We start from the raw sequence: 72,089 nt of genomic DNA on the forward strand, positions 1-72,089 counted from the left end.
AAAAAAAAAATGGGAAAGTAAAGTTTTTAAATAAAATAAAATAAAAATTGGGAAAGTGAAATTTACAAAATTAAAATAATAAAAAAAAAAATCAGAGAAAACGCAAAGAAAGTGTGGATATAAGGCCCAAAATTGTCGTAGTCCATTGCTCAATCAAAAAACAGAGAGAAAGAGCACTTAACAAAGGAAGGTCTGATGGGAAGCTATAATATAATATAATATATATATATATATATATATATATATATATATATCTGAAGAACTGAGTGATATGAGTTGGGGATGAGAGAGAAATTGAAGTAGATGAAATAAAATGAGAGTGAAAGTTTTGTCTCTGTTCTCTAAATCCTATACCAGAAATGAATGCCATTGCACAGTGAATAGTAATAACTGAATTATGAAACAGAATAACTTCCTAACTAACTCTACAAATATCCAATATAAGTGTGACACGTGTCAGACTTAACAAAACTATTCATAAACAAATAAATATTGGGCGATTGATGATATAAAAAATTGAAGATGTGCCATCTTCAGCTATGGAGTTTTGAAATATCTCATTATCAGAGAAGAAAGCGGAAATCTGCAACTTTGTCAACCTCAGCATGTATCCAAAAAAAATGTGTAGACATTTCCTCCTTACGCGTGTTTGAATGGAGTACTTGGCCAAAAAAAAAAAAAAAGTATTGTTTCCCACTACTTAGTTTTTGTTCCATTGATTTTTTGTTGTTGAATGCCAGAGTTTGTTTCCCTCTTTAATTGTATTGTTTGATTTGCATTTTTGGGTATCTTTGAAAGGATATGGTAATGCGAAGAAAAGGAAAGAATTAATGAAAGAAATTAGTAATATGATCAATAAATATAATCGCATGGGCTTATTACTTTGCAGGGTTAGAATAATTGGCTTTGGTAAGCTGTCACTCCCAGAAGTTGGCCTTCAATTAGGTATTCAAATAAACATGTACCATATGATTCTACCAAGTGAGAAATCTTATGCATTGATCGGTTTTTTTTTTTACTAGTTGGACATGTTTTTAATACATTTTCTGCTTAAGATGTTGCCTTAGAACTATGGCCCTTTCTTTTTATTCAAACGCTGTGGACTCTGAGCTAACAATTTTGTTTTTTGCAAACTGTCTTTTTATTTTTTTGCCTTCCTAGTAGGACTTGTTTTTAGTACATTTTCTGCTTAAGATGTTAGGTAGCCCTTTCTCTTATTCGAAGTTGAATACTCAAAAGTAACAAATTTTGCTCTTCTTTCTTATTCTAACCTTCTGCCCAATTTTTTCTTTATAGGCATTTATATGATCTTCTCACTCTTGATTTTTCATGTCTTTACAGGCTGAGGACTTGAAATAAGTTTTTTTTTTTTTTTTTTCTGAGGTTCAAGGCTTAGTGGAGGGGAGTTTTATTGGCTTGATCAAGTGAAAGAAGATAACAAATGAAGAAAAAAGACTTGAGTGTTTTGTGCAGTTTGTGACTCTTTTTCTTTCCATTCAATAGTTATGTCTGCACTTCTTAATAATTTTGGATAAATTCAAAGGTTTTCCATTTAGCCCTTGTATCAAGATCATGAATTATATACCATAAGATGATTTAAAATTTTAAATGTTCATATCGGCATTATATGTACAATTGTTTATGATGAAGTTCACTTGAGGGGCATCACATGATATTAGGTTCTCTCTCTCTCTTATTCACCTGTTTACGTATCAAGTATCCTATTTTATAAACCCAAAAAACAGAGATTTTTTATGAGAACATTAGTATATTTGTAAGCTCAAAAATATCAAGCAAAAAAGAAACAAATATACTGCTTTGTTTCTATTTGTTGGTGGTTCCAGCTTAAGTACAAGCATTGTTTTCAACAGATCAAGAAGGGGAGAAAAACATAAATAACGTTGGCAGTGCATTGGTGAACTGTTTTCCCAATGGCACAGGAACCTTTTGTGGTGCTTCGTGTTTGGGGTCTGAACCCCACTCCCCTCAACAATTACCTAGCAAAAAAGAAAAAGGAAATGCTTGGGGTATGTTCTTACATTACAGAAGTCAGGTGTGGTTAGAGGACACCCCTGCTGCAATAAAAGCACAGGTGAAACTTGATTTTGTTTCCATTTCTATGTTTAGGTAATTGATGTAACTCCCTGGATATTTTCCAAGATTTAATGGAAGTGTTATTTCCACTAAGAAAAAAGGGACAATATTGAACATATCTGAAACAGAAAGCATCAATCACATAATTTTGCAAACTATAGAGTTTCAGTTCTTTCCATGTTACAGTTTGCATACCCTATGTCGTTAATTACTTATTATACAATCACCCACGTTTCTAGTTGCACCAGAAATGTTCTTTGATCTTCTCCTGCATCATAGACATGTTTTTCAAGGTGAGTTTTCATGTCTCTTGATTTCTTATATTTTCGCCTGGTGCTTGTTTAAGACTTGATTCAATGGTTGGGGTAAGTGGTTTCAATAGTGGTTATATTGGAATTTCAGGATGGGTTTTGAGGATTTGGAAAGGCAGTATTTGGAGGATCCATTCAATTCTAGGTATCTCAACTGTTAGCATCTGTGCGAATTCTAATAAATTTTGGCTTAAGATTGTTAGTTATTTTTGTTGGAGGTTGGGCTTTTGGAATTTGTAGGCTCATAGATTTGTTAGACCTAGATTTTTCTATCCTGCTTACATATCCTTATTTTTTCGAGTAAGAGCACAATGGTAGCCAGTAATATGGAATTCTTTGGAAGAGTAACGTAATGGAACTTGAGATACATGCATGTTGTTTGGATTTGGAGACTGGATGTTCTCCCTTTTTTCTTCCTTTCCTTTCTATATGCGTAGGTGGTGTAGCACTTCATACATTTCTTTTTGTTTAAATAACAGATTTGTGTATGGATCAAGATGGACTTGAGCTTGTGTCTCAGCTGTGATGTTTTTTATTCCTGTCCACAGATTCCCAGCTTATTTCTACAACATTGACGAGGTTTAAGAAAGGGAGTTCCTATAACCCCTCGCCTGTGTTTTTTGGCAGTGAAGATGCTAAAAAGAGTGATTGCAAGAGCAGCCAGAGGTTTTCTAATTTGGTTTCAGGCAGTAAAGAGAATCAAGATTTCACACCTCCTAGTTTTCTGCTTCTTAGCTTTGAGATGTTTCTGAATTAAAATAATTTCGGTTTAAGTGAATTGGTTTGGCAGGAGATGATTTGGCTGGTGTTCTAGGTTGTAAGGTGAGTTCTCTTCTCATTCCAAATTTTCTTTGTGGTTGCAACTATGATCTTTGATTTCGCCAGTTCAGAATTTGATGATTGAACAAAAGTGGACATGTGAGAAATTGTATTTATCAAAAGGGGACAGGATTTCTCTTTTAACAGTACTCTCTGGAGTTTGTCAACCTTTTTTCATTTTTCTCTTCAGTCTTTAGTATGTTAATCCACCTTGTTCAGCAATAAGAGCTTTCAAATTAATTCAAGAATGTATTGTCTGCTTATATTGTTATATTTTCCTAGTGTTGTTCCTTAACCTACAACATCAGTGTCCTCTCAGTTGAATTATCTCAGTTTTTTGTAGCTGCTATCCAAAATCTGATGCTGTAGGCCCCTCAAATTTCTGTCCAAATTAAGTTTATTTGTGCTTGATTTATGGAAAGCTAACTTCTGAGGGTTTAGACAAGCAGGTCTAGACGTTGGCTGTAATGGTGTTGATGTGAGTTTCTTTGGACTAACCTATAAACACTCTGCAGCATTTGTTTCCCCCACTCCCGGCATGCCAAAAAAATCATTTTTATTTGGACTGTAGTGAATAAGCAATTTGGTTAAGGTGTTCAATGTGTCTTACTGTATGTGTGCTTCTTCAGATTGCATTGATAACAATAGCATGTTGTCAAGAAAGTAACTCTGCAGACCGTAGTTAGTGAGCAATTACTAAAGTCACTCTCTGAATGTGGAGGGCTATGAGCTGGGAGTAATAATCTCTTACTCAATACTACATACTGGTAGACCAGATTGGTATGATCAGTTTAGGGCTTTAGTTAATGTGAAAACTGCATTAGCATGTTTAAAAAACAGGTGCATTAGTTGTCCATTTGCTGTTATAGTTAGTGTAAAATATTTGTCTAAATAGTGTTGTGAAGTTTTTAACTTCACAATGATAAAATGAAAGTGTCGTAAAACCAGTTAAATCTCCCAATTTCTGATAATGTTGGAGAATAAATTCTCTCATTATAAAGAGAATTATTTTTAAGTGTAGTGAAGAGTATGACTGATCTTTTGCTAATACTGATTCTCATGGTCCATTATTTTATTGAGCTTATGTTAAAGCAGTTGCGTAGAAGGAATAAATAGTAACTACATACATTGCGCAAGCTTCGACCAGTTAGATTGCATTTTTCAGTAAAAAATTGGACTCCTTGGTGGCAAAGATGTACATACATCAAGGATTTCCTCAAATAGATTGGCTAACATTTCCATTATCTTAGTAATGTTGCTAGGATAATTTTTTAGTAGCTTCCATTTCGAAATGACATTTTTGGGCATAAAAAATTGAAGATGAACGGTAATGCCCTTCAGATGGGAATGGATGATAATTGGGGATATGCGATATCCAACTAGGGAGTTTGAAAACCTTAATAAGAGAGAATCAAGAAATCTGCAACTTTTTAAGACCCAAAGTGTTCTCAAAAAGTTCAGAGAATCATCAACGATGAGATACAGGTACTGAGGACTGAGGAGAGGTCATGTGTAGTCAAAACATGTGTGAGTATTGAGGAGGATTTGGGAAGTTAAAGCTTGGTATAACCCTAGAAGGCAAGAGTTATTGACCTTCCTTTCTAATGTACTGACTAAAGAGTGATGTATAACCCCAGAGCGCATTTGTTCCAAATCGGCTCATCACCGACAATACCACCAGGGATGGAGCTAGAACTTGAAGTTAGGGGGGGGGCAATTTTGCTGTTAGTTGCGTGCGGTGGCTCTAGCTTCTGGCCTAGTTGCTTAATAGCTAATGAGTTTTTTTTTTTTTTAAATTTATTATTATTATTATTATTTTTATGTGTGCATCCAGGTATAGAAAAAATTATTTTGTTTAAAATTTTTTAAAGGGTCAGGTTGTTTGTTTTAGGTAAAATTGGTTAATTGAGTTTAATTGTTTTTAGCTTTACTATTGGTAATTTTTATTGTTGAATAATTTTTTTGGGCTTGTTTATTTTGCTTTAGATTTTAGATCTGGTCTTTAAAAGGAGGAAAATGCTAGAATTACAAACTTTTTTACAAATTATTAATGTGGTGAGTAGTTATTAGTAAGTAAAATGCAATGTAAGTGATGGGCTTAGATGCAAACCAATAAAAGTTTACTACCACAACAGTTTGTAAAAATGTTATAGAAAATTTTGTGGCTAGAGTAGTACTCCTAAAAGAATCAATGATAATATTAAGGGGGCCAAAGTGTGATTTTATAGAACAAAATTGCTAAAATTGGTGGCTATGCATATATTAATTTAAAAAAAATGGGGGGGCCATTGCCCCCCAAAGTCTAAGTCTCCCTCCATCCCTGAATACCCTAGTAGCATATGAGATGCTCCATAGGCTGAGAAATAGAAGAAAAGGAAAGGTTGGGCACATGGCGATTAAACTGGACATTAGTAAAGGTTATGACCATGTGGAGTGAGAGTTTTTACAAAAGATAATGCTGAAGATGGGGTTTTCGGCTATGTGGGTGGACCTAGTTATGTGGTGTGTGTCGTCGGCAAGCTACACGGTCCTAATCAATGGTGAGACTTGAGGTTTTATCTCCCCAACATGTGGCATTAGACAAGGTGACCCACTGTCACCGTACTTGTTCTTGTTCTGTGCGAAGGGATTATCCCTACTCCGAAAAGCTATCAAATCACAGCATGTACAAGGAATCACGTCCTGTCGTAATGGTGTACATATCTCTCACCTACTCTTTGCCGACAACAGCCTATTATTTTGCCCGGCCATCCTCTTGGAATGCACACGTCTTCTTAACATATTGAATACCTACGAGCAGGCATCGGGGCAAGCCATCAACCGACAAAAAATAACCATGTTTTTCAGCCCAAACACCAAACCAGTGATAAGGGAGGAAATTCGAAGAATGTTCAACGCCCAGGTGGTGACTACATTTGAGAAATACATGGTCTTGCCGATGGTTGGAGGCAAAAACAAAGTGAACATGATCAAAGATCTTCGGGAGAGAATAGCTAAGTGGATTACCGGGTGGAAGGAGAAGTTTATTTCAAAAGCAGGGTCCTCATTAAAATGGTGGTGCAGGCGATACCGACATACTCAATGAGCTTATTTCAGCTGCCGAAAGTTTTGTGCAGCGATATCAACTCCATCATGGCAAAATATTGGTGGGGGCAGACGAGTAATGAAATAAAAATACACTGGATTAATTGGAAGCAATTATGTAATCCAAAGAAAGCCGGAGGAATGGGCTTCCGTGACATCCACGCATTTAATTTGGCCATGTTGGCGAAACAAGCATGGAGGCTGCTCAACCACCAAAACTCTCTGTCTTTCAGAGTTTATAAAGCTAGGTATTTCCCTAATGTCTCCTTCCTGGAAGCTGAATTAGGAAGCAACCTGTCATACGTATGGAGAAGCTTACTGAAAGTAAGGGAAATCATACTGGCAGGAGCTAGATGGAAGGTGGGTAGTGGAACCTCAATAAATATAATGGGTCATCAATGGTTGCCAAGACCACCATGTCTTCGTAGAGAGGGACCTGGATCGCTGAAAGTGAGAAAATTGATGGACGAAGAAACTAAACAGTGGAATAGAGCTACGGTAACCTACTGGTTTAAGCGACATACATGTGCTGATATATTAAGTGTACCCTTGCCCAACGTGCAGGCAAAGGATGCATTAGTATGGAAGGTGAACAAATCCAATGCTTTCTCAGTTAAATCAGCATACTCGGTGGCCCCGAGGATGTTGCACCATTCGGGTGGGGACCACTCTAACACGGCTAATGATAGAAGAACATGGAAGGCAGTATGGTCCCTTAACACTCCCCCAAAAGTACGAACATTCCTCTAGCGCGCTTGCTCTAACATCCTGCCAACTCGTGACAACCTCCACGCGAAATGTGTGTAGCTAGACCCGACTTGTCTCATGTGTAAACAGCAACGCGAAACAGTTGGACATATCTTGTGGGGGTGCCCGTTTGCATGTAGTGTATGGGTGTTGGCTAAAGGGAAAATCCAGAAGAGCTCAACTAGTGCACTGGATTTCTTCCTCTTAACTCGGACTATGGTGCAACATTTGAATCGAACTAAGTTGGAACAGTGGGCTGTGATAGCATGGGGTATATGGAATGCTCGAAATAAGCTTTGTTTTAAGAATACCCATGCTCGCCCAGGGACTACTCTACATGTTGCAATGTCTTTTTTGAATGAATACCAAAATATAATAGCCAATCAACGGACATGCTAGTGCTATGACATGCATTATCTTTTTCCTCCATTAGTTTATTAGTTGTTTTGGTAGGGCTATCTTGTCCTTGTTCTAGCCCAGGCTGGCACGTAGCCCTGAGTGGCTCAGGACCCCTTTACTATACCTTTGTACTTTCGCTTTTTATGATAATATAAATTCTATCTTCTTTCGTTAAAAAAAAAAAAAAAAAAAAGACTTTATGCTCTATGCAATCTGTACTAAGCTCCCTAATCTCTTTTTTGTAGGTACTCACTGCTGAAGGGTTTTGTCAAGATTCTTCCAAATTGTTGCATTTGCCATGGGGGGTGAACAAATTATGTAGCCAAATCACATGATGGGAAAAACATTTTTTATTGGTTGCTTCAGCTACAATACATCAGCAAATGACTGCTAGACGTTTTACAAAAATAAATTCTTTCGACAACTGAGCTTAAAGGGTTCTCTCCCCTTGTCCTCTTGATTGCAAGTCATGATTTGGAGGATATCTACACAAAGGAGAGAAGGCTTCCATGAAGAATAGAAGTGATCAGGATGGAAGTTTTTTTTGTTATTCATAACAATGTTTCTTATTAAATTAGCTTCTAAATCATATATGAATATCTCTTGATCTTTATAATAAAAAATTGTACAACCCTTCTTTGCGTGCCCAATATACCTAACCTTGCTGGATCTAAATTTTGGGCTTACAATTTACTTATATGGTGGGTATTGGGTATCCTACTACGGGCAGTCCCTGGGTAGGCTCAAGAACAAAATGCAAAATGTGAACACTCTCTGAGACGTGCTTGGCTAATCTCACAATCTCACCTCCAATTTTTCAACCAACTCCCATTCCATCGTTCCTCCACTATTTATAGCTTGAGGCTAGTGGTGGAACCATGATTAGGTTCTGACCTCACTCATGCAGGTGGGGCCTAAACTAATCATTCTTGACAAGGAATAAATTTCATTAGGAATGGAAGTTATCATGTTGGAACTAGTGCCAACCACCAAAATATGGTCAGCAGCGCAGTTTCCCAGGGCATTACTAGTCTGTTGTGGATTACTGAACAACATCAGTGTACGTGTCGATTACTCAGTCACCAAGGCACACCTGGAGACCGAGACAAGGGTTAGTGGGCCGATATGCCTAGGCCCCCAATGGGCCGACCATGGTGGGGTAAGCCCAAGTGCAATATTTTCCACGGGCCTTGGGCCTAAAAGGGCTTCTTGTTGTACACCATACAATAGCCCCCTTTGATTCATGCCCGATAACTAGGGACGAATCAAGGACTGATGTTAGGCTAACCATTTGTTCCTCGGGAACTAAATTGACAGTCATAAATAGGAGATGAGGCTGCCATTAATTTTTGGACAAGCTATTAGGATTGCTGTCACCTTTAGTAGTAATCATGACCTGACGGTTCGTGGACCAAGGCCACACGTTTGGGGGGTTTCAAAAGGTAATTCAAAAAGGTTCCCCCCCCCCCCCTTTTCATTAAATGCGCTTACACTATAAATATTAAGCCTCTTCCTTTCAGATTATCATTTCTTCTCTTCATCTTCCTTAGTTCCTCCTTCTCGAGAGTATAAATTCCTCCTACCGAGCACATATCTTCCACGGGGAGATTACTTCCTAAAGCTCATAGTAAGCTTTTCTCCTATCCCTTCCTTGCCTTTATTTAACTTTCTAGTTCATTCTTGACTTTAAAGAATGGGTTTCGCTCATCTCCTTAGGATCGAGGCCACCTTAGCTAGTTTTATGGCTACGTTTACCATTCCCCCAGATGTAGAAGTGGCATATTGCCACGAAGATAACATTGCCCTTGAGCAGCGTCCTCAAGTGGTGTTTTTTTCCATTAGTGTCCGTTTTATAGGGAGGGGTAAGGTTTTCTGTAGACCCTTTAATACTTAGAACACTTAGGTTTTATGGTTTGTATCCCAACCAGCTTCCACCAAATTTCTACCGAGTTGTGAGCTGTGTCAGTTAGTTAAACCAGTTGTATGATTTACATTTAGACCAACACGACATCAATTACATGTATTGTTTGTGTGGCAAACAAACATCGGGGTACTACCTTAAAGTTAGAGATACTCGGGTGAGGTTAATATCATGCCTCCCCGACTCTAACAAGAACTCGGCTGGAAAGTTCGTCCGGGTGAGCGACAATTGGCATGCCAATGAGCTCACCTGCCCGACGTCACCCTGGAATGTTGGATGGTACCCTACATATTATACCTATTTTTATCATAAACATATTTTCATATGTATTTTGTAATTTTAGGTACTATTTGTTCTAATCTCTATTGGTGGCTATGCAGAGGGCAAGCGATTTAAGCCGGACGCAAATGTTGTGCATGTAAAGGACTTGAACTTCGTGCTAAGGTCAAAAATATTCGTGCACTTTGAAGGCCAGCTATGAGCTTCCCATCTGATCCTCGGGTGTACCCCTGTGTACACGAGCTATCAAAACCCTAGGCCAACCTTGACAATTGGCAGCCCTCTACTCTCCTCCATTGACGTCCGGTACCGAAACTTCTTCCCGCCAGGATTAACGGTCGACAAGACAAGAGAGCTCGGCCTTCGGCTAATTAGGGTTGGCTCTTTGGTGCTAGGGACAGATCCGCTGACTTCGTCTTCTAAGGCCGTGCCGGACATATCCTAGTAGAACAGTCGGTGTTAAAGGTTCCGGTCACCGAACGGGTAGAAGAAAAATCAATCGACTCTTCTAAAGCCAAAGATGAAGACCCAGGCGTAGAAATGGTGGTTCGATGTACCCTGACTGTTGATTGGTTTCTTCCTGGCACTTAACAAGCCGGACGGCAGTAGCCTCATCCTCCTTCTTCTCCCCGGGATCGAAAGAGACCTCATCACGCCGATCAAGCCGTTGAGAGGCCGGAAGAAAAGCCTCCTAGAACTCCTCCTGCCTCAAGTACAACACAAGTTGTCATCCGAGAGCCAGCCCCAGTCTGCCCACCCGTGCAAGTAAGGTCCAATGTGGCCTCCTCTTCAGCTCCTCCCCCTACTGGATGGTAGAGCATTTTCATGCTCGGGGATCAGCCTCTCCTAACGACATATAGCATAAGGAATTGAGTTGCTAGGGAAGGTGGATGCATTGCCCAGAGTTTGGGGCAAGCCCTACAACTGCCCGAAGATGTGCATTACTTCAACCGCAGCAACGATGAGGCAGTAGCGCTCTGCCTTCAATGGCATACTATCGTGGTAATACTAACTTTTTACTTTAATGTGTTGTACTTTTATTTCTATAAGGTTCTTATATCTCTATGTTACATTGCCAGGCTGCTCAACTGGCTCATATGATGAAGGATTGGCTAAGGGGGGTGACAAAAGTGGCAGATAAGGAGAAAGCGCTAAAAAAGGTCGCTGAGGCCACGACAAGGGAGAAAGGCACAGCAGCGGCGAACGCTGAGGAAAGGGCTAAGGCCGTCAAGAGGGCCCAAGCATTGGCTGAGCAAAAGATGGCCGAGGCTACTGCTAAGCTGGAGGAGATTGAGCTCCGATTGGCTGGTGCAAAGAGCTTGAACTCGGTCAAGGGCAAGGAGATTGCAGAGCTGAAGGAAGCTTTGGGAGCCACCGAGGATAAGTGGTATAACGCCAGGTTTACGGATGTCAAGAATTCAGTTGAGCCGGTTATATTCCAATCGAGAAGATATGGATTTAGTGAAGGCTAGATGGCGACGCTAGCAGCAATAGGTGTGCCCGAGGACTCTCCACTCAAAAATCCTGACCAAGCTCCTTATCTCAAACCTCCCCTTCCCCCTCCTGTTTAGAACCCGGCTGAAGGTGACGAGGAAGATACTAAGAGCATGAGGGAGTTAGTGCAGGTAATTGACTCTCATGCCAAGTTAATTGACTTGGAGATCACTAGCAAAACAAATGCCATGCAGAGTGCTATTCAACAGCCCCCCATCGACCAACCGTCTCAAAGTGCTGACCACGTTGTGCCGATACAACCTCAAGACTCTGCTATTTGAAACATGTTATTTTGCTTTTTTATTTATGTTGTTTTTAGTTCTATCTCGATTTTACTTATGGTCACCAAGGTGTGGTGACAAGACAATTTTTTTTTCTTTTTTTTTTTAGTTACATTTGATAAACTTACATCGTCAATTTAATTTATGGTACTCTGTTTATCTTAATTTCTTTTTATTTTGCTTATACAGCCTTACTATGGTCGATGTATGACTCTTGTAAGTAAACATTTCGGACACGATTGGTATGTCGTACACAGTAAGGGATTAACGTAAACTGAATTTCCATACTTAGAACAATAGATAAAGTTTCCTCTCGACCAGTGATCGGGATCGAACCGAACCGAGCTTCTGCCCTTGGAGTAACAGATAAGGTTTCCGCTCTACCGATGACCGGGATCGAACAAAACAGAGCTTTTGTCCTTAGAGTAATAGATAAGGTTTCCGCTTGGCCGGTGACGAGGATCGAACTAAACCGAGCTTAAGGAAAATTCAGACCAACCACTTTTCACATAATGTACATATGCCCTCTTACTTATAGAATATTTTGTACATAGTACCATTATGCTTTACATAACACGTGCTTCACATGGCTAATGATAAAACTTCTTTAAATTTTGAACATTCCAAGGCCAAGGAAGGGGCCTTTCTTCCATGACTTCAAGGTAGTATGCTCTTACGCTAGCTATGGCAGTGACCTTGTACGGTCCCTCCCAGTACGGTGCCAGCTTCCTAGCATTAACATCATGGCACTTCCCACTGCCTTTCGTAATAATAAGTCTCCAACCATGAAATCCTTTACCTTCACATCTTTGTTATATCGTCGAGCAAGTTTGTTTTGATAGTCGGCCAGACGCACCATTGGTGCTTCTCGGTGCTCCTCCTACAACTCCAACCAGTCTAACATCATACATGCATTACTGGTCAGGGAGAAGTTTGAAACTCGTGCGCTACACAAGCTAATTTCCACCAGAATGACTGCTTCTACTCCATATGTTAGAGATAAAGGCGTCTCCCCTGTTGATCTTCTCGGGGTTGTTTGGTACGCCCATAAAACATTTGGTAATTTCTCGGTCCATCTTCCTTTAGTCCCTTCTAGCCTCTTCTTTAATCCGTTTACAATTACTTTATTCGTGGCTTCGGCTTGTCCGTTGCTTTAGGGGTAGGTTGGGGTGGAATACCTACTTTTAATGTTGAGATCACCGTAATACTTGTGAACAGCCTTGCTATCAAACTGCAAACCATTATCTGATACAAGGGATTCGGCCACCCCAAATCTGGTCACTATATTTTTCCACACAAATTTCTTCATGTCCACATCCTGAATATTGGCTAGCGCCTCAGCTTCAACCCATTTGGTGAAGTAATCCACCGCCACCAACACAAATCTTCAATTCCCAGTAACTTGGGGAAATGGACCAATTATATCTAGCCCCCACTATGCGAATAGCCAAAGGTTGCTAATCAAATTTAAACTTCCTGTAGGTTGATGTATCAGCGGGGCGTGCTTTTGGCATTGCTCATACTTTTGGACATACTCAGCAGAATCTTTGCATCTTGGGCCACTAGAACCCTTGAGTCATTACTCAGTGCGCCAAGGATTGCCCTTCCACATGACTACCACAAACACCTTTTGCAACTCGGTCAAGAGTTCATTAATTTTGCTAGGATGGAGGCATAATAAATACAGACCCCCAAAAGATCTCCAATACAACTTCCAGTCCTTAGACAACCAAACCCGAGCAAAAATTCTACGCACTTTCTCGGCTTCTTTTGCATCACTCGGTAGCTGGTCTTCAGCTAGAAATTCAATGATCGGGTCCATCCAACATGGCTCGAGTGTCAAAATAATGGAAACCTCTACCTTTATGTTTATACTAGGTTCCTTTACTACTTCCACTTTAATCAGCCGTGGTATTTCCTCGATAAGCGATGATGCCAACGTAGCTAGGGAAGTAAACATGACACAAACACTTTCCACAACCAAGCTTCAACATGACACATAATCTTGGCTTCTCTTCGAGAAGTAAACTCTGCGATGAAGTTGGCAAGAACCTGACCTTTTACCAAGCTCCTAGGTCTATAACGTATATCGAATGAACCAAGCCTAGTCCCCCATTTCACTATACGACCCGTAAAATCAGATCTTTTCAGTTAGGACTACAATGGATACTCGATTAGCACACATACCATACTTGGAAGTAGTGGGGCAACTTCCTGGTCGCATGCACTAGTGCCAATGCCAATTTCTCTAGGGGCAAATACCTTGTCTCTGTGTCAACCAACGTCTTACTAAGGTAATAGATGGGCTTTTATACCCCTTGATCTCTCAGCAATACCGAGCTCACTGCATGCTCGGACACTAATAGATACATAAACAAATCTTCCCCTGCTTCCGGGGGCAAACAATATCGGTGCACTTACCAGATAGTCTTTCAAATCCTGAAAAGCCTTCTCACAATCTTCAGTCCACTGAAAACCCCTCCATTTCTTCAGCAATTGATATAATGGCTAGCATCGATCAGCGGATTAGGAAACAAATCGGTTTAATGCGACCAACATACCAGTCAACACTTGTACCTCCTTAAGGTTGCTCGATGGCTTTAGCCGCTCAATAGCAGTTATCTAATCAAGATTCACTTAAATTCCTTGGTGGGTAATCATATAGCCGAGGAATTTGCCAGCCCCCACACCAAAAACACACTTATTGGCATTAAGATGCAACCTGTGCTTCCTAAGCACTTCAAAGACATCTGTCAGGTCACTGACGTGCCCCTGATCCTCCTTGCTCTTGACCACCATATCATCAATGTAAACTTCCACCGTATTGCCGATCTTCTCTCTAAACATCCTAGTCATCATCCTTTGGTAAATGGCCCCTAGCATTTTTCAGTCTAAATGACATTACCGTGTAATAATAATTGGCTTCAAGAGAAATGAACGACGTTTTCTCTTGGTCTTCTGCAGCTAAAGCAATCTGATGATAACCTTGAAATGCATCTAGGAAGCTCATGCGAGAATATCCATAGGTGGCATCCACCAACTGATCTATCTTCGGCACCAAGAAAGGGTCTTTTGGGCAAGCCTGGTTCAATTCGGTAAAATCCACACACACCCTCCACTTGCTGTTCTTCTTCTTCACAACCACAGTATTGGCCAGCCATTCAGGGAAAAAGACTTCCTTTATTGCCCCCGCTTCTTTCAATTTCTTCACTTCTTGCTTGACAGCTTCGACATGCTCCCTAGCCGACCTCCTCGGTTTTTGCTTCTTTGGTGGATATGAAGGGTCCACATTAAGTCGATGGGTTATGAATTCTGGATCCACCCCAGACACCTCATACAAGCTCCAAGCAAAAACATCGAGACTTTGTACTAACAACAACAACACTTTTACCCGATCCTCATGAGGCATACTTGCTTCGATCTGAAAACTCTTGTTCCCATCTAGTAATATACTGACTTTGATAAGATCCTCGACACTACCATCCCCCTGTTCCCCTTGGGGCTCCTGTAATTGCTTTAAAGGGGCATCCTCGGTAGACTTTTTCTGTTTTATCTCTCGGTTCACAGCTGCCACCAAGCACTGCTTGGCCACTTGTTAATTTTCCCTCACTGTTGCAATACCATGATTGGTGTGGAACTTGTCCTTATCATGCAAAGTGGATAGGATTGCTCCCATCGCATGAATCTATGGCCTATCGAGAATTGCCATATAGGGTGAAAATGAGCTAACCACTATGAAATTCACCATTACCTCATTTCCTTCCATATTCATGGGAAGTGAGACCTGCCCAACATTTATCCGTCAAATCCCACCAAAGGCATATCGTATTTGGACAAATCTTCACTCTTTAGGCCCTACCCCTTAAATAGGTCAGGATACATCACCTCGGCCCCACTCCCTTGGTCCACCAATACTCTCTTCACGATAAAGCTGTTTATCCGGGCGGTAACTACCAGAGCATCATCATGAGGCTAAAATGTTCCTTCCAGATCCTCATCATTAAACGCAATCGGCTCTCGGGTATATTTCATCCTCTTCCTCGGTGGTCGCTCTTCTCAATGGCTTTCTGTTGGCACCACTGTCAACACTTCTTTTCTTCGAGTCACTGAAGTGCCCATGGAGGCAGCATGGATAACTTTTATCACACCCAACTAGGGTGGAGAGCATTCCCCTGAGATTTTGTATTTTGCCCAATTTCACCACTCTTAGGGTCTACAATGAACTCCTTCAAATGTCCCGATCTCGCTAATTGCCTCCAAATGGTCCTTTAAAATCCTACATTGTTTAGTGGTGTGTCCCTTGTCCCGGTGGTAAGTGCAATACAAATTTTGATTTCTTCTAGACGGGTCACCCTCCATCTTGTTCAGCCACCAAAAGTATGGCTCATTCTTTATCCGCTCCAGGATCTTGTGTACGGGTCCTTAAACTTCACATTCACTTCCCCGGACCGAGCACCATGCTCTTGGATCCTCAAATCCCTCCTGGGTTTCAGTTGAAAACCTCCTTGTCGAGAATCTTTCGAATACGGCATCATGGTCGACGCCTTCCTCTTATTCAACTGTCGATCATCTTCTAACCTCTTATACTCTTCAATATGCCTCATTAGTTGCCTCATATCCTTGGGAGGTCTCATCCTCAGCGACTCCCGTAATTCAAAATCCTCGAGCAAGCCCAACCTAAAGGTGCTTACAGCGACTTTTTCGTTATCCCCTCCAATCTCGTTGTATAATTCCCAGTACTTGTTGGCGTAACTCCGAAGAGTTTCCTTGGCCCCCATCTTCACAGACAATAATGCATCCACCGGCTGCAGTACTTGACTACGTGTCATAAACCGAACCCTGAACTCTTACACTAGCTCTCCAAAATTATGAATTGAGCCCTCCCTTAACCTGTTGAACCATCTTAGAGTAATGGGCCCGAGACTAGAGGGAAACACCCTGCACATCAATGCATCATTATGATTATGCAGAGGCATCATCTAAATGTAATGGCTTACATGTTCAACTGGGTCCGTTTTCCCATCGTAAGAAATAAATGTGGGTCTTGTAAATCTGCTCGGCATCAGTGCCTATTCAATCTCCTCTGAGAAAGGGGACTGGGCTACCCTGCGTAACGCTCGACTCATGGCGTCCAATGTGGCATTCCGTGGCCTCTGGCTCTTAGGGGAAGCCGAGTTTCTGTCGATATAGTCCCGAGGCCGATCCCTAGACCGATGGGAACTAGACTGACCAGATGCCTCTCCATGACTGCTCTGCATACTTATAGATCCTTCAGAATGCTCATCACAGTTCCTCCGTTGGCGTCTGCCTCGTACTTCTAACTCTAAGTCCCTCACCATTCTGTGCAAGTGCTCTAACTCCTGATCCCTCCTATCACAATGCTCATGCTCTGAAATATCAGACACTGAGCGGTACATCTGGGACGATCCTTCACCTGAATCAGAATGGCCCACCTCTCGCTCACGTCTTTGGTCTTCATGTTTTTTGTATCTCCTTTCCTGCCAACTGGAACCTCGAGAAGACCTTCTAGATCCCTATCAACGTAGCTTGTTGACCAATGGTCAGACATTTTCACCACTTGAACCTCGGCAAAACTGCAGCTACGTAGGAGATTCCCACAAACGATGCCAATTGTGCATGCCCAATATCCCTAACCTTGCTAGATCTAAATTTTGGGCTTATAATTTACTTATATGGTGGGTATTGGGTATCCTACTACGGGCAGTCCCTGAGTGGGCTCAAGAACAAAATGCAAAATGTGAACACTCTTTGAGACATGCTTGGCTACTCTCGCAATCTCACCTCCAATTTTTCAACCAACCCCCATTCCATCGTTCCTTCCACTATTTATAGCTTGAGGCTAGCGGTGGAACCATGATTAGGTTCTGACCTCACTCATGCGGGTGGGGCCCAATCTAATTATTCCTGACAAGGAATAAATTTCGTTGGGAATGGAAGTTATCATGTTGGAACTGGTGCCAGTCACCAAAACATGGTTGGCTGCGTAGTTTCCCAGGGCATTACTAGTTTGTCGTGGACTACCGAACAACATTGGCGTACATGTCGATTACTCAGTCACCAAGGCACACCTAGAGACTGAGACAAGGGTTAATGGGCTGGTATGCCTGGGCCCCCTATGGGCCGACCATGGTGGGGCAAGCCCAAGTGCAATATTTTCCACGGGCCTTGGGCCTAAAAGGGCTTCTTGCCATACACCATACACTTTCCATTTGGTTGTATAAAAAATAAATAAAAATAAAAAATTCAAAAAACAAAGTATTACCATTTAGGATCATCAAAATTCATGCTAAAGTGGCAAAGAGAGTGTTGTTTGCACCCAAAACCCATTTCTCTACCCCTTCTCTCTCACTATTTTGCAACCATTTGGTATTAGAGCTTGAGGAAGAGTGTATGGACATCACAGATCGGCTCAATCATAATGGCTTTGCTTGGGATGAAATTAGCAAAAAAGTCACAGATGATTATGATGTTTGGGAAGCTAAAATATATCTTAAAAAACCAGAGACACGAGCTGAGGATGAGAAAGAAATAGAAGCAGATGAAATACCAGAATTAATTATGAAACATAATCAATTTCTAACTCTAATAATATCCAATTAATATAAGGGCAACACGTTACTGACTAGACCAAACCACAAATATTCACGACTTTTAGTGTGTGATGAGTGCCGTGCACATATAGTTTAATAATGACACCCTTGGGATATTGGGGATTGATGATATGATTTGAGATAAGGAAATCTCCAGTTAGGGAGTATGAAAAATCTCATCAGAGAAGAAAGAAAAATTATGCAACTTTGTCAACCTCAGCATGAATCCAAAAAGTTCAGAGAGCCATCAAGAAAGAGATACAAGAGACAGTTGATGAATTCTTCTTAGAGGCCTGTGAAGTTTTAGAAGATGAGAGAAAGGCCAAGATGTTTGTGGCCATCAATGTCATGGCATGGTGAAAGTGGTTACTGGAAAAGCTTCAATAGTAGCATCTATTTTGCGGGTTTAATGTGAGATAATTTTGGTACTTAATTTTTTTCTGAGTTTTGTCAAGTAAATCAGATCCTTTATTAATGTAAAGGCATTTTCAATGCAATTTCCTGTATGATTTCCTTGTTGAAATTGGAAAATAAATGCTTGGGACATGCTTTTCACAAAATATAGGACACGAAGTTTATGACATGGGCAGAATTGATTGTAGCTGAATTTATGGTTGATTTCCTTGATTGTCGATGAAATATGCTAATCAATATTTTTCCCAAAACAAATATGGATTGAAGCTTCAACTGCGCATCTCATGGCCCCGCAGTTTGCAATTTGTTTTTGTTTCTCAAAAAAAAAAAAAAAAAAAAAAAAAAAAAGAGGCGTAAATGCACTTTTAGTCCTTACATTTTACACTTTTTCCATTTTTGTTCCTACATTTTATTTTTACCGCTTTTAGTCCCCAAACCAATTAACGCCTGACATTTAAGTCCTTTTCGTCAACCAACTAACAGCAAAAGTCAACGTGGCTGACAGTAGAATAAAAAAATAATATAATTACACACATTAATTAATTAAATTAAAAATAAATATTAAAATAAAAGATGTTGAGGGTTGTTGGTCTAATCTTGAACTAAATCAAAAGGAAGTTGAAGGTAAATTCCAACTTTGATTTGAAGAAGTAGGAATTAGCCTTGATTTTGAGGGAGCAAGAGTGCATTTTTGGACTTAGAGATGACTCTCTATTTTAGCAAAGTGTTAGTAAGGTTTTCCCTTTAAGTTTTTGGCAAAAACACCATTTTGGTCCCTACATTTTGGTGTAACAGTCAATTTGGTCCTTCCATTTTGATAACAGTCAATTTGGTCCCTGTTATTTTTCACTTGTAATCAATTTGGTCCCTGCCGTTAATTCACTAATAGAAAATGCATATGTGGCAAACGTTTTGCATTGTTGGCGTTAAAATAATAATATAAAATCAAATAATTAAATATTAAAAAAAATCCATGTATGCATTTTAATAAAAAAGAAAATTCCACGTCAAACAAAAATTTCTGAAAAAATTAATTGAAAGAAACAAATAAAGAAAATGATTTTTTTTTTTTTTTTTTAAATCCACAATAGAAAAATAAACACCGTCCTCTGGTTCTCTCTGTCGCCGCCTCCACCATCCTCTTCCCGTATTCCTTCCCCACCGTGTGCACAAACACTCCCGATACCACCACGTCGAAGTAGTTATCACCAAACGGCAACCTCCGGACGTCGCCTTCTCTGCACATCACGTACTCTCCTACTCCCTCAATCTTTGCGGTGTGTAGCGTCTTCAACATCATCGTTTTGTTCCGGTCCAACCCGATGACCCGACCCAAACTCCCTTCTTTCTTCAGCTACGTTGCCACGGCGTTCAGGAGGATTCCGCGGCCGCAGCCTAGGTCGAGGGCGTGTTTGACCGTTGACCAGTCACTGACCACACTGACCATCTGGAGTGCCATGTCGTGGTGGAGCGGGAAGGTCGAGTAGAAGAAGTTCGCGGCGGCGAAGAAGAGGCACACGGCGGAGATAGCAGTTACGGAGCCGGTGAAGCCGGCGGCGAATCTGGCAGCGCCACCTGGGAGAGTTACGCCGGTGACGGAAAACAACGACTCGAAGAAAGCGCCCATTGCGTCGAAGTAGATTAAGAAGAATAGAAAAAGAAAATAAAAGAAATTGTGGATTTAAAAAAAAAAATCATTTTCTTTATTTGTTTCTTTCAATTAATTTTTTCAGAAATTTTTGTTTGACGTGGAATTTTCTTTTTTATTAAAATGCATACGTGGATTTTTTTAATATTTAATTATTTGATTTTATGTTATTATTTTAGCCACATGTGCGCCAACAATGTAAAACGTTTGCTACATATGCATTTTCTATTAGTAAATTAACGGTAGGGACCAAATTGATTGCAAGTGAAAAATAATAGGAACCAAATTGACCGTTACCAAAATATAGAGACCAAATTGACCATTACACCAAAATGTAGAAACCAAAATGGTGTTTTTGCCTAAATTTTTTTTTGTTAATTTTTTTCTTACAGGAAGCCTCTATTTATAGGGAACTCAATATAATTTGATTTAGAATTTTCTCTCATCATTTACTGAGAGTTAATTATTAATTATTAATTTTGAATTTTAAATTCAAATTTTAATTTAACTTAGTATTCCATTTAATAATAACCTTCTATGTGAGTCATTTTTCTATGTTGTCACATGGTTCTTTTTATTTGATGTTGTCACATGGCTTTACGTGACTTATGACACATGTCATTTTTATGTGATTTTATTATGTAATTTTTATAAATTCTTGTCCCTAATCACCAAAAAAAAAAATTGACATTTATATATTATATTTTAAAATTCATCAATCACATTAGCTTGTAGGCTACAGTAAATTTATAGTAATTTAAATATTTTTCTTATGGTTTATCTTTATTCATGAAAAAAAAAATTAAAACAACATCTATTATGTTGTTTAAGTGGCATCGTCATCAGTTATATTGATTGGCCAAGTACAGAGCTATTTACTATTTATTGTTCTCAGAAAATGAATTCTTTTTCTTGTTTGGTAAGTTCTGAGAAATTAATTCACTGTTACGCTTGGGGGAGTTTTGTTTTGCTTATAAAAGTTGTAAAGCTCAGACTCAGAGATTATTTTGGTTGGTTTCCTGCGAAGCCTCTATGATTTTGCAATGTGAAAAGCTAGACCGCAGCAACAGGCATGGTTGTAACTTGTACATAAGTTTAAAGAGCTATTTTGGGTTTTACTCAGAAACTTCCATGATATTGCAATGTGAAAGTGTGACTTGAAAGATTAAAAAGTTTCAGTGGCCACATCGAAAGCAGGACTCATCTAAATCAAAGTCTCCTCACCCTGATTCCGGGTGCTGCACGCTTATATCTTTCAACGCACGCATATATGACAGAGTGGACTTGTTGGTTTCAGCAAAAAAGTGGACTTATTGGTGTGAACGTTGGGCAGCATAAAATTTTAATATTTTATGCACAAAAATAAAGGATCAAGTGGGTTTGTCCCCCATCACCCAAGTGTGTCTCTCACTGAGTTTAAGGGTGCGTTTGAATCGACTTCAAACGATTTTCGGAAATCAATTTCCGGAAAATGGAGCGTTTGGCTGTGACGGAAAATATTATTTTCCGGAAATCCTTTTCCTGTTGACCGAAATTTGAAGCCTTGACCACGGAAATTAGAATCTGCCTTCATTTTCACTTCATTTCATTTCCGGAAAAAGAGAGAGAGAGAGAGAGAGAGAGAGCGCGCGCGCGCGAGAGAGGAGAAGAACATTCCAGTCAGTCCGATGATCGCCGGCGGACTCCGAGCTCCAGGCGGCGCCGATCTCGCGAGCTCTAGTCCGACGCCACGAAGATCGCGATCGACGGCGCGATCTCACCTTCGCGAGATCGCGCCGTCGCGAGATCGCGCAGTTGATCGCGATCTCGCCTTGACCGAGATCGCGATCGACGGCGCGATCTCGCGACGCGTCGATCGCGATCTTGCCCGCGCCGTTGATTGCGATCGACGGCGCGATCTCGCGAAGCGTCGATCGCGATCTCGCGCCGCGCCGTTGATCGCGATCGACGCCACGATCTCGCGAAGCGTCGATCGCGAGATCGCGCCGTCGCGCGCCGTTGATCGCGATCGACGCCGCGATCTCGCGAAGCGTCGATCGCGAGATCGCGCCGTCGCCGTTGATCGCGATCGACGCCGCGATCTCGCGAAGCGTCGATCGCGAGATCGCGCCGTCGCTGTTGATCGCGAGATCGCGCCGGCGAGAGAGGAGTCGTTGATGATTTTTTCTGGATTTTGTGTTTTCCTTCTTCTTTTCCAAACACCAGAAAATATTTTCCGAAAAATTTTTTGAAATGCAACCAAACACATGGAAACATTTTCCTTTTCCGGAAATTAGCATTTCCGGAAAATATGTATTTTCCGGAAAACGTTTTACAGCAACCAAACACAGCCTAATATTTAAAGCCTTCCCATAACATTCAAGAGTTATCGGCTTTTGTATGTTGTGCGTTGGGTTCTCACTCTCTTGTGTGTCTTTAGTCCTTGTCTTTTTCAAAAAAAAAAATGTTTAATTAAATTTTTGCTTTTTAGGTAGCGAGTATTGATGGCACCGAATCTTTTAATTTGATGCACAAAAAAAAAAAAAATACGCACCGAATCTTTTGGAAGATGTGGTTGAGTATTGTTGTGTAAAATGACGTGAAAATTATGGTTTAAAATTTTTTGTGAAAACACGTATTTAAAGTATTTATAATACAAAAAATGTTTTTAGTACTATATTTCTAATAATGTCTTTTTGAAAGTGAAAAAACATAATTATATATTTGGTATGTATGTATTTTTTTTTTTTAAGTTATGACAGTTTAATTAGTAAGACTTACAGTTTTTAAAATATTTACTAAAATATCATTGAGTAATGTTATTTGAAAATTGAAAACTAGTAAGAAGAGTTTTTTAAATTCAGTGTTTAAACACCCTAAATTAAGCAATATAACTCACACACCCCAGTAAAAAAACACACTTATTAAACGCGTAGTTTTTTTAAGGCCCACAAATTTTAATATTTAAATACTAAAAACGGTGGTACAAACAGCCTATTGTAATTTTGCGATGCGAAAAGTTTGAAAAACTTCCATAAATAATATTGCAATGTAAAAAACATTAATTGCCAGTTGCCACTTGAAAGCTATAAAAGATAATGTTCACACTGAAAAGCAGGTCAACACATTAAAGTCTCCTCTTGCTTCCATTCATTCACTTACCCTCTTCCTAATTCATCTTTGAGAGCTTTCCTTCTCCTCCTTCCAAATCTTCTCATCCGTCCGCCGATCATAAATTCCAATGGAACTTGTGACCAGCAAAGGAACCTCATCTTCCCTTTTCACCCATCAATCCAAGAAATTTAATGTCTTCTTGAGTTTTACAGGTATAGATACCCGCCGTGGTTTTACAAGTCATTTGTATCATGCTTTATGCCAACAAGGTATTGACACCTTCATTGATAATGATCTCAAAAAGGGAGATAAAATTTCTGATGTGCTTATCAACATCATTGAGAACTCAACCATGTCAATAATCATATTTTCTGAAAACTATGCATCTTCCACTTGGTGTTTAGATGAACTTGCTAAGATTGTTGAGTGTAGGAACAAAAATAACCAGATAGTACAACCAGTTTTTTACATGGTGGAGCCATCATATGTTCGTTACCAAAGAGAAAAGTTTGAGGAAGCACTAACCAAGCATGAACAAAGATTTAAAAATAGCGTACAAAGGTGGAGGGATGCTCTACATGAAGCAGCAGGTTATTCTGGTTGGCACTTCAAGGTCAATGACAGGTATTTATTTTTTTACTCTGGCTTTTTTTTTTTTTTTGGGAGGGAGGACTACTCTGGTTAGTTGTTCTTTTAAGAGTTTTATTGGTTTGTGATGACCATTAAAGTTTATTATCAAATTATAACTATATCTGTTACTATACATTTTTTTTTTTTTTACTTTGAATTTTACTAAATTATGAAAGTATTCTTTTCTTGTCATATCTCATACTACGCTAGTTAATTACCTACAGATTAATATTCCGCCCCATTTGTTTCTGTAAAATTGTTTCATATGTAAAATAATTTGAACTTGCAGTTTTTAGTTGCCTACCTGAAAATGCCAAGAAATCCTTTTCATTAGTAAAATGAAAAAAAAAAAAAAAATAATCTTAATCTAACAACATATCAAATCCAAGCAACCACCACCAAATCGGCAAACACCAATCCATTGCCATCGACCACTCAAATCCACAGATTGGAGAGAAAGAGAGAGTAGCTAGCCCGCCAACCACCCACTGCAACCCATGAACCCAGCAACCACCATGACCCAGAAACCGTCATAGCCACCCACCACAACCCATACACGATCCCAGCCATCCACTGTAACCCACAAACCCAGCCACCACCACGACCCACAAACCATCCAAAGTACCCAGATCGGTAAAAGCCACGCGGAAATTAACCAAAAAAAAAAAAAAAAAAAAACAGATCTAAGAACTGGTGGATGAACTGATAACGGAGGAGGTGGAGCCAGTGATGGAGGATAACCGAAAAAAGAAACCAAAACAAAACAAAAACTTAGGAAGTTCAAACCAATGACCATTGAGTGGAGTCGATGATGGTGGTGGTGGAGCTGGTAATGAGTGGCGCTAATGAGTGGATCAATGGCCGGTGACGAGTGGCTTGATGGTTTGGTTCATGGGAGAGAGGGGAGGGTTGTGTGAATGAAATTGTAAAATATTTTATGCTTGCTTTGACTGTAAATTTTTTTTACATGTTTTTGGCTTGACTTTTACACTTGACCACATTTTACTTCGAAATAAATATTGTAAAATGTGTAAGCGAAACAAACGAAGCGGAGTTATCTTAGCAATTATAAATTAGAAATTTCACTTATATGTTATTAATAAAAATTGAGTAATGTGTTTCTTAAAAAAAAAAAAAATTTGTAATGTAAATTTTTTTTTTTTTCTCTGATGAGTGGTAAATAAAAATATGATATTAATGATTTTGAAGAAAACAAGTAAAAGATAATAATATCAACAATTTATAAAAATGTTGAAAAATGAAAAAAAGAAAATAAAAAAAGCTTTATGAATTTTTTGAAGTAATTGGGATCCCAAATAATATTATATTATTATCTAATGGGACTCTTCATGCAACTTCGGGCCAAAAGTTAATTTGCTACCCCAAAAAAAGTGACAAAATAATTTTTTCTTTAATCTAATGTTACATGGCCCCCCTGACTTTTCAAAATATCTATTAACAGTAGGGTTAAAGGAAGAAATTTGCTCAAAAATTAAGTATTATTTACTTACCAGCCCCCTTAGAATTTTGAAAAATATATCAATCCTTAGATCTTAAAATAGTTTCAAAAGAACCCCAGAAACAAAACTTTTATTTAAAGAAATCAAAACAAAAATAGAATCTGACCCAAACACTGGCCATAGCTCCTCCAAAATACCAGACTACTACAAGCAACAAAAGATCGCAATAAAAAAAAAATTAAAAAAAAAAAAAACCTTCTAAATTAGGACTCCTCCAAATAAAAACAAAACAAAATCTTATATGTTCAAAGTTCAAACCCAAACCTCACCGCCATTACTCCCAAAACAAACCGAATTAAAAAAAAAAAAAAAAAAAAAAAAAAAAAAAAAAAAAAAAAGTACTAACCTTATAGCTTTAAGCAGTTTGCTGCAAAAAGCACCATCTAGCCTCCACCCAAACCGTCGCTGCTCGCACCAGTTCAATTTACTGCGGTATTTATCTCTCTCCTTGTGTTCAATTCAAGTTTCTCTTCTTCTTTTTATTTTTATTTTTTGAGAAGAAAGGCCCGCATGAAAATTTATTAATGAGCTGGTAAATCAAATAAGACTACATTATTAATATCTGGTGGAACCGTGGAAGACTGAAAGTGGGAAAGATGACCTTGCTTTTGGCTAAGGCATGAGCAACAATATTACTTTGTCTAACAATATGAGAGAGGGAAAAGCTTTAAGAGAGCGAGCAAAAGACGAAATGTCTTGAATAAGGTGACCAAAAGAAGAGGAAAACATGTCACTATTTCGTAAAGACGAAATAAAAATCTCAAGTCTCCTTCAAAATAAGAGTGATCGAAATCCAACTCACGAACAAACTGGACAGCTCTTCTAGGTACAATGGACTCAAGAATGCTCACGGAGGAAGGCTTTGTAATTTTTTCAGAAAGAGCCACCATAACTTCACCCGTAAAGTTACGAATGACCACCCCAGTGCCAGCCTCATCGGGCTCCTGAAAAATTGCACCATCAAAGTTGGTTTTTAGAGAGTCGGAGGGAGGGGGGCGGGGATGGGGGGGGATCCATCTTTCCAACTTTGCGGTAGGTTTAGTCTTCATTCCTGGGTAGTTTGAACAACGAATCCACTGAAGAAAATCACTTGCAGCTTTGGCTATCCTATCCAGTGGGGTTGAGACTTCCGTAATCCTGGTTTTATTCCTGTCATTCCAGAGAAACCAAGCAGTAATGGCAACATCTCTACTAACTGTGGCTTTTCACATACCAGCACCAGAAGATCCGAGAAAGAGCCAACATAGGTTTTAGAACGATCCACCCACCTGAAAATATGAGACCAAACCTCCTGAATCTTCTCGCAGTCCCATAGGGCATGCATTGAGGATTCATTTTCCTTGGAATACAAGTGAAAGGTTGAGTCATTTAAAATCTTTCTTTTCTGCAGATTTTGTTTAGTTGGCAGAGTGTTTGAGTAGGCTTTCCATAGGTAGTGTTTGACCTTTCCAGGAATTTTGAGCTTCCAAATACCAGACCAAAACTTCTTCTTAAACTCCGGATTTGAAGTAGAGGCATTATCTTTTTCAGCAGCTTCAGACAGTAGGCGATAGTCGGACTTAAAAGCATTAGTGTTAGTGGTGCCAAATTGCCAAAATGCTATTTTTAACATCTAATATAATAAAAATGATGCTACAATAGTGGTGCTATTGCTAGAAATTTTACCACTTGAGCTACAGTGAACTGCCATCAATGGAAGTGTACTGTAGCTCAAAGCTATAACAAAATATCAATATTTTATATATTTACATGATGGTTCTCTGTCAATTGGGTCTCGAATTCTTTTTTTTTTTTTTTTTTTTTTTTTTTTGAGAAAGTGTAATGGTCCATTTGGATTGAGGGAGACAGAGAGGCAGTGGGAGTAGAATAGAGTAGATTTAGCACAAAATTAGCTTATTTTTAGCCAACTCTTCTTTATTTCCCTCTACTCCCCCTCCTTTCCCCCTCCATCCAAACAAGCCATAAAAGAAAGATGTATGTATGTATTTCATTTGGGCATATTTTGTGATGGGTTTCAACTGATTTTGTGTGTATGTATTTTGATGGCTTTGGGTTTCAATTGATTTTGTGGTTGGTTTTGGTTGTGATGGCGATGATGGTGTGTTGCTGCAGTTTTGTGGTTGTTTCTGGTGGTTGGTGAGGTGGGTTTGTAGTGTGTTAAACATCAAGCACTGCCTCTCTCTCTTTCTCTAGAAATATCTAGAGTTTATCTCAATTTCTCTCTATCCGCAATTTCCTAGAGACTTCCTTGACTAAATAAATTTCAATCGCAAGTTTGTACAATATCTAAAAGCTTGGAGAAAGTATTTTATTGTCATTAAAAAGATGAAGCTAGAAGCTTTTTTAACCGACATAGAACAAGTATAAATATAGTAAGGGTCCAGTTAATGTGTGTCCTTAGGTCACACATTAACCATCCATTTTGGAAAAAACTTTTATGAAAAATTGAAAAAGCTGTCAAAACAGTGAATTACTTTTTCATTTTTCCATAAAAAATTTCCTAAAATGGATTACTAATATATGCCCTAAGGGCTCATGTTAGTAAATCTCATATAGAAATGGTGCTCAGTTTTTATAAAAGCACCAAGCCGTGTGTGTGAAGTGTTAGGTGAAGTAGTAGTGTGAAGTCAAGTGCAGTGTGAAGTGGTGAAAGGTGAAGTGAAGTGTGGTGTATGTCATAAGCCAAGTGTGTAGAGTGGTGTGAAGCAAAGTTGAAAATAAGACTTGGTTGGTGTCAGTACCTAGGTGTCTAAAGAAGTGAGGTGTGTGCAAGTGTATTTGGTGAGTAAGTGCCGTGTGTGCAGTGCACTAGTGTCAATGTGTGGGAGTCAAGCATTAGTGCTTGTAAAGTGTTGTAATTCAAAGGTTTTTAATAAAAACTCTTTGTGCAGTCTTTTGCTCAACAATTTGGTATTAGAGTGAGGCGGTCAGGGACTGTGTTTATGGTGTCAAAAATAGTATTTTTGGAAGTGTTCATTTTGCTTGTGTACAGTTTGGGACGCGAAGCAAGTGGTTTGGGACCAAGCTTATTTGGTAGTGCGAGAGATTTCACCAAGTTGTGATGGCAGACCTCCAAACTGTTGGTAGCATTAGAAGGCTTAATAACTAGAATTACAACACATGGTCGACTTGTATGGAATCCTACTTGCAAGGGCAAGATTTGTGGGAGATTGTGGCCGATGGCAAAACCACACCTCCTGAGATCATCAAAGCATTGCGGAAGTGGAAGATTAAAGCTGGGAAAGCTTTGTTTGCTATCAAGACAAGCATTGAGGAAGAGATGCTGGAGCATATTAGGCGCGTAAACACACCAAAGGAAGCGTGGGACACCTTTTCGACACTACTTTCAAAGAAGAATGATGTAAGGCTACAATTGCTTGGGAACGAGCTAATGTCAGTGGCACAACGAGATATGACAATCACTCAATACTTCACCAAGGTAAAGTCTCTTTGTTGCAAAATCTCTGAATTAGATTCTGCATCAAATATTTCTAATTCAAAAATGAGAAGGATAATTATTCATGGGTTGAGACCTGAATATAAAAGTTTCGTAGCTGCCATGCAAGGTTGGCCTGTCCAACCATCATTAGTAAAATTGGAAAATTTGCTAGCTGATCAAGAAGCGTTGGTTAAGCAAATCACTAGGGTCTCACTAAAGAGTGAAGAGGAGGCACTCTTTAGCGGTTACTATAAAGACCAACCCAAGAGAAGATTTAATGCAGGTTCTAAGAATAGAAATGAAGAAGATAGAGAAGAGGAGAGCTCTCAAGATTGAGGAGCTCAAGGAAGTCGCGACAATATTGATCAACAATCCACGGGTTACAAAAATCGTAATGCCAAGTGTTTCAAGTGTGGAAAAATGGGTCACTTTGCTCGAGATTGTCGATTCAAGTGGAGAATGGCTCAAGGAAATATAGCGATATCCTACAACCAAGAAGATGACAGCGAAGGAGAATGGGTTGTTGAATCATCTCTTGCTGTGACAAAGCTAGTTGAAGAAGCAAAAAAGGAGGAAGCAATGCTACTAGTCTTAAAGGAAGATGAAGAGAAAATGCCTAAGAGCATGGGGGAGTAGCCTGGGAAAGATTTGTTCATTGTAACTAATGAGTTACAATCTTTTGAAGATGAAGGTGAGCTAGAGTCTAGAGAAGTAACTCATCCTTGGCAAACTAGTGTTCACCATAGGACACTAGAGGAGGATTGACCAAGAATTGAAGAAGAAATTCACACATTAAAGCAAGTGCCAAAGCCCAAGGATAGGAAACCCATTAAATGGGCATGTAAAATTCAGACTCATGCCAATGAATCAGTAGAAAGATACAAGGCTCGCCTAGTAAATCAAGGATTCTCTCAACACTATGGGATAGACTATGATGAAACGTTTAGTCCAGTGGCAAAGATCACCACTGTACCATCCTGTTAGCACTTGTTTAGTCCAGTGGCAAAGATCACCACTGTACCATCCTGTTAGCACTTGTGGTGAGTAAATCTTAGAAGTTAGGGCAAATGGATGATGTAAAGAATGCTTTCCTACATGGAAAGTTGGATTAAGAAGTTTACATGGAGCAGCCAAAGAGATTTGAGAGCAAAGCCTAGCTAGACAATGTCTATAAGCTACGAAGAGCACTTTATGGATTGAAACAAGCGCTGAGGGTATGGTATGGTGACCAAGGTGGAACCGAGAGAGAGTCAGTCTTGAGGAGGAGTGTTAAACATCAAGCACTGCCTCTCTCTCTTTCTCTAAAAATATCTAGAGTTTATCTCAATTTCTCTCTCTCCGAAATTTCCTAGAGACTTCCTTGACTAAATAAATTTCAGCCACAACTTTGTACAATATCTAAAAGCTTGGAGAAAGATAGTATTTTATTGTCATTAAAAAGATGAAGCTAGAAAATTCTTAACCGACATAGAACAAGTATAAATACATAAATGGTGCTCAGTTTTTTGGGTGTCATAAAAGCACCAAGCCGTGTGTGAAGTGTTAGGTGAAGTAGTGTGAAGTCAGGTGCAGTGTGAAGTGGTGAAAGGTGAAGTGTGGTGTGTGTCGTAAGCCAAGCATGTAGAGTGGTGTGCAACAAAGTTGAAAATAAGTCTTGGCTGGTATCAGTACCTAGGTCTGGGTGTCTAAAGAAGTGAGGTGTGTGCAAGTGTATTTTGGTGAGTAAGTGCCGTGTGTGCAGTGCACTAGTGTCAGTGTGTGGGAGTCGAGCATTAGTGCTTGTAAAGTACTATAATTCAAAGAGAGTCCTAGTTTTTAATAAAATCTCTTTGTACTGTCTTTTGTTCAATGTGGTGGTTGTTGGTGAGGTGTGTTGCGTTTGTGTTTGTTTGGTGGGTTTGATATGAAATTTTTTTTATGAGGGTGAGTTTATAGTAATGTGTTGTAGTGGGTTATGGGTGGGTTTGTGATGGTGGTAGTGGTGGTATTTGTTGTTGTTGTTGTGTTTTGTTTTTTTTTGTTTTTGTTTTTGTTTTTGTTTTTTTTTTTGTGTTTTTTTTTTGTGTTTTTTTATTTTTATTTTTATTTTTTTTAAATATCAGATTTGTAGTGGGCTAGTTGTGGCTGTGGCAGTGGATGGCTGTGACTGGGTTGGTTGTGTCGGTGGAGGTAGATGTAGGTCTTGCTTTAGATGAGAGAGAGGCCACTGATTGGAAGAGAATAAGAAGCATAGAAAAAGAATAAAGAAATAATAAAAAAAGAGTAAAAAATAATATTTAAATGAAGAGGTAAAAAATATAAAACTATTGATACTAAGTGTTTTATAAAATAAAGTGGTAAAATAAATAAAGTAATTTTTTATGGTGACTGAGGCTAAAATTTTGTTTATAAAGTACTAAAGTTACTAAGTATGTGTTTGGATTCCACGTCCACGGCTGCGTTTCGTGTTTCACGTGTTTTCTCTTCTTTTTGTTCAGTCCGCAATTGTTGACAAGTCAACTGTGAATAGTGCACCCGTGCATTGTTCACGGGTCCCACAAATTACACATTTCAACAACTTTTTCATTAAAAATTGGTCCCACATCACTATTTACACATTTAAAAATTATTTCACTACAGTGTTTTCAGTTCAATTTTAGCAAAAATAAGCTGTATCCAAACAGACCTTAATGGTGAAGTAGCTTATATGATAAAATTCTTAATTATATTATTATTTTATTGATTGTTGGTACTTGGAACTTGGAAGTGATGATGAGTCAGCAGGTGTACTTCAATTAGAAATTAAAAGTCAATACGTGTAATATTGTAGTAGAGCAGGCCTATATAAGTAAGGGGGGGGGGGGGGGGGAGTTTTGACACTATTATTTAAATAACAGTTTTTAGTATTTAAATAACAATAACACTTTTGACTAGGGATGACAATGGGGCAGGGTAGGTCTGAAGGATGGGGTCTTCGTCCCAGCCCCGTCCCGTCCCGCATGACGGGGAAAACTTTCTAACCCCATCCCTGCCCCTTAGGGCCTCGCGAAGCCTCGCCTCACCTTGTAAAACTCTACTTTTTGTTAATTTGCCCTACAACTAATACAATTTTTTTAATGAAACCTATTTCATTAATTAAAATATACTTGAAATTACAACTAAATTTATCCCATCAAATCAAATCAATTTTTAGAAAAAAAAAATTTTGAATAGTATATCCAAGCGTTTAACAAGATAATCGCAAAAAAAAAAAAAAAATCTCATAGTATAACACATAATAAAATAAAGGCAAAGAATCACATTGAGTAGAATAAAATAAGTTAATATTGATATGTTTGTTTAAATAATTGGGTTTTAGGTTATGAAAAATTTACAATTATATCCCTTAGCAACGTGGGGCGGGGTGGGAACGGGGAGGGGCTGGACGGGATGGGTTTAAAAAGTTTAAACCCATCCACGCCCTGCCCCATGGTGCGGGGCTAAAATCTTACCCCATCCCCGCCCCACCACCTTTGCGAGGTGGGGAAAACCCGTGTGGGACAAAGCGGGGAAAACCCGTGTGGGCGAGTTAAGCGGGGTGTGGCAAAATTGCCATCCATACTTCTAAAAAGTATCTATATATTACTTAAAGCTGAAGTGTAGCATTTACTATTGCTACGCTCTTGTTGAGTCACATCAGTAGTCACGTCATTCATTTATTTTTTATATTTTCTTTTCTCTATTTAAACTTTTCTTCACCCTATTTTCAAAAAAAAAAAAAAAAACTCTTCTTCTCCCTATTAGTTCACACACCTACTGTTACACTTTATCCAACGTTTCCCTTTCCTTTTTGTCTTTTTATCTCCCCACTACTTTACCGTTATACTTCCTTGCTCTTTTTTATAATTTGTCTCTTCTTTTACCTTTACACCTACTGTTACACTTCTTCTAATACTTCCCTTTCCTTTTTGCCTCTTTTTCTCCCCACTAGTTTACCGTTATATATCCTTCCTCTTTTTTATAATTTGCCTCTTCTTTCACCTATTTTATTTTGTATAAATTTGATATTGTTTTCTCATTCAATCCATATTTTTCCTACACAAAACTGTGAGTACTCTCTCTCTCTCTCTCTCTCTCTCTCTCTCTCTCTCTCTCTCTCTCTACTTTCTTTTGGTGAATTTGTATTTTTTCTTATAACTCTAATTAAGGTTTTTATTTTTTTATTTTTAATATGTGTTTGGTATTTTGTGTGTGTGTGTGTTTTTTTTTTTTTTTTTTTTTTTTTTTTTTTTTTTTTTTTTTTTTTAAATTATCCCATTAGAAAGTCTTCTCTTTCCCTTTTATAGCTTTGGAAGAATTTTAATTTGGGTTAATACTTAGTTTTTGGGAAACATGAATTTGAATATACCTACCAATTGTTTGAGTAATAAATTATTATAAAAACTATTATTTATTTCTTTAGTTTCATTTTAATTTTGGTTAAGATAACATTGTAATTTTGTAATGAGTTTTGATTATTATGATAACTTCCTTATTCCTTAAGAGATGATAAATTTGAATAAAAAATTCGAAACTTATAAAGTTTAGTTGTATATTAAGCAAATATAATACACTACAATAGAAGTTAAATAATAATAATAATAATAATGATATATTTGTAGAGTTAAAAAGATCAAAAAATACTTGTAGAAAATTTTTTTTTTTAATAGACAATACTTGAAGTAATGGTTTTTTTTTTATTTTTTTTTATTTTTTTTTATTTTTATATATTGCACCTCATTACATAATATTTATATTCTCACGCATCGCGTGGGTGTGCAGCTAATCTATATTCTATATATTACTAAAAGCTGAAATATAGCATTTATTGCTGCTGAGCTCCTGTTGCGCCACTTCATCGCCACCTCATTCGCCACATAATTATTATTTATTATTTATTCCTATTATTTAAATATATATATATATATATATATAGATTATTGACTTTACATATTCATCTTTGTCGGTTTTAACATCTATATATATTTCTTTTTTATTTCCAATTTTTCTATAATTTTTTTTTTTTTTTTTTTTTTTTTTACATTCACTTATTTTTTAAATATTTATACTTTTTGCAGCCTTTTTTCTTCCTTTACCTTTTCATCTCCCCACTACCCTCTACTTTAATATTGCTATTCATCTTTCCCTTCATCTTCCTTTATTTGTCTCTTATTATCCCTTCCCTCTTACTATAAATTTGTTACTCTTTTCCATTTTTTGCATAGTTTTCTCTCACAAAAAGGTTCTCTCTCTCTCTCAATGTTTAGGTGGATTTTTATTTTTTATTTCATTTCCGCTTTAGGTTGATAAATTTATGTGTTTCTAAGAACTCTAATTTAGGTTGATACAATCTAGTTTTGTGTTTTAAGTTATTATTATTATTATTATTATTATTATTTTTCTCTTTGATTGTTAAATTTTATCTGATTACATTATAAAAAATTAAAGATAGTAGATAAAAATAAAATAGTATTCCCATTACATAGCATAATTTGGATAATTTATTGTTTATTGTTATATCTTTTAATTTTTCTTATTTTTTTTCCTTCTCTTCTCTTTTAATCAATATTGAAATTCAACCACATCTTCCTTATCATTAAATTATTTGTATTTTCTCTCTCTTTTTGTTTTAAAAAAGAAAAAATGTAATATTTTACTTAAATTCAAATAAAAGAAAATTGTGCTAATCAAATTGTACTCACTTTTTTTTTTAACATTTACACTTTCTCCAACCTTTCTCCTTCTCTTTACCTTTTTATCTCCCCAAACATTCTACTTGATATCACTCTTCCTCTTTCCTTTTATCTTCCTTTACTTTATTTCTTTTTATTATCATCCTTTTAGTATAAATTTGTTAGTCTTTCCCACTCTTTTTCCCTTAATTTTTTGGTGGATTTTTATTTTAATTTTTCTTGCATCTCTATTATAGCTTGATAAAGTTTTGTATTCTTTAGATCTCTATTGGTTGATGGGATTTAGTTTTGTGTTTTAAGTTATTTATTTATTTATTTTTATGATTTTGATTGTTAAATATTAGCATATTGCATTATAAATAATTAAAAATAGTATATAAGATTGTTCTATTATTATATTACATAAAATTATTTGGATAAGTTAGTGTTTATTGTTATGTATTTTTTTTTTCTCATATCATTTTATTTAACATTTAAATTCAACCACATCCCTCATATATATCATTAAATTATTTATATTTCCACTCCTTTTTTATTTAAAAAAAATTTTAAATATAATATTTTGCCTAAATTAAATAAGTAAAATTGTCTACATTAAGTGGAGTAATGTTAGGAAAACACTCATTCTCACACCCAATGCATCAAAGGAATAATGAAATACAAAAAAAAAAAAAAAAAATCAAGTTAGAAACACTAAATTAAAAAAAAAAAAAAACTAATAAAGCATATTTAATGTCATAGAATCATCATCAAATTTTGGAAAATGATAGGTTGCCAATGGGGAGAGAGAGAGAGAGAGACCAATACAAAGTAATAAAGAGTAGATAAAGAAAAAAAACTAAACGTCAACTAGTAATTGTTGATTGGAAAATAAAGAGGTTGTAAGGAAAAGTAAAAGATAAAATAGAGATTACCGTGTGGAGAGCATTAAAAACTTTACAATGTAGTAACATAAACCGTTAAATTCACTTAAAAATTTAAATCAACAATTAAATACAATCATAGTACTAAATTTAAATTTAAAACTAATCAAACTCTAACTATGGAAACCATATTAATCGTAACTAAAAAAGAGATGTTCTTTGATAGTAGTAGAAATTACATAAGAAATAAAGTTAGAAAATTTAAAAATCCATATTTTGACATTTCATTTAACCTTATATATATATATATATATATGTAAAATTTTCATACACTATTACTTTTGAAAATGGAATATTTAGAGTTTTCTTAAAGATATGTGTAAAGATTCACTATGTGTGTATGTGTGTGTGTGTGTTAAAGGTAAAAAAAAAGGAATATTTAAGGTTTTTATTAACTTAAAAACTAATAAAAAACCAATGGTTAATAACTAAAATTATAGTATTAATAAAATATTTAATGAGACCATCCTGAAAAAATTATCACACTTAATGCGACTAGTTTCTATAACACTCAAACATGTATTTCTACAACATTGAAAACTGAATAACAATATTTAAATACTACTATCAAATGAGCCCTAAGTATCTGACTATGTGTAGTACTATAGTTTTTTTATTTTTTTATTTTTTTTGAGAGAGAGTGAGAGTTTCTACCTATGGCACTTGATTTTGATGATAACTTTTTATCATTAGACTAAGACATTAATCGATATTTAGTGTAAGCATTGAACCCCAGATCTCTTATTAAACCATCAAAGATTTTACCAGTTGAGGTAACTAGAACCTACAATTACTATAGTACTTTAATCACCCAAGTGTTGATATTTTTCTTGATTTTTCCATTAAAGCAGGCTTGTATCAGTAAAATGAAGCAAAATTAACAAGTGCCGATGCAAACTTAAAAAATTGTGGAGAACTCGATTTTAGTAAAATCGAGTTCTGCGTGGCCCTTTTTTAATTGGAAAAGCCACATCAATGACTTCTATTGTGGCACAAAGTACATAGAACTTGATTTTATTGATATTCAGTTTTGCATAGAACTTGATTTTACTAAAATCAAGTTTCAAAACATGGGCATTTTGCTAAAAAGTTTCAAAATAAGGGGTTTTTGCTACATAATTTTAAAAGTAAGGATATTTACCCATTTTTCCCCTAGTTCTTTGATATTATTATTCTTCTTTATATTTTACTAAATGATGATTTTTTTTTTCTTGCCATCTTCTTCTATGGTATTTATCTATAGGTTAATAAAATAACTAAAATTATATTAGCTTACCAAATAATTAGCAATTTCGCCTCATATTAATTATTACATGTTGTTTACATTGTTTAGCAATACTTTAATTGTAATGTAGAAACTGAACATCTTGAATTTAGTTTATATATATATATATATATATTTTTTATATATATATAGCCTAACTCATTACATGTTAAATGCTTTGTGAATGGCAGCTACACTGAATTTGAGTTTATCCAAGGAATTGTTGAAGAGATTGCAAATTCTAAATTAAACCGGATGCCATTATTTGTTGCTAAATACCCAATTGGAATAAATTCTCGCGTAGAGGCCATAAAATTGCTTTTAGATATTGAGTCAAATGATGTTCGTATGGTAGGTATCTATGGCCTTGGTGGAATCGGTAAAACTACAATCATAAAAGCTGTTTACAACAGAATTTTTAATTACTTTGAAGGGAGAAGTTTTCTAGAGAATGTTAGAGAGAGGTCAGAGACAAACGAAGGCATAATCCAACTACAAGAGACACTTCTTTTTGAGATCTTAGGAGATAGGAGCTTGAAGGTGTGTAGCCTATCTAGAGGAACCAACATGATAAATGAAATTCTTTGTCACAAGAGGGTTCTTATAATTCTTGATGATGTGGATAAATTGGACCAGATAGAAAAATTGCTTGGAAAATGTGATTGGTTTGCTTCTGGAAGTAGAATAATTATAACAACAAGAGATAAACACTTACTAGCTCATCTTGGAAATGGTCTTTTAACTTATGAGGTTCAAGAATTAGATGAATGTGAAGCTACTGAACTCTTGAGTGAGCATGCCTTCAGAAGAAACAAACCCAGTGATGATTATTTGGAACTTGTAAATGAAGTTATACGCTACGCCAAAGGCCTTCCACTAGCTCTAGTAGTAATGGGTGCTGATTTGTATGGAAGAACTACACTTGAATGGAAAAGTGCTTTAGATAAGTACAGAAAAATACCTAATAGAGATATTCAAAAAATACTAAAAATAAGTTATGAGGGATTAGAAGATACTGAACAAAATATTTTTCTTGATATTGCATGTTTCTTCAAGGGACGTTACATGGATTATGTTGTGGATATACTAGAAGCTTGTGATTTATACCCATTATACGGTATTCCAAAACTTATTGATAAGTGTCTCATGATGGTTGATCAATATAAATGTTTGATGATGCATGACTTGGTACAAAAAATGGGTAGGGAAATCGTTCGACAAGAGTCACCTCAAAATCCTGGAGAACGTAGCAGAGTGTGGCGTTATAAGGATGCTCTTGACATGCTGACTGAAAATACGGTATTAATTGTTTTGATTATCTTTCTTCATTTTCTTCATAGGGAAGATGTTATCACTTTGATTTCTTTTCTTTTCCCCCTTTTTAATGTTGAAGAAAATTTAATCTTATCTTTTTATTTTTGATAAAAAATTACTCATATTGATATGGTTTTGGTTAAAAAAGTGATAATTGCTATAGTTTTTGTGAATTCTATTGTGTAGCGTGATTCGCTTTGTGCTTTGTTGAAACTAGGGGTCAGATAAAATTCAAGGCATAATGTTGTACTTGCCCACACCAACAAAGGTGAAGTTAGAGGTGCAATTTTTCAAGATGAAAAATCTCAGATTGCTTATGATTGATAATGTACATAGTTGTGGGCACCTTAAATATCTTCCCAATGGACTAAGGTTACTTGTTTGCAGTAACTGTATATTATCTTCATTGCCATCCAATTTTTGTCCTAAAAAATTGGTTGTACTCAATGCGTCTGGTAGCCGATTAGAGAAACCATTCATGCAGGTATGATCATTATTATTTATATATTGTGACTTCTTTAAACAATATTTAATTTTTTTTCCCCTTCTACAGATTTTTCCGTGTAAAACCTTGACATATGTGGATTTTAGTTGGTGTGAACTCATTAGGAAAATACCTGACTTATCAATGACCCCAAACATAAAGGAATTGAACCTTAGTTATTGTAGAAATTTAGTTGAGGTTTATGACTCTGTTGGGTGTCTTGCTAAGCTTGAAGAATGGGTCCTCCATGATTGCACTAAACTTGAAATTCTTCCCAGCTGTCTCATGATGAAATCTCTTATATCTTTTGATCTTTCACTTTGCTCAAGCCTTAAGAAGTTCCCCAATATCTCGCAAGAAATGAAAAGTTTAAAGCAATTATTATTGGACGGGACTAGTATCAGTGAGTTGCCTCCATCATTTGGGAATCTCACTGGGCTTACTAACATATTCCTCGGAAGCAATTTGGTACATCTTGCAGTTCCAGATAGCATCTATAAATTACAACATATTGTGGGTCTCACTCTTGAGAACGATGTCATGTTTCCAAAGGATGTGGTGTTTGACAGAGAACCACAGTGCAAATCTTATGAGGGCTTTCCCAATGCCTTTCCGCGCTTGAATTATCTGTCTATTCAATTCTTCCAAATTCGTTCAGAAATAGATTTTATTTTGAATTCTTGTTGTCCCCTCACATTGGAGAAGTTAGACATATGCTTTAGCAATGTTGTTACCCTTCCAGAAAGGATTAGCAGATTTAAAAGATTACACACACTTGATACTCATGATTGCAATGAACTTCGGGAAATTCCAAGACTTCCACAAAGTATAAGAACAGTAGATGCATCAAACTGTAGCTCGTTGGATTCATCATCATCTAGCAAATTACTTCTTCAGGTCTCTCTTACTCTCACATTAGTAAAGAAACATATTTTGTTATCTTCACAAATACATAAATTGTAATTTTTTGAATTTGCTAATTGCACGCAGTTTGCAGAAATTATAAAGCTTCCACCAAATATACCAACATGTTTTAGTTTGAGAAGCCACTACATGTTAATGGGTGCACAGTCATCTAGTAGAATATCCCCTGTGAATGATATCACCCATACTGAATATCAGATTACAATACCAGGAAATGAGATTCCAATTTGGTTCAACCATCAATGTATGGGAAATTACATATCATTTTGGATTGGTCCGGAAATTCCAAAATTTGCTCTCTGTGTTGCCTTCGGAATGGAGAATGCTTATTGCGATTTTTATTATCAAGTCGATATGTCCATCAATGGTAGTCAACGAATGTTTGAAAGAACGAGCTACATGGGACAGCTGTCAGATTGTCTACGTTTTTCCTGTAGACCTCAGAGCTTTTTGCAGGAGCAATTTCAGGACTTGAATCTAGGTTATTGGAATCATGTTGAACTTTTCTGTGAAACCTCTCTTTCTTCTCTTTATCCCCAAGAATTTCCTCCGATGATTAAAAGAATAGGGGTCCATGTAGAATGCATTTGTCGTCATCCTCAAAATCCCGGTATCTTCCAATTCAACTATGATGGGTTCCAACCCCGAGGCCATCCCAAGTGTCAATGTCACTCTCCCAAAATCATCCCAAGTGCTATGGATGGTGGTGAATCATCCTCCGTCCTTCATAACACTTTTTACGATATTGACTGTCTAGAAGCTTTGGGGTTTTCAGTGGAGGAGATAAGTGAGCTTTACTCAAGTTTGATGGGCTTTCAGAGTGATGACTGTGATCTGGAGGAGATAAGTGAGTCATCAATTGCAGATCCGTTGAACCCATTGCAAATAATGTTTCAGATGCTACATAACGTCAACCCCTTTAGTCTCCCATGGTGATTCCGGGCTTCCAATGGATGTGGCAAATGGGTCTGACTTGGAATTTGGATTTGACTTAACGCTTGGTGCTGGGATTGATTTGGGTTCCCAATCAATGGCAGATACCTCTAGAAACGATGATTCAGACTTTAATTCATGTCCACAGTCAAAGAAAAGGAGAACCTCTTGATCAAATTCCAAGAAAACATGGCAAGGTACTGTTATTAAATTGAAACTGGTTCCCATTCAATGGCCTATCCCTCTGAAAAACACGGCTTATTGCTTTGCAGGGTAAGAATACTTGGCGTTGGTGAGCTGTCACTCCTAGAAGTTGGCCTCCAATAGTTTATTTAAATAAACATGTAACTATGCTTCTACGGTTCTACCAAGTGAAAAATCTTATGCACGGGTCCCTTTTTTTTTTTTTTTTTTACTAGTTGGACATGCTTTTAATACATTTTCTGCTTAAGATGTTGCCTTAGAACTCATGGTCCTTTCTTTTTATTCAAACTCTGTGGACTCCGAACTAACAATTTTGTTTTCAGCAAACTGTAATGTTTTCTTATTCTAACCTGCTATCCAATTTTTCTTTTTAGGCATTTATAGGATCTTCTCACTCTTGATTTTTAATGTCATTAGTATCTTTACAGGCTGAGGACTTGAAATAAGTGTTTTTATTTATTTTTTAAGGGTTAAGGCTTAGTGGAGGAGAGTTTTATTGGCTTGATCAAGTGAGAGAAGATAACAAACGAAGAAAAAGGACAAGCATTTTGGAGGATCCATTCAATTCTAGGTACTTCAATTGTTAACGTCTGTGTGAATTTGTTAGAACTAGATTTTGCAATCGTACTACATATACTTATTGTTTGGAATAAGAGCACAATGGTAGCCGGTAATATGGAATTCTTTGGAAGAGTGACGTAATGGAACTTGAGATACATGCATATTGTTTAGATTTGAAGTCTGGATGTTCTTTTTTTATTTTCTTTTCTTTTTTAATGCTAACACTACATATATTTCTTTCTGTTTAAATAAAAAATTTGCTTATGGGTCAAAATGGACTTGAGCTTGTGTCTCTGCTGTGATATTTTCATTCCAGGCAACTGATTCCCAGCTTACTTCTTCAACATTAACGAAGTTTAAGAAAGGGAGATCTTATAGCCCCTCGCCTGTGGGTTTTTGGTTATGAAAGTGCTGAAAAGAGTGATTGCAAGAGCAGCCGGAAGTTTTCTAGGCTTCAGGCAGGAAAGAGAATTGAGATTTCACACTTCTTAATAGATGACCCCATCGTCTTCTATTGAAGATATATGAATGAGCTAAGCTATCTTAGTTTTCTGCTTCTTTGCTTTGAGATGTTTCTGAATTAAAAATAATCTGGGTCCAAGTGGATCGGTTTGGGCAGGAGATGATTTGGCTGGTGTTCTAGGTTGTAAGGTGGGTTCTCTTCCCATGCCAAATTAACTTTGTGGTTGCAACTATGATCTTTGTTTTACATAGTTCAGAATTTGATGATTAAACAAAAGTGGACATTATTTCACGTTTAATAGTAGTCTTTGGAGTTTGTCAACCTATTTTATTTCTCTCTTCAGTCTTCATTATGTCAATCCACCAGGTATGTTTCTTGTTCAGCATTAAGAGCTTTCAAAATAATTCAAGATTGTATTTTCTGCTTATATTGTTGTATTTTGATTGTGTTCCTTAACCTACAAAATCAGTGTCCTTTCTGTTGCATTATCTCAGTTTTTGTCGCTGCTATCCGAAATCTGTTGCCATAAAACCCACAATTTTCAGTCCAAATTAAGTTTACTTGTGCTTGATATATGGAAATCCAAGCAGGTTTAGATACTGGCTGTAATCGTGTTGATGTGAGTTTCTTTTGACAAACCTATATGCACCCTGCAGCATTTGTTTTACCCAATCCCATCGTGCCAAAAAAGAGAAATTAATTATTTGGACTGTAGTCAGGAAGCAATTTGGTTAAGGTGTTCAATGTTTCTAAATATATGTGTTCTTCTTCAGATTGCATTGATTACAATAGCATTTTGTCAAGAAAGCCACTCTCTGGACCACAATCTGTGAGCAATTACTAAAGTCACTCTCTGGACGTGGACGTGGAGGGCTATGAGCTGGGAGTAATGAACTCTCTCTCTCTCTCTTATATAGGTAGACAAGATTGGAATGATTAATTTGGGACTCTGGATAATTTATGACCAACTGCATGTTTGTAGATGAAGGCCATGTGAAATCTACGTTAGTATGTTTAAAAGACAGGTGCATGAGTTGTCCATTTGCTATTATGGTTAGTGTAAAGTATCTGTCTAAGTAGTGTTGTGATAAATTTTAACTTAACAATGATGTGGACTTCTTGGTAGCAAAAGATGCACAAGAAGCTGTATTTAAGCTTAATGAAAGAGTATGCATGCATCAAGGATCTCCACAAATAGATTGGTTTAGCTGGGATGAAATTTTCCAAACAGTGACTGAAGATGATGATCTGTGAGAAATTTATATCAAGGTACCATTCTTTCTAAATAGTAATGTTGCTAGGATAATTTTGAGTAGCTTTCATTTAAAAATGACATTTTCTGTGTTCATCTCAGATTTTTGATTTGTGCTTGATTTATGGAAATGAAAGTCGGAATGGTAGACCAATTCATTTGGGCATAAAATTGGAGATGAACAATAGTGCCCTTCAGTTGGGGATATGCAAGATCCGGCTATAGAGTTTGAAATTCTTATCAGCGAAAAACAAAACCCCGCAACATTGTAAGCCCCAGCGTGTTTTCAAAAATTTCAGAGAATCACCAACGAAGAGACACAAGTAGTTGAGGAGAGGCCATATGTGGTCAAAACATATGTGAGTATTGAGGAGGATTTTGGAAGCTAAACCTTGCTAGTTGGTATAACTCTAGAAGGAAAAAGTTATTGACTTTGCTTTCTAATGCTCTAACTAAAGAGTGAATTACTTGAGCAATCTGTACTTATAAATTGTTGAAAAAAGACCCAATGCTGTATGCAATCTGTCCTAATGCTCCCTGAGTCTCTATTTTGCAGGTGCTCGAGTGTTTTCAAAACCACTCAGGCTTGGCAGCCTCAAGATCAAAGACCAAAGAAGCCTGTTAGGGTGTGCACAGCTATTTATAATTGGCAGCTATATCACTGCTGAAATTGTTTGGCAAGCTTCTTCAAATTTGTTGTGGGCGCGAGGGGTGTGGACAGGTTTCGTAGCCAAATAACCTGAATGAAAAAAAAAAAAAAAAACTGTTTGCTGGTTGTTGGTTGCTTGAGCTGCAATACATCAGGAAAGGAATGCCTAGATGTTTGGCAATAATATTTTCCCAGCTATATCTAATTGAGCTTTGGCTTGTTTTGTCTGCCATGTGGACAGTTGTGGCATTTTATGGTAGTCTTAGAATTTTTGTTTTAGAATTATATACTACCACGTAATTGGTCTTTCCCAAGTTGCGTCACATGGGAAGGAGAAGAAGCTTTGTCAATAAACAAAAAGTTTAATTAATTATTGCTACCTAATCAGCCAAATGAAACCAGTGGACTACTCCTTTTGATAATTTATTCCAGGTCATTGGTCCTTCCTAAGCTTAATGCCTTGATCTCTTTTCTTTGATTTCTTTATGCATCCAAAAAATTGAGAGAGCTATCAAGAAAGAGATACAAGAGGCGGTTGAGGGAAAGCCATGTTGTGTAGTAAAAACATATTATGGGTACTGAGGAGGACAGAGACTACACAGCGCAATAGAATGTATACAATATGTAGCATCTATTACAATTTTGGTACTTTTTTTTTGGGAGTTTTGTCAATGTAAATCAGATTCCATATTAATATGTAAAGGTATTTTTAATGCAATCTCCTGTATGATTTCCCCCTGTTGAAATTGGGAAAATTAAATAAATAGTAAAACTTTTTTTTTTTCCTGGGCCTGCACATCCTGTTGTCATTGCCATGATCTATCACAAACCTCATATAGGATACAAAGATTATGACATAGGCGTAGTGGCGGCTCTAGGATTTTTTTATAGGGGGGTCAGTAAAAATATACATTTTAAGTAAAATATGAATCTTACGGTTTAAATGGTTTTCTTATTACAAATTTGTCTATAATACATTCTAGTAATAGAATAAAAAATAAACTATAGGTTTATATGACATATTTTTTCTTAATATAATGAACATGTTAATTGTTGTTGTTAAGTGAATTTTAATTATTACTGCTTAAAATGTTTTTATTTATTAGTTCATGATGATTATATGTTTACATTGTACTATCAATCTAAGATTTAAATTATACAATATTATACACATTTGTTTAGAAACAATGTAAATATTACAATGTAAACTATGAACTTTCCATTAGTTTATTTCAAATTTATTAAGATCTAAATCGGCTTTTTAAAATGATTTTAGATGAAAAAAAAAAATTACTTTGTTGTTGGGCTTACTATTTCTCCCAGATTTTAGATAAAATTGGATTGTTGTTAGGCATTTTTTTGTATTTAAAAATATCAAAATATTGTTAAGATGATCATAATTAAACTTATTTCTAGTGGGTTTTAAAAAAAATTTAGAGTCAGAGTGTTCAAATTTTTATTTAAGAGGGTCAAATAAAAAAACAAAATATATTATATTAAAAAAAAAATTGCTAGCTCAGGCGGTTCATTTGAACTCCCTGAACTATACATGGCGCCACCTGGAATTGATTGTAGTTGGCTATATGGTTGATTGCCTTGATTGTTGATGAAATACGTTCTCAATTGATATTTTTTCCAAAACAGAATGTATTGAGGCTTTGACATTGCATCTTTTGTGTTGGGCACATATGTTTTCAGCTCATATATGAAAGTAAATGGACTTTGTTATGAGTAATAGGGGCAAAACAGTAATATCATGTACTTTATATATAAATAATATTTTATGTGTTAGGGTTGACTTATCAAACCCTAAAACACTTTCACAGTAAACAACATGGTATCAGAGCCACCAAGCTGCCGCTACTGTTAGCCCTCCGACCACCACCCATCGATATTGTTGTCGCTGACAACCATATCCCTACTCACTAACTCCGACAACCCTAATAGAGACTTCGCCGATCTCAATTTAGTGGCTGAAGGAGTTGTCCGGCGCTGGTGACCCTCTCTCCGGTCTCGCAACACCAAATCGACGTCGCCTGATTGCGAGAGAGGCAGGGTTTTACTCGCCCTCCTCCGGTGACCATCCTAGCTTACTCGCCGATCCTTGCGCCACTGCTCCTGCACCCTAGTGCCGCCGCCTGAGCTTTTTCAGTTAAGGGTTTCAACCATGGTTTGATTTTCTTCTCTTCTTCAATACGTTCTCTGCGTATCTGTTCAGGCAGCCTTAGGTTGATGTTTAGTGGTGGATTGGGCAATTTTTTTTTTTGGTGTTGGTATGGATTTGTTGCTACCTTGTTTTTTTTGGAATAGTTTGGTGTTGATTCGTTGATAGATGAGTTATTGTTGACGTGGCTGATTGGTTGAAGTACATTGGTTGCTGGTTGGAGTTTGTTTTAATTCAGTCTAGCTTATTTCTTTAGTGTTAGTTTGTTCTTTAGAATTGCTATTATGGGGTCCAAAGACAGTGCTCAGCCCCCTAATTATTTCTTATCTCCTGATATGTTATCAATTACATCCATTCGTCTAAATGGTAATAATTATGCTCAGTGGGCATAGGCAGTTGAAGTCTTTCTTCTTGGTAGATGATTACGTGATTAAGGAACCTCCTGTACCTACAGACCCTAAATTTGCTGATTAGAGAGCTGAAGATGCACAAATTAGGAGTTGTTTGTGGAATAGCATGGAGTCTAAGATTAGTTGTAGTTTGGTTTTCTTATCAACTGCTAAACTTGTTTGGGAACAAGCTAAGGAACTTTACTCTGGTGTTAACAATTTGAAGCGGATTTATGATCTTCATCAAAATTATTTCTCCTTGAGTTTGGGTGATATGTCTTTAGAAGACTATTATAACAAGTTTAAGGGTGTATTTGAAGAACTCAATATTTATCAGCCTATCTCCCCTGATGTTAAAATTATGAAGAAACAACGAGATTCTATGCATGTTGCTCGCTTCCTCTTTGGATTGCCTAAAAGTTTGAATCCAGTAAAATCACAAATCTTAGCTAGTCCAGACCTCCCTTCATTGAGTGAAGTTTTTGGTAGACTTCGACAGGCCACATTATCTGATTCGAGTATTTACCCTTTCTCTTCCTCCCATACTGATGCATTACCTTCTGGTGATAAATCTGCCTTTACCACTTATATGGGGAGTAATAGAGGTGGTCGTGGAGGCCGAGGTCGTGGGGGTCGAGGCTGTGGAGGTCGTGACTAAGGGGGTCGTGGTAAAGGACATGGTCTTCGTAAGTGCACTTATTGTCATGGTGAGAATCATACAGTAGACTTTTGTTGGGAGTTGTATGGTAAACGCTTGGCTAACCAAGCTAGTTTTCAAGTTCAAGAACCACCTTCACAGCCACTTCCACTGACATCTAGAGTAGTCTCTATTCCTGAGGAAGAGTACAATCGCCTCTTGTCTCTGCATTCCAACTTTGTTGGATCTGATTCTACTGCTACTTTGGCTCAACAAGGTACTTCCTCTGCTTGTCTTGCCACTCAAGACCCTTGGGTCATTGACTCAGGTGCTACTGATCATATGACAGGTACCTCAAGTTTACTCTCTGACCTTGAGCAATCTAGTAGTCTTCCCAATGTTACATTGGCAAATGGCTCAGCCACTACAGTTTCTGGTTTGGGCACTGTCAATCTTAGTCCTAATCTTTCTCTCTCTTCTGTCTTATATATTTTGATTTTCCTTTTAACCTTTTGTCAATTAGTAAGCTTACTAAAATTTTGAATTGTGCTGCCATTTTTTTATCCACTCATTGTATCTTTCAGGATCTCAAGATAGGGAAGATTATTGGTGGAGGGCATAAAGCCGGTGGACTTTATTACTTGGATTGATGTGGTTCTTCCCGTTTAGTGGCTTCTCATTTGTCTATCTCGCCTCTTCAGCATCATTGTCGCCTTGGTCATCCATCTCTCAAGAATTTGAAGTCATTAGTTCCATCGTGTCGTCTAATTGAGTCTTTACAATGTGAAGCATGTCAGTTGGGTAAACACCATAGGGTGCCTTTTGCCCTTAGGCGTGAGAGTCGTGTTAGTAGTCCTTTTCATTTAGTTCATTCTGATATTTGGGGTCCAATAAACACTCCCTCATTGTTGGGATTTAGATATTTTGTCATTTTTGTTGATGATTATTCTAGAGTCACCTATCTTTATCTTATGAAAGAACGGTCTGAATTGTACTCAATTTTCAAATCATTTTATATGGAAATAAAGACTCAGTTTAATGCTTCGCTTCGTATTTTTCGGTCTGATAATGCTCGTGAATATTTTCATACATCTTTATCTCAATTTTTTGATGATCATGGTATAATTCACCAATCTTCATGCCCCCATACTCCACAACAAAATGGTATTGCTAAACGCAAAATGCGTCATTTGTTAGAGGTCACTCGTGCCTTAAAGTTTCATATGCATGTTCCCAAATCATATTGGAGTGATGCTATTCTCACTGCCTGTCACCTAATTAATCATATGCCTTCCACTGTTCTAGGTGGTCAGGTCCCTTATACTGTGCTCTCTCCTAATGCACCTTTGTTTCATCTACCTCCTAAGATCTTTGGTTGTGTGTGCTATGTTCATATCTTAGGTCCAGGGAGTGACAAACTTGATCCTAGATCCATTAAATGTGTTTTTCTTGGGTATTCTTGTACTCAGAAAGGATACCGATGTTACTCACCTACTCTTCGGCGTCGTTTCATTAGCGCTGATGTCACATTTGATGAATCTCAATCCTATTTCTCTCCTTCGGTTGCTAGTGACAGTTCTCCTCCTTGTCTTCCTCTCCTACCACCTGTGTCTCCTATTGAATCTCCTCAGAAACCACTCCAGGTATATTGTCGCCAGTAGAAACCTCCAATAGAGACCTCTACCCCGCCTAGTGATCCAACTCTTGATTCTGCCCCTCTTCCAATTGCTTTACGCAAAGGTAAGCGTTCTTGTACCTCTCACCCTATCTCTCAGTTTGTCTCTTATGGTCACTTGTCTCCATCTCTTTATGCCTTTACCACATCCTTGAATTCTACTATTGTCCCTAAGTCTGTCCAGGAGGCTATGTCCATCTCGGGTTGGAAATCTGCTATGGAGGCAGAAATGTCTATCCTATCTGAAAATGCTACTTGGTCTTTAGTTACTCGTCCTCCAGGGAATACTATTGTTGGTTGTCGTTGGGTGTATACTGTGAAGTATTTGCTTGATGGTTCTATTAAGCGTTTGAAGGCTCGCTTGGTTGCCAAAGGTTATACCCAGACATATGGTGTTAACTATGCCGAGACATTCTCACCTGTTGCTAAAATTTCTTCTGTTCGGATTTTGATCTCCTTGGCTGCTAATTTGGGTTGGCCATTATTTTAGTTAGATGTTAAAAAAGCATTCTTGAATGGCGATTTGAAGGAAGAGGTGTATATGGAGCAACCACCTGGGTTTGTTACTCAGGGGGAGTCTGGAAAAGTGTGTAGGTTGCATAAGGCCATTTATGGTCTTAAATAATCTCCTAGAGCTTGGTTTGGTAAATTCAATGAAGTAGTGTTAAAGTTTGGATTGCGATGTTGCCATTCTGATCATTCTGTGTTTTCTCATACCTCTGATAGAGGAAAGATTTTGTTGATAGTATATGTTGATGATATTATAATAACTGGAGATGACAAGCAAGGTATTGATGATTTGAAAAGATACCTTCAAAACTCCTTTCGAACTAAGGATCTGGGTAAACTTCGTTGTTTCTTGGGTATTGAGGTAGCACGATCTAAAGAACGCATTAGTTTATCATAGAGGAAGTATGTGTTGGATATTTTGGAAGAAACTGGCTTGTTAGGGTCTAAACCAGTGGAGACTCCTATGGATCCTAATGTCAAATTGTATGAAGATCAAGGGGAGCTATTATCTAATCTTGAGAGATATCGTCGTTTGGTTGGTAAACTAAATTATCTTACAATTACTTGCCCAAATATATCAGTTGCAGTTAGTGTTTTGAGCCAGTTTATGAAAGATCCTCGCCTTCCACATTGGGAGGCAGTTATTCAAATTGTGAGGTATCTCAAAGCACATCCAGGCCATGGTCTTTTGTATAAAGCTAATGGTCACCTACGAGTAGAAGCCTACACTGATGCTGATTGGGCTGGATCATCGTCAGATAGAAAATCCACTATTGGGTATTGCACTTTTTTGGGAGGAAATCTGATTACTTGGAGAAGTAAGAAACAAACTGTTGTTGCCAGGTCTAGTGCAGAGGCTGAGTATAGAGCCATGGCACACACATCATGTGAGCTTATGTGGATTAAGCATTTATTTGAGGAATTAAGATTTGTTGTGAAGCTGCCTATGACTATTCATTGTGATAATCAAGCAACAATTTACATTGCCTCCAGTCCTGTGTTCCATGAGCGAACCAAGCATATTGAAGTAGATTGTCATATTACTCGGGAGAAAGTAGAAGATGTTGTAATTGCTACTCCATATGTTTCTACAAGAGTCTAGATTGTTGATATGTTTACTAAAGCTTTATGTAAGACTCGTTTGGGTTTATTATGTAACAAGCTAGGATTGTATGATATATACTCTCCAGCTTAAGGGGGAGTGTTATGAGTAATAGGGGCAAAACAGTAATATCATGTACTTTATATATAAATAATATTTTGTGTTAGGGTTGACTTATCAAACCCTAAAACACTTTCATAGTAAACAACAGACTTATTGTGTCATGTTAAGAAGCATAAGCTGTTTCTAAAAAAAAAAAAGAAGCATAAGTTTGTTGAGCCACATCATCAGCCATGTCAACATTTTTTTTCTATATTAAAAAAATTAATATTTTTGATAGTGCACCATGACTCTACTACACATTCTCTAACCTCATTGTAACTTATCAATCATGATAACACCATATATATATATTATATATTTTTGGCAATATATGGCTTCACAACTTCTATCCCTTTTATTTCTTATTCAATTTTTACTATTCTTGACTTCTTAAATTCTTTGTTTTAGCTTGATGCATTTGGCCCTTCTCAAACAGTGTTTCCCAAATCTCTCCCAAAAATCCTCAAAAAGTACAACCAACAGAAAGAAAAAAGAAAAAAAAAATCTATATTCAGGTTCACTTATAAATAACTTTCTTCTGATCTTCTTTCACTGGGAGATACCATGAAAGTCTATGTTCAGGTTCACTTATACATTAACAAAATCTATGTTGAAGTTCCTATTTTTTACATTTCTGCAGAAATCAATTGAGTAGAGTTCTTCTCAGAAAGAAAGAAAATTTTGAGTGGAATTCTTCAGATTGTGATGGCCTGATTTTCTTAAATTGAACATAAGAGCGTCACACTCAAAATTCCACAAACTCCATCTTCATAAAGGAGCAGATTCTAACATGCATCATCCAATATTGCTCTTTGCCCTCTATACCTTTTATAAGTTTGCAATTCATTAGTGCGATTTAATCATTCTATTGCTTTCCTTCCCTCCAATTTCCCCTCTGGTTTATAGTAAGTAGTCTTGGCAAACTCCTCTCCATATGATCATCCCGTTACTTTTTCTTCCTTCCACACATCACCAATTACTACTCAATAGCATTTATTTTTTTGTTATGAGTGTGTTCTGTATATATAATATTTCTCAAAGAGTCCATGTAGCATTCACAAAGTATACTCCTATTCCAGTTATCTGTACTGTCATGCTTCTCTGCAGTTATGTTGGTTGGCTTATTTATTCCTATTTCAAACCTTATCCTATATACAATTACAGGGGCAGCCATTACTATCAAATTCAATATACTGTAAGTTCAACAGATAAATGGTCCAATTGTTTTCCTTATACCAAAGAAGGTTAATTATGTTGTTAAATATATATATATATATATATATATATCCATTAATTTTAACATATTTCAAAGTGACTACTTTTGATATATATATTTTTTAATATATGGTAATGGCAATTTTTTTTCCAAGTTTTATTAGGGAAATATAATGTATAGTACCTAAGAAACTATACATCCCATTGACATTATTATTTCTTTTTTCCAAATTTCTTTTTCCAGATTGAATGATCTCTTCTTTTTTTTTCTTTTTTTTTTTTTTAAATAGATCAGAAATAGATTTCATTTTGACTTCATGTTGCTCTTCCTCTCTTCCTCATTGGAAAGCTTATATATATATATATATATATACACGATAGCAATGTTGTTACCCTCCCAGAAAACATTAGCAAATTTGTGAGATTGCATTCGCTTAGTATTGAAAATTGCAATGAGCTTCGAGAAATTCCAAAGCTTCCACAAACTCACAAAGTATTAAAAAAGTAGATGCATCGAACGGTGATTCACTGAATTCATCATCATCAAGCAAATTATTCCTTCAGATCTCTCTATCTCTTAAAATTATTAAGAAACTGTTTTTGTTACCTTCACAAATATATTAGTAGATTTGCTAAGCTATAATTTCTTGAATTTGCTAATTCCATGCAGTTCGGAGAAATTTTAAGGGCTTGTACCAAATTCAACAGGTTTAAGTGTGAGCAGCAATGCTTTAATGGATCAACTGTCATCTAGTACAATGTCCCATGGCGATGATGAATATGAAATTATAGTAGGAGGAAGTGAGATTCCAAAGCGGTTAACCATATCCAAGTGTCGGAAGTTACACATCATTTTGGGTTGGTCCAAAGTTTCCAACATTTGCTCATTGTCTTGCTTTTGGAATAAAGGATGCTAGTTGCGACTATGATTGTAGTGTCGATATTTCCATCAATGGTAGAAAACAAACGTTCAAAAGGGGTTTTTCTTTCTGCATTTCGGTCTGACCATTTGTGGTTTTATTGTAGACCTCAGTACTCATTGCAGAAGCTATTTCAGGACTTGAGTTTAGGTGATCGGCAGCTTTTCTTTGAAATCTCTATTGTGGGTTTGACTCAAGTTTGATGGGCTTTCACAATGGTGGCTAGGAATTAGTTGGGCCATCAATTGCCTCTCCTTTTGAAGGCATTGCATCTAATGACTCTGATGCAATAGCGTCAACTTCCTCTAGTCCCTGTCTCCTGATGACATTGGGCACCTTTCTTTGCCGTCTGATTCGGGGCTACCAATAGATATTACAAATGGATCTGAATTGGTTTTAGATTTGACTCAACAGTTGGTGATGGGTACGATTTGGGTTCCTCTTCATTTGTGTATCCATTTGAACGCATCGCATATAATGACATAAATGCAACAGAACGTCAATCTCCTCTAGTCCCTCGTGACATTGGGTGGCACCTTTCTTTGCCGTCTGATTCAGGGCTTCCATTTCCAATGGATGTGACAAATGGGTCTGGCTTGGGTTTTAGATTTGACTCGACCATTTGTGATGGGTTTGATTTGGGTTCCCTTTCAATGGCCTATCCCTCAGTAAACAACGATTCCAACTTCAATCAAAATCCGCAGTCAAAACATAGGAGAACCTCTTGATCAAATTTCGAAGAAACTTAGCAAGGCACTTTTCTTAGAATTCTTTTGCATTTTTGAATGACAGAGTATGTCTCCTACTTTAGTTGGATTGTTTGATTTTCATCTTGGGTATCTTTGTCACTTCTCTCTCTTGGGTATTTTTAAATAAATATGTATCTATGCTTCTACCAAGCAGTGGCGGCGCCACGTACAGGTCAAGATGTTCCTAAAAAAATTAAATAAGAAAAAATTTTATATTTAATCCATGTTAGGAACACCCTCAATCCACAATTAGGAACACCCTCAATCACAAAATTAGGAATACCCTCAAATTAAATAATAATAAAAAAAATTATCTGTTCTACTTTCAAGGCAAAAAAAAAAAAAAAAAAAACCCAAAATTTTTTTTTTAACTAAAATCTAAAAAAATAAAAAATTTGGTAACAGAGCCAAGCCCACTGCCCACGGCAAGCCAAGCCCACGGCAAACCCGGAAAGCCCAACATAATACGGAGGTAGCAAACCCATGGATTCTCACCCAAAAAAAAAAAAAAAGAGTACAGAGCAAATCAAAAATCAAACCACGATCACGTCGTTGGCAGAGATCAATACAGTCTATACTCTATACAAAGCAAAAGCAAACCAAACCCCATTACCCAACATTGCAATACAGAGGCGTTTATAAAAAAAAGAAAAGAAACCAAATACAGAGCAAACCAAACCCTAAACCCAGAGCAAACCAAACCCACGGTGGCGCCGCCACTGCTCGCTGGCGCAGCTCGCACCGTGACCTCCGTCACTCGTCGTCCTCGTCTAGTCGTCGTCCCTCGCTCGCCAGTCGTCGTCGCTCGTCGCCCGCCGTCGTCGCTCCTCGCTTGCCCGTCGTCGCAGATCAGATCGGTCTCACCATCTCAGCTGCTCCGGTGCTCGGCCAATCGGCCTCAAGGTATTTCTCTCTCTCTCTCACACACTAAAATGAAAAGTATGAAATGAAAATGTATGATGTCTCTCTCTCTCTTTAGTCTAGTCTCTAACTCAGTAACTCTCTCTCTCTCTCTCTTTTGAACTGTAATACTCTAATTGGCTGGGCTGCCGAATCTTTACTCTCTCTCTTTTTTTTTTTGGGAACCAATCTTTACTTTTAACTTTATTTTGCTTTTTGTTTGTTTTTTTGGCTTTGTCTTATAGCTTTATCTTATTCGTTGCTTTTGCCTGTTGGTCAGTGACTCAGTGTGTGTTGGTGTGGGTGTTGGTGAGATATTGATTAGTAATGTGTATTGTGATTGTGAAATTTTCTGATTGGCAGGTTGTGATTGGGGGATTGTTTGTGCTTGTCTGTTGAGTGGGGTAGGGATAAATGGGCTGATGGGCAGTGGGCACATGGGGCCGGGTAGTAAATAATAATTAAAGCAGTGTAATGTGTTGCACATTACACTGCTTTTATTATGCTGCACATGGGATGTATAATGTTTAGCTCTTTTAGTGTAATGTGCACAAAGAACTAAACAATATAACAAATTAAAGCAATATAATTAATAACAAACAAATTAAAGTAATATAGTTTATTGTTACGCTAAACAACAATAATTAAAACAGTATAATTAACCAATACATTATAAAAGACAAATAAATTAAATTATGTTAGGCTAAATAATAATTAATAATTTTATAATTAATGAAACAATAATGTAACAAATTATAGTTTATAAAAGACAAACAAATTAATAAAACAACTAAACAAAAATAATTAATAATTTTATTAATATTTCAAATAAACTTATAGTTTTTTGTTTATTCTTTTGCTAGAATTATGGACAAATATTTGATAAGAAAACCACATACCCAAGATTCAGCTCCTGTGCAAGATTCATTTTCATCTTCTAAGCGAATTTGTGTTGACTTTAACTTAGAGAATCTTCCTTCAGATCCTAGGCTACGAGAAAAAATATCATCTTATCATCCTAATCATCATGATGAAATAAGAAGATATTATTTAACAAAAGGCCCTTGTCAACCTGTTTTACACAGTAATGATTACCCTATATCTTATTTTTCTGGAAAGCCCCATCGATTTATATCCAAATGGTATAAAAATAGATACTGGTTGGAATATAATATAGACAAAGATGCAGTATTTTGTTTTTATTGCTACCTATTTGGGCAAGATGTTGGTAAGCAAGGAGGAGGTGACACTTTTGTAACGAAGGGATTCAAACTTTGGAATTAGAAAGATAAGTTAAATTCCCATGTTGAAGGAGTTAATAATGCTCATTACCAAGCTGTCCAGAAGAGTGAAGATCTATTGAAGGAAAAGCAACACATTCAAAGTGTTTTTGTTAAGCAATCAAATCAAGATAAAATTGAATATCGGATTCAATTAAATGCAATAGTTGATTGCATAAGATTCCTTTTATGCCGGGGATTAGCTTTTCGTGGTCACGATGAATCTCAAGGTTCAAGTGATAAAGGAAATTTCCTTGAGCTTGTACAATTTTTGGGGGATCACAATGAATCTATCAATGAAGTGTTACAAAAAGCTCTGAAAAATTGCAAGCTTACCCACCCTGACATTCAAAAAGACATTGTGAATGCAATTGCACGTGAAACATCCAAAGCCATCATCAAGGATCTTGACAATGGGTTCTTTTCAATATTAGTTGATGAGTCACGTGATATCTCAGTGAAAGAACAAATGGCCCTCGTTCTTCGTTATGTGAACAAAGAAGGAATTATTATAGAGCGATTCCTTGGTATTGTACATGTAGCAAGTACTACCGCTTTGTCACTCAAACATGCTATTGAATGTTTACTTTGTGAACATAATTTGAGTTTATCGAACCTACGTGGGCAAGGTTATGACAGGGCTAGTAATATGCAAGGTGATATCAATGGTTTCAAAACTTTAATTTTGAAAGAGAACAAGTCGGCATTTTATGTCCATTGTTTTGCTCATCAACTTCAATTGACACTTGTTGCTGTTGCTAAAAATCACATTAACACTACTGAATTTTTTTATGTGGTTAGTAATTTAGTAACTGTTGTTGGAGGCTCTTGTAAGAGACAAGATGCTCTTCGAGATACACAATTTGCCAAAATTAAAGAAGATTTAGAGAATGGTGTACGTAGAAGTGGGCAAGGTTTGAATCAAGAGACAAATCTTAAACGTCCTGGTGATACACGTTGGGGATCATATTATGGGACTATTCTCAGCTTGATTTTGATGTTCTCTGCTGTTGTTAATGTACTAGAGATTATTGAAGAAGATGGCCTCTCCGACCAAAAAGTTGAAGCTCGATCTATTATGAGGTCAATTCTTTCTTTTGAATTTGTCTTTGCTCTACACTTGATGAAAAATATTTTAGAGATCACGAATGAGTTGTCAATAGCATTACAAAAAAAAAAAAAAAAAAAAAAAAAAAAAAAAGATATAGTAAATGCTATGGATCTTGTTAAAGTGTCTAAGCAACGGTTGCAAGTGATGAGAGATGAAGGATGGGCATCTTTATTGGTTGAAGTATCTTTATTTTGTACCTCACATGATATTCCTATCTTGGAGATGGAAGCGATATTTGTAGTTAGTGGGAGGCCGCGATGTAACACCCAACAAAATACAAATTTACATCATTATCGTGTTGAGCTATTCTACACAGTCATAGATATGCAACTTCAAGAGCTTAACAACCGCTTTTCTGAGGTGAATATCGATTTGCTACTTTGTATGGCTTGCTTGAATCCAAGTAATTCATTTGTGGCTTTCGATAAGGAAAAGTTGATACGTCTAGCTAAGTTCTATCCCTCTGATTTTCTTGGGACAGATATTTTGGTGCTTGACTCTCAACTGCAGAATTATATTTTTGATATGCGCTGCAATGACTTCTTTTTACAGCTTCAAGAAGTTAGTGAACTTGCTGAAAAGTTAGTGAGTACAAGAAAACACGAGACTTATCCATTAGTCTATTTGCTAGTGAAGCTAGCTTTGACCCTTCCAGTTGCTACTGCAACAGTAGAAAGAAGTTTTTCAGCAATGAAATATGTAAAGAATGAACTGCGCAATCGAATGGAAGATCAATGGATGAATGATTGCTTGGTTGTGTATATTGAAAAAGATGTAGCTTGTAGCATTGATAATGAGACTATTATGCAATGATTTCAAAATATGAAAACTCGTAGAAGACAATTGTAAATTCTATGTATTTGTGTATTTTTTGGTTGTTGTTGTTGTCAATATATAAAATTTTCTTTTTATTAGATTGTGTAATTTATGCTTATTGAGAAACACCCTGAAAAAATTTCCTGAAGTCACCACTGTTACCAAGTGAGAAATCTTATGCATGGGTCCTTTTTTTCACCAGTACATGTTTCTAATACATTTACTGCTTAAGATGTTATCTTAGAAGTAGAACTCATGGCCCTTTCCTTTTATTTAAACTCTGTGGACCCCGAACTAACAATTTTGTTTTTAGCAAACTGTTTTGTTTTCTTTGTTTTTTGCTAGCTGGACATATTTTTAGTACATTTTCTGCTTTTGATATTGGCTAGCCCTTTCTTTTTATTCAAAATTGAATACTCCGAAGTAACAAAATTTTCTCTTCTTTCTTATTCTAACGTGCTACCTAATTTTTTCTTTATAGCCATTTATATGATCTTCTCACTCTTGATTTTTAATGTTTTAGGATCTTTAGAGCATCCACAGCAGTAAAACTAAAAATTTAGCTATTTAGCTCCACCAAAAGTTACTTTTTCTATTTTTCCTACATACATGTTGCAGTAGTGGATCTATTTTAACTTTCAACACAATAAAATAATATAAATATCACAATAAAATAATATAATCACTACAATAAAATAATATATCTCACTACCCAAAAAACATCCACAGCACCAACCACAACCACCTCTACCATCAGCCACAACCACAACCACCACCACCACTACCACCACCACCAATCCACAACAGCAAAAAAAAAAAAAAAAAAAAATCCACCAACCCAAATCTCCAATCTTTTTCCTCAACCTAGACCAAACAAAATCACTAATCACAAACAAGCACAATGTCGGCGAGCTGGATCGGCAGAAGGAATGGGTCGGGGAGCTCCATGGGTTTCCCAGTCAGGTACCCAATATCCACAAGCAAGCACAACCACAGCAATAGCCACTCCGATCCACGAGCAAGCACTCCGATCCACAGAAAGCAACTTCGATCCACGAGGCCAGAGCACAACCACGACCCATCTACGGAGTGGAGGTGAAGGAAGAAGAGCACCAACCGTTTTGACCTAAAGTGGATTGGCAGAAAAGAAGTGGGTCTGAGGCGATCGACAATGTGGATTTGAGGCTGATCGGCGACCTAGGACGGCTGGTGGGTCGGTGACGTTAAGGATGAGTCCGGCCGGCGGCAGTGAATAAGTGAGCTTGAGAGAGTGACGATGAGAGAGTTTGCTTGAGAGAGTTTTGAGAGATGAGAAGAGACCTTTCAGATGGAGTGACTAAGAGAGAGAGAGAGGCACGATGTGAGTTTTTATTATTTTAATCGGGCTGGGAGTAAAATAATATTTTTTTTGTTTAGCTCTCATGAACAATGCACATCTATCTATAGATGTGCACTGTAGCAATGGAGCTAAAAAAATAGATTTAGCTCCACTGCTGCATACTTCTTTTTGGTGTTTTGGTGGAGCTAAAATAGCTATATAGCTATTTAGTTCCACTGCTGCAAGTGCTCTTACAAACTAAGGACTGGAAATAAGTGTTTTTTTTTTAATTTTTTTTTTATTAGCATTAAGGTTTAAGGTTAGTGGAGGAGAGTTTTATTGGCTTGATCAAGTGAAAGAAGATAACAAACAAGCGTTTTATGCAGTTAGTGAATCTTTCTTTCTATTCAGTAGTTATGTTTGCCATTCTTAAAAATTTTGGATAAATTCAAATGTTTTCCATTAAGCACTTGTATCAAGATTCTGAATTATACACCAGAAGATATTTATCATGTTCATTTAAGTGTTATATACACGATTGTTTATTATAAAGTTAACATGAGGGGCATCACATGATATTTACATTAGTTGGGATTTCCAGCATAAGTACAATCAATGTTTTCAACAGATCAAGAAGGGAAGAAAAACATAAAAAAGACATTGGCAATGCATGGGTTGTGAAATGTTCTTTGATCTTTTCCTGCATCATAGACATATGTGTATATATCAAGTTGAGTTTTCATGTCTCTTGATTTCTTAGATTTTCGCCTAGCATTTGTTCAACACTTGATTCCATGGTTGGGGTAAGCAGTTTGATAGTGGTTATATTGGAGTTTAAGTATGGGTTTTGAGGAGTGGATAAGGCAGCATTTGGAGGATCCATTCAATTCTAGGTACGTCAATTGTTCGCATCTGTGTGAATATGTTCGACCTAGATTTTATCCTGTTTACATATCCTTATTGTTTGGAATAAGAGCACAATGGTTGCCAGTAATATCGAATTCTTTGAAAGAGTGACGTAAAGGAACTTGAAATACATGAATGTTGTTTAGATTTGGAGTCTGGATGCTCTCCCTTTTTTTTTTCTTTCTTTTGTTTTTATTATTATTTTTTTATTTTTTATGCAGGAGGGGTGGAACACTTAATATATGGTAGCAGGTCTAGATATTGGCTGTAATGGTGTTGATGTGAGTTTCTTATGACAAACCTATATGCACTTTGCCGCATCTGTTTACCCCACTCCCTGCGTGCCAAAAAAGTTAATTATTTGGACTGAAGTCAGTAAGCAATTTGGCTAAGGTGTTCAATTGTCTAAATATATGTGTGCTTCTTCAGATTGCATTGATTACAATAGCATTTTGTTGAGAAAGTCACTCTCTGGACGTGAACGTAGAGGACTATGAGCTGGGAGTAATGATCTCTCTCTCTCTCTCTCTCTCTTAATACTACATAGGTAGACAAGATTGGTGTGATCAATTTAGGGCTAGCTCTAGATAATTTATAACCACCTGCACGTTTATAGATGAAGGCAATGTGAAAACTAAATTAGAATGTTTAAAAGAGAGGTGCATTATTATTAATTTGTCCATTTTCTATCATGGTTAGTGTAAAGTATTTGTCTAAGTAGTGTTGTGATCAGTTTTAACTTCACGATGATGCAAATTAGGTTTTCCTGCCAGTGTCATGTAAAAGTGGTGAATCTCCTGATTTCAGGTAAAGTTTGAAATTTGGACTTCTTGGTGGCAAAAGATGCCCTAGTAGATCAGTATTTAAGCTTAATGAAAGAGTATACATACATATCTCCACAAATAGATTGGCTTAGTTGGGATGAAATTTTCCAAACAATAACAAAAGATGATGATATATGGGAAATTTATATCAAGGTACCATTCTTTCTAAATAATAATGTTGCTAGGATAATTTTTGAGTAACTTTCATTTAAAAATGACATTTGCCCTTTGTTTGGGGATTGATGATAATTTGGGATATGCAAGATCCGGCTATGGAGTTTGAAATTCTTATCAGGAAAAAAAAAAAATGCAACTTTTTAAGCCCCAGTGTGTTTTCAAAAATTTCAGAGAATCATCAACAAAGAAATACAAGTAGTTGAGGAGATCGAGGCCATGTGTAGTAAAAACATATGTGAGTATTGAGAAGGATATTGGAAGCTAAAGCTTGCTAGTTGGGATAACCCTAGAAGGAAAAAGTTATTGACCTTACTTTATAATGCTCTTGTAGAGAGGGAAAATTCCCGACCTATCACAAGCTGACACGTCACATTACCAAGTCCACAAAATACAGCCAATTACAGAACACCATATATTGCTGCTAGGTTTTGCTATCACTATTCAGAAGCCAACAGAAATTTGCCAAGTGTCATGCAAGAGCTAATCACGCATCAGCGCACGTGTAAGCGATGACTCAAGCAGCCTCGCACGTGTAAGCGATGACTCAAGCAACCTCGCACGTGTAAGCGATGACTCAAGCAACCTCGCACGTGTAAGCGATGACTTAAGCGGACCAATCAAGCTGTGACATGTGTCACCAATCAAGCTCCGCCACGTGTCGCTCACCCACCCCAAAACTCCTATAAATAGAAGCCTTCCTGAGACATTTAGAGGACCAGAATTCAGAAGTGAAAAAGCTCTGTGAAGATCAAGCCTCAAAGCCTTCAAGAACTTCAAGAACTTCAACCCCAAAATCGAAGAACATTCGAAGCAGAATCGTCCAGATCATCTGCCTAGATCCTAAAGTTCACGGGAATCAAGCCAAAAGTGTCCGAAAACATCAACAACTCACAAATCATTGAAGCTCAACGGATTCAAGCCTCTAAAGCTCCGAAGAACTTCCACCACAAACCTTCGAAGACGAAGAACGCACGAAGAACACGAAGAACGCGAAGAACAAAGGATTTCTAAACAAGCTCATAGCCAGAGATTCATTGTAATTCCGTTTCAGTAATCTTCGATCCATCCATCAACCAAATTGAAGGATATTTTGTGTTTAAGTCAAATCCACATTACCATAAATCTAATCAATAAGTTTTGCAAGGAGATCGAATCAGAGGATCACTCTTTTATAATTTCAGAGAATTGTACCACACAATCATCAATATAAATTCGCATTTGTGAAACTATTTTACTTGTTTGATTTATTTCAAACTAGAAATTTAGTCGCTTACAAATTCTGGCACGCCCAGTGGGACATCTCTGCCTCTCATCTCATTCTCCTTCAAAGAAAGAAATCAACATCACCATCTTGCTACCTACTTCAATGGGCTCTAGCAAGAATGTCCGAAAATCAGTGGTTGATGATTCCAGTGCTGATGAGTATGTCGGCCCAATCACTCGCAGTCGATCTAAAGCTCTTGATCGACTCCAACCTCAACCAACCCAAGAAAACCAATCTCCTGCTGACACTTCTCTGGACTTTCTTGCAAATAGGAAAGCTACCACCAAAGATTCATCTACCTCGGAAGATTTGGAAATCAGTAATGAATCATCCCCAACAAAGACCTTTTCTATCAACTCTTCGCCCGTGATGAGAAACTTAAGAAGTGAAGTACCACTAACTCATCCTGTTTCATCATTTTCTCCATCATCTATAGAGGTCATGCCAGTAATGATGACTAACACCTCTACCATGGAAGAAAAGATGGCTGAAATGGAACAAAGAGTCATCCTTCTTACAAAGGCACTTGAAGAAAAGGACGTCAAAATTGCAACCCTAATGAACAAGCTGGAGGTACAAGATTCGGGTGAATCAAGCCTTGGCCCTGAGCAGCCACCTGGCTTTACCTTCAAAGGAGAAAACGTCAAGGGTGATAAAGGAAAAGGAGGTGAAGGCACTTCTCAACACGGACATTCCACCTCAATGGCCTCAATATCTGTCCAACAACTGCAGGATATGATTACAAACACCATTCGAGCACAATATGGAGGTTCTTCCACAAGTTCTCTCATATATTCCAAACCCTATACAAAGCGCATTGATAACATGAGAATGCCAAATGGGTATCAACCTCTCAAGTTCTTGCAATTTGATGGCAAAGGAAACCCTAAGCAACACATTGCTCACTTTGTAGAAACTTGCGAGAACGCAGGGACTCAAGGAGGCCTCTTTGTAAAGCAGTTTGTCCGTTCCCTAAAGGGGAATGCCTTTGATTGGTATACAGACTTAGAGCCCGAGTCAATCGATAGCTGGGAACAACTTGAAAGGGAGTTTCTCAACCGATTCTACAGCACACGACGCACGGTAAGCATGATGGAGCTTACCAATACTAAACAGTGGAAGGATGAACCCGTCGTTGATTATATCAATCGGTGGCGTTCTTTGAGTCTAGACTGCAAGGATAGACTTACTGAAATATCTGCCATAGAGATGTGCATCCAAGGCATGCATTGGGGACTTCTTTACATCCTTCAAGGAGTAAAGCCCCGAACATTTGAAGAGTTGGCAACTCGGGCGCACGACATGGAATTAAGTATTTCCAGCCATGGAAATACGAAACCTCCCGTACCTGAGGAAAGGAAAGAAAGACGGGAAATAAGGAAAAATGACAGGAATGCGAAAAGTAATATCAAAGATTCAATGAATGTCAATCCTGCCCCAGTCAAAATTTCAACAAAAAATGCGAAGGCCAATGAAAAGAGGCCCGAAGGAGGTCAACAGCGTGAAACGCGTCGCTCATCACTTAAGGAATGGGAACAAAAGGTCTATCCTTTCCTAGACGCTGATATGCCTGAAATGCTAGAACAACTGCTCAAGTTGAAATTAATTGAATTGCCAGAATGCAAACGACCGGAAGAGATGAGAAAAGTTGATGACTCGAACTATTGTAAGTATCATCGCATCATAAGTCATCCAATCCAAAAATGCTTTGTTCTTAAAGAACTCATCATGAAGCTAGCCAAGGAAAGGAAAATCGACTTGGATTTTAATGATGTCGCTCAGTCAAACCCGGTCACATTTTCTTGTGAGTTACCTAGTTCCCTGTCTCCAAATACTAAGCAAGGGGCAAATACCACGCTCATCCATTTTGGTTCTCTAGAACCGGTTCAAATTCAGCTCTCACAAAAAGCACCTGATTATAATTCAGATGATGATAAAAGGTCAACGATGGATGAGGAAGAAGGCTGGACGATAGTTACTCGCAAGAGATGGAAGAAGAAACGAGCATTCCCTCTTCATTTGATCACCCGAGAGTCCAGAAGAGCACAAAACCAGATTCAGCCTTGGTCAGAAAGAATGAGTGATAAGAGGCAAGGGAGACTAGGAACAAAAGTGTATGAAGATTCAGCACAAATCCAAAAATCTCGAAAGCTCATCACATTGGAAGAATTCTTCCCCAGGAAATTCTTTCAAAATGACTCAGCCGAGGCCGTCCACACAATTTCTCGTTGCGAAATCCAGGACGAAAAGGAGGACGTTGACCATGATGATCCAAAAGAGACCTTGTCATCTTTGGAGAAACTCCAATCTCAGGTCGATGAAGTTGAACCCTTGCAATCCCCCACATCACCAAAAGAAGTGCTCACCCGAGCTCTTGAGGAGCCAGAGATATACGCCCCTCATACCAATACGCTTCAACAAACACAGGGATGTTACGCATGCTCTCCAGACTTGACTTTCACTGATGAGGATCTATTGTTAGGCTCTAAGCCCCATAATCGCCCACTCTATGTCTCTGGTTATGCTCGTGAACAAAGGATCGAGCGTATCCTTGTTGATGGAGGTTCAGCCGTTAACATACTTCCAAAAATGACCATGAAACGACTAGGTTTTACTATGGAAGAATTATCACACAGTCGTTTGGTCATCCAAGGTTTTAATCAAGGAGGACAACGTGCAATCGGCCTGATCCACCTAGAATTATCCATTGGAGAATTGAAAAGCAACGTCTTGTTCCACGTCATTGACGCTAAGACGACCTACAACATGTTGTTAAGACGTCCTTGGATCCATGAAAATGGAATAGTGCCATCAACCTTGCATCAATGCTTCAAGTTCTTTCAAAATGGAATAAAAAAGGTCGATGCCGATTTAAAGCCTTTTGCAGAAACCGAAGCTCATTTTGCTGATGCAAAATTTTATGCAAAAGAAGACATTTCTAGCGAGGTTCTTCCAGTTGAGATCCCGTCTATGAAAAGTAAACAGGATGAAAAAGAGCATGTTAAATTCATCGCCAAAAAGGACATTTCTTCTCCAAAGAAAGGCCCAGAACGCTTCCTTCGGTATATACCATTATCACACCGCAAGAATGGACAATCACCATTCGCGGAATGCCTTCAACCTACAAAAGACATGGGAAGACTTGCAAAGCTCACGATGGAGGATGTAGCCATATTGAAAGAAGATCATGTCATGCCTTTAACTTCATCCACAAATCCTTTGCCCTCGAAGCCGTTAAATGGATTCGTGAGGTCTTTGCAAACTCCGATAGAGCATGGTATTCTACCAAGTGGGCGGACAAAAGAATGGTTCGACCCAAAGGCATATAGGCTGTTAGCCAAAGCAGGCTACGATTTCTCAAAACGAGAAGACTTAGGGAAGCTAATTCCAGAAGCCACCGGAGAAAAGATGCATGGCCTTAGCAAAACACAAAGGAAAATGCGGCTTGAAGGGCATGAAATTCATATCCCAAAGACCGGATTAGGTTATACTCCCGAACAACCAGCTCAGATATGGATCAAGAAAAGAAGCGATCCTTCAAGTTCCCAATACATAACGGTGGAGGTCGGCGAAAGTTCAAATCAAAGAAAAGACCATTCTTCACCCCATGTCTCAGTGTTTGATCGAATCGAGGCCTCGTCATCACGAAACACAGTGTTCGACAGGTTAAATACAACTTGTTTAACACCAAATCGGGACACTTTTGCTTGTAAATCAGTCTTTGATCGACTGGGGGCAACGAAAAGGCCTATTGATAGTCATTCTCGAAGTTCAATAAACTTTGACGTTCAAGGGGAGAAGAAAGCCAATGATGAGATTCGCAGTAGCATTCCTTCACGCATGAAACGTAACTTTACCTTGGAGATCAACACTGAAGGATCGCTCAAAGTCAAAAGACGAACGATTGTACATACAAGTCAGTCACCCGTCTATGATGAGGAAATTGAAGAAGTATCATCCTCGTTTCATATTACAATAGAAGAGGGTACACTATCAAATGCTGAAGCAACCAATGAAGAGGTCGATGAAGCTCCTCCAGCCTTGGAAGATGGAGGACAAGCTACAGTTGATGAACTTAAAGAGATCAATTTAGGAACTGCTGAAGAACCCCGGCCAACTTTCATCAGTGCACTTCTCACCCCTAAAGAAGAAGAAGGATACCTCAAGCTCCTAGTAGAGTACAAAGATGTATTCGCTTGGACTTACAAGGAAATGCCTGGGCTCAATCCGAGTATTGCTCTACACCATTTGGCCGTAAAGAAGGGCGTGCGCCCAGTCAAACAAGCTCAAAGACGCTTTCGGCCAGAGCTTATCCCTCAAATAGAAACCGAGGTCAATAAGCTCATTGAAGCAGGCTTCATTCGTGAAGTGCAGTACCCGGAATGGATTGCTAACATCGTCCCCGTCAAGAAGAAGAATGGACAAATCCGAGTGTGTGTTGACTTCCGGGATTTGAACAATGCATGTCCCAAGGATGATTTTCCATTACCCATAACTGAGGTCATGGTTGATGCCACTACCGGTCATGAAGCTTTATCTTTCATGGATGGATCTTCGGGTTACAACCAAATTCGAATGAATCCTAAGGATGAGCAGCTTACAGCTTTCCGTACCCCTAAGGGAATTTACTGTTACAAAGTGATGCCTTTTGGACTAAAGAATGCTGGTGCTACTTATCAACGGGCCATGCAAAAGATCTTTGATAATGTACTTCATAAAAACGTGGAGTGTTATGTCGACGATTTGGTGGTTAAAACAAAAAGGAGGGAAGACCATTTGGCAGATCTACGATCCGTGTTCACCCGCCTGAGAAAGTATCAGCTTAAGATGAACCCCCGTAAATGCGCTTTTGGCGTAACATCTGGGAAATTTCTTGGTTTCATTGTGAGGCACCGCGGTATTGAAATTGACCAGTCCAAAATTGAAGCTATCCAGAAAATGCCAGAGCCCAAGAATCTACGAGAACTTAGAGGCTTGCAGGGAAAATTGGCCTACATACGACGATTTATCTCAAATTTGGCCGGTCGATGTCAACCTTTCAATAGATTGATGAAAAAGGATGTGCACTTTGAATGGGATGAGGCTTGTAGCAATGCTTTTGCACGCATCAAAACATACTTACTTAATCCTCCAGTTTTAGGTGCTCCTATCCCAGGAAAGCCTTTGGTGCTGTATATTGCGGCCCAAGAAAAGTCTCTAGGTGCTCTTATGGCGCAGGAAAATAAAGAGGGGAAAGAAAGAGCCCTTTATTATCTAAGTCGAACTCTCAATGGGGCTGAATTAAATTATTCTCCTATCGAAAAGATGTGCCTCGCTCTTTTCTTTGCCATAGACAAACTGGAGCACTACATGCAAGCATATACAGTCCGTTTGATAGCAAAGGCGGATCCGATCAAATATGTCCTCTCCAGGCCAGTGGTTTCGGGTCGTATAGCTCGATGGGCAGTCTTGCTACAACAATATGACCTTGCATACATTCCACAAAAAGCTGTCAAAGGACAAGCATTGGCAGATTTCTTAGCTGATCACCCAGTTCCATCTGATTGGGAGTTCTCTGATGATTTCCCGGATGAAGATGTGTTTTACATTGAAGAAATGCCACCATGGATTATGTTTTTCGATGGGGCTGCACGTCGAGAAGGAGCGGGGGCAGGTGTTGTGTTTGTTTCTCCACAAAGGCAAATACTTCTGTACTCGTTCTCATTAAGCGAACTTTGCTCTAACAATGTAGCTGAATATCAAGCATTGATTATTGGTCTACAAATGGCCATTGAGATGGGCATAGCGCAGCTTGAGATCTTTGGGGATTCCAAATTAATTATCAACCAAATCTTGGAGCAATATGACGTTAAGAAAGAAGACCTCATCCCCTTTTGCAAATATGCGAAGAAATTGCTAGCAAATTTTGAGGCCACCACATTGGAGCATATACCAAGGAAGGAGAATAGACAGGCCGATGCTTTAGCTAATTTGGCTACTGCCTTAGCATTATCCCAAGAAGAGACAACCAAAGTCGCTATTTCCCAAAGGTGGGTGGTACCTCTCGTGGTTGAAGAAGAAGAAGAAGAGCAAGCCAACATCATTTCTGTATGCCTTGTCGAAAAAGAAGATTGGCGACAAGTGATCATTGAATACCTTCAACATGGAAGACTCCCGGATGATAAACGCCACAGGACTGAAATTCGGCGGAGGGCTGCTCGATTCATTTACTATAAAGACACTCTCTTCCGCCGTTCATTTGATGGATTGTTTCTCCGTTGCTTAGGAGAGGAGGAGGCTAAACAAGCCTTAGAGGAGGCTCATTCTGGCATATGCGGCGCACATCAGTCAGGTCCTAAGTTACACTATAGGATCAAACGAATGGGTTACTATTGGCCTACGATGGTACAAGATTCTATGGAGTGCGCTAAGAAGTGCGAAGCTTGTCAATATCACGCGAACTTCATCCATCAGCCGCCAGAACCTCTACACCCAACTGTAGCTTCTTGGCCTTTTGATGCATGGGGTCTTGATGCAATAGGGCCATTACCAAAGTCATCCGGTGGCCACTTGTACATCTTGGCCGCAACTGACTACTTCTCAAAATGGGCGGAGGCTGTACCCCTTAGGGAAGTGAAGAAAGAAACGGTGGTCAATTTCATTCGAACTCATTTGATCTATCGGTATGGTGTCCCTCGGTATATCATAACTGATAATGGCAAACCATTCTACAATAGGCTGATGATAGAGCTATGCGAGAAGTTTGAATTTAAACAATACAACTCCTCCATGTACAATGCCCCGGCAAATGGACTAGCTGAAGCGTTTAACAAAACACTTGGCAGTTTGTTGAAAAAAGTGGTATCCAAGACAAAGCGAGACTGGCATGAAAGAATCGGAGAAGCATTATGGGCATATCGAACAACATTTCGAACGCCTACTCAAGCAACGCCCTATTCTCTTGTCTACGGAGTTGAAGCCGTCCTTCCGTTAGAACGCCAAATCCCATCATTACGGATTGCCATTCAAGAAGGATTGACTGGAGAAGAAAATGCCAAGCTCAGGTTGCAAGAATTAGAGGCACTTGATGAAAAAAGGCTCGAGGCCCAACAACGCCTTGAATGCTACCAAGCTCGTCTTTCAAGTGCATTCAATAAAAGAGTCAAGCCACGATCATTCCAAGTTGGTGACTTAGTCCTCGCCGTTCGAAGACCTATCATCACAACTCATCGTACAGGCAATAAGTTCACTTCAAAATGGGATGGACCTTATGTTGTGCAAGAAGTCTACACCAATGGAGCTTACAAGTTGATTGATAATGATGGTGTAAGGATCGGCCCCATCAATGGGAAGTTCCTCAAACGCTTCTATGCTTGAAAATCAAGGATTACTCCTCGGTAAGAGCTTAAACTACCCACTGTAGCGCTGCAAGAGTACATGATGTCTTCCCATTACCCTTCAAAGCGTACCAATAAAGAGAAATTAATCTCATTCCATGTCAACAATTGTGAGTGTGGCGTAGCGGTTGGACGCCCGTGTCACCCTTGAGGCCATCTCGGGTTCGAGCAGTGGTGATACCCACTATTACACACTGCGCCCCCCTTTTTGCGAAAAAAAAAAAAAAAATCTTTTGAACTACGTGATGACTTGATCCCTCTCAAGGGTACGTAGGCAACTTAGTATCTTTTGCTAAGTTCAGTCTCGAAAAAAAAAATCATTTGAACTACGTGATGACTTGATCCCTCTCAAGGGTACGTAGGCAACTTAGTATCTTTTGCTAAGTTCAGTCTCGAAAAAAAAAAATCTTTTGAACTACGTGATGACTTGATCCCTCTCAAGGGTACGTAGGCAACTTAGTATCCTTTGCTGAGTTCAGTCACGCACTAAAAAAAAAAAAAAATGAATGAAGGAACAGAAAATAAAGTCTTCTTTATTGATTGACGAAAGGAAAATAGTACAAGAGGAAAGCATGTTGACATATATGAAGGGAATTAAAACTAAAGAAATTATGACATCCATTTCAAATCTTTCAAACTAGAGCGATTATCTTCCAGAAGGATTCGTATCTTCTCTAAAGCCTCTATATCCTGGTCTTCAAGAACGGGGGCAGATTTGACTTCTTCAAGTTGTTCTTCTAAGTCTTGCACAACATTGTCTTGTTCAACTTGATGAGTCTCAATTTGAGAAAGCGATAGCTCTAGTTGGACGAGCTCGGTTTTCAGGTCAACCATCCTCAATTTAACAGCATCAAGTTCGGTCTTCAAAGATGCTTTCTTCTGCGATGCTTCAGAAAGGAGAAATTCAACTTCAGTCTGGCGTTGAGATAAGATAACAGGACTTGGTCGTTTGTTCAGAGATTCCTTCATCTTCAAATAGTCTGCGATACCTTCACAATATTTGTCAACATTCTCACGCAAGTGTTGAGGGTCCACTCCAAAACTTTCAACCCCGCTATAAATTTCATGCACTTCAGCTTGTGGGAGGATGGTGTCTACAGAAAGATTCGAAAGCCTATTTAGAAGAACATCTCCTAGCATAGAAGCCCCTTTCCTACGCACAGAAGAAATATGCGCCTTGGCTTGAAACACAGAGACTTCCGGAGGTTTAGTCGATTGCAGGAATGGGAGAGGTGACCTTTCTGTCTCAATCGGAAATTTGGACGACGTACCAACATCAGCAAACTTACACCTCCTGAGATCTGAACTCTTCGCAGATGGCTTTGAAATAGAAGACTCACTGTTTGCAAAAAGATGCGCATGATTAATAGAATTCTCTGGATCAACACCCTCCATTGGACTCTTTGAATGTCTCCAATTGGAGCCTAGGTCATTACACACCTCCTCTTCAGAAATTTTAATGGCATCCCTAACTGGTACAACAAATGGACTTTTGGTGCCTTGACTGCAAGTGACTTCGTTATGTTGAGATGAGTCCTTTGAATGATTACCATCTTCAAGACGACGTCGTGCAAACGCTGACAAAGGCTGTGGAATGTATGGGTCTTGTAGTTCCCTCTTTCCCTTCTGAGGCTTGTTGGATGTTAGTGGCTTAACAGGGAAGGAGGCAATGTCAGCTAGGAGGTCTGTTCCTTTGGTAAAATCATTTCCGCAAACTCTTTCCCACCATTGTTTGTAGCTATGTCTGACTCGACTTCCAAAGTCTGTGGCAAAAGCTGGAATGAATATCTTAGAATCTGTGTTACAGCAAGTGAAGGATTGATAGAATTGGCAGAGGTCTTTTAAAGAACCGGTATGAATTTCTTCCTTCAAATCACCTGGGATGTCTTGATAAAATCCAAAGCGCCGACTGAATCTGTGAGGACTGTATGCTTCTACAATATGTTGGTCTTCACATCGAAGTGACAAGTACCCCGAGCGAAGGCTCATAAAGTAGTCGAACTTCTGAACGGATAAATGATTATTGTCAATGAAAGTCTGGTCATAGTTTTTCTTGAAAGCAGTTCGGTGCCAAAGAAAGTTTGTGGCGTTTCGTATATGCTTGCGTGCAGAAAATTCGTTGAACGGAGAGACATAACCCACACCAGAATATTTAGTCATCAAAGCATCAGATGGTTTATCATGGGTGAGGCGATTGCTTCGGAAGAAATGACCTACCCAAGCATAAACATAATGGATGGCAAAGCTAGCTCCGGACTTGCTCGGGGTAGAAGAGGAAGAAATGGTATTAAGCCCACGATAAATGCTAGCCAATACTGGGGAAGCAAGGCCAAATGAACGACCATTAGCTATGGAACTAGCAATTTTGAAAGTGCCAGGACGGATGTTGTTCTGATCCTTGATAGGGAAGACAAATATGCACAGCCAACAGGAAAGAAGTGCCGATAAGTAAGTCTCTTCCTTTAAATCACCTTCAACTTGAAGATCCACAAAGACCCCGTGTTCTTTGTCAAGCCATGGCCCATGATCCTTTATCTCACCCGAGGGATTCTGACTATACTTAGGGATGGTTGTCCGTCTCGCTGGTTTTCTGGGAGCCGAATACTTGCTAGTTCCTCTATACCAAAAAGTAATCCAGTCGCGAACACTTACTTTCCCTTGTTTCTTCAGCCGATTTTGAAGATGATGATACGCCAGGAAAAGGTAACGGCAGCTGTACGGCAGATAGGGTCGTCCTTGGTCATTGATTCCATCTAGCTCTTGCGCATTGGGTACTACTTCATCATAAAATGCACCGGTACAAGGAAGTCCACCGAGAATGGAAAGATCCCATGGTGTGATGGAAATTTCTCCAATGGAGGTGTGGAGGGTATTAGTGGACGGACTCCAACACTCACAAAATGCTTTCATGAGGTTCTCATCATAATCATACGTGAACAAAGAAGCAAAGACAGCACTGTAGAGGTGGGTTACATCAAGGAGGTGTTTACACCGACTGAGCACATCTTCTAGCCAATCCCAATAAAGGGAGAAGTAGGAAAACCCTCCATTCACGCTAAAGGAAAAATCCCAATCCGCACGTTTTGCAATCATCTCTCGCCCTAAAGTGTTATACGGCTTTGATCTAGCAACATTTTTGTGGTGTGAAGCAAGAAGGATAGTTGTTTCCAAGTTAGAGCCGCCATCAGAAGGAACGATCTGTGACCATT

General features: G+C 37.9%; 3 protein-coding genes across 3 annotated transcripts; all 3 read left to right on the plus strand.

Annotated features, from left to right (window-relative positions):
- Window positions 1–23,322: 23,322 nt before the first annotated feature.
- LOC115949946 (TMV resistance protein N-like) lies at window positions 23,323–24,121 on the plus strand. The gene is made up of 2 exons (XM_031067206.1): window positions 23,323–23,819; window positions 24,115–24,121. Exons 1-2 carry the CDS (start codon window positions 23,323–23,325, stop codon window positions 24,119–24,121), a joined length of 504 nt encoding a protein of 167 aa, XP_030923066.1.
- Window positions 24,122–29,204: 5,083 nt separating this feature from the next.
- On the plus strand, window positions 29,205–40,319 carry LOC115949947 (TMV resistance protein N-like). Its single transcript, XM_031067207.1, has 5 exons — window positions 29,205–29,416; window positions 36,853–37,960; window positions 38,193–38,459; window positions 38,529–39,356; window positions 39,450–40,319. Exons 1-5 carry the CDS (start codon window positions 29,205–29,207, stop codon window positions 40,317–40,319), a joined length of 3,285 nt encoding a protein of 1,094 aa, XP_030923067.1.
- A 15,238-nt stretch (window positions 40,320–55,557) lies between these two features.
- On the plus strand, window positions 55,558–56,240 carry LOC115949948 (zinc finger MYM-type protein 1-like). The gene is made up of 2 exons (XM_031067208.1): window positions 55,558–56,171; window positions 56,228–56,240. Exons 1-2 carry the CDS (start codon window positions 55,558–55,560, stop codon window positions 56,238–56,240), a joined length of 627 nt encoding a protein of 208 aa, XP_030923068.1.
- The last annotated feature ends 15,849 nt before the right edge of the window (window positions 56,241–72,089 follow it).

The sequence above is a fragment of the Quercus lobata genome, chromosome 6, assembly GCF_001633185.2.
Source record: "Quercus lobata isolate SW786 chromosome 6, ValleyOak3.0 Primary Assembly, whole genome shotgun sequence".
In the NCBI taxonomy this organism is placed as follows: Eukaryota; Viridiplantae; Streptophyta; class Magnoliopsida; order Fagales; family Fagaceae; genus Quercus; species Quercus lobata.

What these genes read in the sequence shown, in the direction of transcription:
- LOC115949948 (XM_031067208.1), top strand. Translation starts at nt 55,558, where the DNA reads ATGGCCCTCGTTCTTCGTTATGTGAACAAAGAAGGAATTATTATAGAG.
- LOC115949947 (XM_031067207.1), top strand. Translation starts at nt 29,205, where the DNA reads ATGGGTCACTTTGCTCGAGATTGTCGATTCAAGTGGAGAATGGCTCAA. An exon ending in ATGCCTAAGAGCATGGGGGA is followed by an intron (nt 29,417 to 36,852) that starts GTAGCCTGGGAA and finishes TGTGAATGGCAG; the next exon opens with CTACACTGAATTTGAGTTTA. An exon ending in TAGAGAAACCATTCATGCAG is followed by an intron (nt 38,460 to 38,528) that starts GTATGATCATTA and finishes CCCCTTCTACAG; the next exon opens with ATTTTTCCGTGTAAAACCTT.
- LOC115949946 (XM_031067206.1), top strand. Translation starts at nt 23,323, where the DNA reads ATGGAACTTGTGACCAGCAAAGGAACCTCATCTTCCCTTTTCACCCAT.